This window comes from Brachypodium distachyon, chromosome 5, assembly GCF_000005505.3.
Source record: "Brachypodium distachyon strain Bd21 chromosome 5, Brachypodium_distachyon_v3.0, whole genome shotgun sequence".
In the NCBI taxonomy this organism is placed as follows: domain Eukaryota; kingdom Viridiplantae; phylum Streptophyta; class Magnoliopsida; order Poales; family Poaceae; genus Brachypodium; species Brachypodium distachyon.
In genome coordinates, this window is record NC_016135.3 from 22586068 (window position 1) to 22656346 (window position 70279).

General features: G+C 46.7%; 4 protein-coding genes and 3 long non-coding RNA genes across 14 annotated transcripts; 3 read left to right on the forward strand and 4 right to left on the reverse strand.

Moving 5' to 3' along the window:
• The first annotated feature begins 4092 nt into the window (after nucleotides 1–4092).
• LOC104585410 lies at nucleotides 4093–7980 on the forward strand. The gene is made up of 2 exons (XR_002961431.1): nucleotides 4093–7103; nucleotides 7418–7980. It is a non-coding gene; the product is annotated as an uncharacterized LOC104585410 (long non-coding RNA).
• A 1173-nt stretch (nucleotides 7981–9153) lies between these two features.
• LOC100821787 (probable L-type lectin-domain containing receptor kinase S.5) lies at nucleotides 9154–11544 on the forward strand. The gene has a single exon (XM_003581521.4). The coding sequence runs from the start codon at nucleotides 9283–9285 to the stop codon at nucleotides 11395–11397; it is 2115 nt and encodes a 704-aa protein (XP_003581569.1). The 5' UTR covers nucleotides 9154–9282; the 3' UTR covers nucleotides 11398–11544.
• Nucleotides 11545–13566: 2022 nt separating this feature from the next.
• LOC100822098 (probable E3 ubiquitin-protein ligase ATL44) lies at nucleotides 13567–14805 on the reverse strand. Its single transcript, XM_003581522.4, has one exon. It carries the CDS (start codon nucleotides 14598–14600, stop codon nucleotides 14025–14027), a length of 576 nt encoding a protein of 191 aa, XP_003581570.1. The 5' UTR covers nucleotides 14601–14805; the 3' UTR covers nucleotides 13567–14024.
• A 1792-nt stretch (nucleotides 14806–16597) lies between these two features.
• LOC100845655 (signal recognition particle 19 kDa protein) lies at nucleotides 16598–18230 on the reverse strand. 6 transcript variants are annotated; one of them, XR_002960731.1, is made up of 4 exons: nucleotides 18043–18224; nucleotides 17703–17891; nucleotides 17421–17601; nucleotides 16598–16863 (listed from the first exon to the last, which is right to left on the reverse strand). XR_002960731.1 is itself a non-coding variant. In XM_003580354.4 (4 exons), the coding sequence occupies exons 2-4, from the start codon at nucleotides 17889–17891 to the stop codon at nucleotides 16823–16825; spliced, it is 327 nt and encodes a 108-aa protein (XP_003580402.1). In that variant the 5' UTR covers nucleotides 18043–18220; the 3' UTR covers nucleotides 16598–16822. The 6 variants fall into 6 exon arrangements, 4 of the variants coding, with proteins under 4 accessions (XP_003580402.1, XP_010240314.1, XP_010240313.1 ...); XM_003580354.4 differs by having other exon boundaries at nucleotides 17502–17598; nucleotides 18043–18220; XM_010242012.3 differs by having other exon boundaries at nucleotides 17502–17601; nucleotides 18043–18217.
• A 6612-nt stretch (nucleotides 18231–24842) lies between these two features.
• On the forward strand, nucleotides 24843–38079 carry LOC104585411. Of its 2 annotated transcripts, XR_002960732.1 has the most exons (6): nucleotides 24843–25396; nucleotides 27097–27173; nucleotides 27422–27915; nucleotides 28047–28395; nucleotides 28486–28966; nucleotides 29108–29397. XR_002960732.1 is itself a non-coding variant. In XM_024455445.1 (5 exons), exons 1-4 carry the CDS (start codon nucleotides 36999–37001, stop codon nucleotides 37606–37608), a joined length of 279 nt encoding a protein of 92 aa, XP_024311213.1. In that variant the 5' UTR covers nucleotides 36822–36998; the 3' UTR covers nucleotides 37609–37632; nucleotides 37728–38079. The 2 variants fall into 2 exon arrangements, 1 of the variants encoding a protein (XP_024311213.1); XM_024455445.1 differs by lacking the exons at nucleotides 24843–25396; nucleotides 27097–27173; nucleotides 27422–27915; ... (1 more) ...; nucleotides 28486–28966; nucleotides 29108–29397 and adding exons at nucleotides 36822–37099; nucleotides 37241–37283; nucleotides 37372–37397; nucleotides 37500–37632; nucleotides 37728–38079.
• Nucleotides 38080–39234: 1155 nt separating this feature from the next.
• LOC112269222 lies at nucleotides 39235–42611 on the reverse strand. The gene is made up of 2 exons (XR_002960734.1): nucleotides 41840–42611; nucleotides 39235–41670 (listed from the first exon to the last, which is right to left on the reverse strand). It is a non-coding gene; the product is annotated as an uncharacterized LOC112269222 (long non-coding RNA).
• An 833-nt stretch (nucleotides 42612–43444) lies between these two features.
• LOC104585412 lies at nucleotides 43445–47961 on the reverse strand. Of its 2 annotated transcripts, XR_733229.3 has the most exons (4): nucleotides 47824–47961; nucleotides 47562–47754; nucleotides 43673–45093; nucleotides 43445–43587 (listed from the first exon to the last, which is right to left on the reverse strand). It is a non-coding gene; the product is annotated as an uncharacterized LOC104585412 (long non-coding RNA). The 2 variants fall into 2 exon arrangements; XR_002960733.1 differs by having other exon boundaries at nucleotides 43451–45093.
• Nucleotides 47962–70279: the final 22318 nt, after the last annotated feature.

Here is a 70279-nt window from a genome sequence, read left to right on the forward strand (position 1 = left end):
TTGAAATGGAGGATTCAAGACATAAGTATTTTTTTAATTTTGAGGGAAGGAAAGCTGACCTTGTAAGCACTAAAGAACTCACAAAAAGGATCACGGATCAAATCTCAACGGCAACTAAATAATAAGAAATAACTAGCGGGGTGACCCGCGCAATTGCGCGGCTAGACTTGTATAATGAAATATATTTTTATATTTTTTAATGGATTAATTTGCATGCAGTCTAAGTATATTATATTTGTATGCAATTTAGACTTGGTTAATTAGTCTTTGGAAAATTTGATTTGTTATATTTATTTATTTTTTGGTGATACATAGATTTTCTGAATGATAAGACTGGATGGTCTGAATGATTATATTGGTGCATATCACATCGTTATATTGTAGATTAGGTAGTCATTACATGTTACTAAGAGAGTCGTATTTTATTACCATTGTCTGCAATACAAAAGTGTTCATCTTATACTCGTAACACTTGTGTTTTTTGCTGCATTATTTGCATGGCAATTCTTTTTATCATTTTAAAAGTGTTCTTTTAGACATCATGTATAGATTCTTTAATCCTGAATTATTATTTCGATATTCCTGATGCAATAAGATTTTTTTTTATCCAGCCAATTGTGTCCGTATGATTTTTCAGATTCTCTTTTACCAATGTTCCACACGAAATCTCCTTTATTCCAGTGTGTTTTTTCTGGTGTTTTTGCTGCTTTTGACGCGAGCGACGAGAGTTTGTTTGACTTGCGGTCATGGTTGTGGAATTGGTTGTGCCTATGGTAGATTAGATTCCAGCTGGCGTTTTCATCGAGGGTGCTGCTACCTATCGGCAGATGTAGATTGCTCCATGCCGGTCACATCAAATTTGTTTGCATTCCTGATTTTTCTCTACTCGGTACCTATCAGAAATCAATTTCTATATCTCCGTACCAATATTCACTTCTTATAATTTTTTTTATCTTTGTAGCACCGTTAAATTCTTATAGGGAGTTCCTTTTTTTTGCGCGTGCGTATCGATGAGATTTGGTCTATACTACGTAACAAACCTCTATGTTATCTTCTCATCGATTTGTCTCAATTTTCTTTTATTCCGAATTGCTTGATACCAATCAGAAATCAATTTGCATATCTTTATAGCTATGTTAACCTTGATGAGATTTGGTTTATAGTACTCACTCCATCACATATTAAGTGACTCAAATTTGTCTAAAAATGAAAGTAACTATATACTATAATATACATCTAGCTACATGTAATATTTCGACACTTGGACGAAGGGAGTACTACATAACAAACCTCTATGTTATGTTCTTATCGATTGTTTTTTATTTTGCAAAATTACCGATTTGTTTCGATTTTCTTTTATTGATTGCTCTATACCGATGAGACATATTACCTTATGTTAAAGTTTTAATTTTTTTTTTGTCTTGGGGTCTCAAACATCCACTGTGTTTTTTCATCGTAGTCGATGTATGCAATTTTTCTAATTGGTTCATATAGATTCAAAATATAGATATGTTTACTTTGTATTTGGTGGCACGGCTACATGCCAAAGGCCAGGTATCTACATCCAATATAGTCGGTCTGGATACATTGTACCGTGTCTACCGGTGATACATAATTTGCCCGTCTCCGGCGAGTTTTTTTAAAAAAAATTGCGATTCAGTTCTGATTTATGCGAAGATTATATTTTTATTTTCATACCGAGACTTTTTGTTCCATATCTTCCGTATTGTTTCTGTACCGAGGTTGTTGTTTTTTGTTTGCGATACCGCAAAATTAAGAAAACAAACTGACCTCAACGGCTCCTGCCGTCCTGCGACGCCGAAGGTGTCAGAGGCATGCGGCGGCTTCAGTAAAGGAAGGCTGGACGTCTGGGTCCTGGCATCGACGGCATTTGGGGAAAACGGGTGGCGAGAGATCACGACGGCCGCAGCTGCAGGTTGGCGGTGCGGAATACGGCGGCAGCGGCACGGATGCAACGGCTAGTGGACGGCCCAGCCGCATGAGTACAGCAGCGAGGCAGCTGCGCCTGCGCGGGCCACGCGGGCCGTTCGACTACAGACTACAGCTGCGCGCGAGGTGGCGACGCGGCTGCAGTATGCTGCAATCCCCCCGCCGAAGCAAGCTCGTCGAAGCAGCTTGATGTACGCCCTGAGGGATCCAGCGAATCTCAGGGATTCTTCTACCTATCCATACGTTACCAATTATAGTATGTACTGTATTATTCTTTGGTTTCCATGCTGTGTATTTCCCTGTTTCCATACCGAATTGATCTCTCTATTATATTATGAAGATTGATTTTTTCATGGATTCTTAATGTGATTGATTTCAAACCGAGTGTTTTTCCTTCCATACTTTTCTGTTGTTGTTTTCGTACTACCAAGATTTCCATACAGTTGTGTCCGCTACTTTAAAATATTCAGGACTGCTTTGGGTTTTAATTATCCGCTAGATTGAATATCCACCGTCCGATAACTTTTGTTAAATCTGAGCCATAAAATTTCTGCTAGTTTAATTAGACTAGTGGAAATGACCGTGCGCTGCCACGCCCAACGCACACATCACGGCCACTTTAAAAGATGATGACGTGCACTAATAAATCATCATTCAAATTCTGTACCAAATTTTCACATTCTAAGAACAAAAGATCCAATACAAAAGTTCAAAACATAGAGCAAATTTGTATACATCCAAAAGTCTGGAACCCATAGAAAGAAGATGTTAATTTCCAAGCATGCAGTCGAACTATCAATAGATGCTAATTTCCAATCACGGCATGCACATGGTAATCATTCGGTGCATGGTAGAACACTAATCTATCTATTATCCATAGCAGCTACCATCAATCAGGTTGGAGTACATCCCAATTAGCTATCGAATTATCTGTCGATTAGTGCAAAGCACCACAACAAATGAAAACAACATGGACTCGCCGGATGGTTGAGCTATGGCCGGCCACCTACTAGATCTCATGCGTGGATGGCGGACGACGGCCACTTTCTGGATCACGCGTTGGGACTGCGGACAACGGTCGTCGGGTGGATCTCGCGTGGGGGTCGGTATGCTTGGAGTGGCCAGGCCGCGAACTGCAGCGAGAAAAGCAGTGATGTCCAGGCAAAGGAAGGAGCAGGATGCCGGGGGAGAGAAGGGAGGTGGGTGGGGTGGGGTGGGGGGTGCCAGAGAGGAAGGGGGCTGCGGCGGCGGGGGCGATGGAGCAGGTTGGGTGGGGCGTCGGTAGGGGATCGAGCAGGTTGGGCGTTGGGGGCGTCCGGGTCGAGAGAAATAACGAGTGGTGGCATATTGGCCGTAATTTTGATGACATGACGTACGACGGCGGTCATACCATCACCACCAAGTCCAATTTAATATATTGGTATAGATATTAGATAAGCAGTTTCCATCAGATTATCTGTAGTGGTGCCACTTGTACTAATGGAGACCAACTTGCGGTCGTGGGTTTCGGCTGATCCACCAATTGAACTCAACTATGTTTACACCGAGAAACCAATCACCTGAGAGAACAAGAAGTATCACTTTTTTTTTATGGAAACTGGCAAATATTTGACTTGATCACTTGATGGACATCGACGGGAGTCCTTTGTTTAGGCTTATGTCATGAACTCATGCAGGATACATACACCAGAAAATATTTAAATTCTCCGAAGAGATCGTCCATTGATGACTTTATGGGGGCATTTTGATCAATGATGATGAACCGTTCTCCTCGCAAAGAGTGATAATGAACCCACGTTTAAAAAAATGATAATAAACAGTTCGAGATGCAAAAAAATCTATCTGAAATTTCGAATGCTCCAGAGCTGCCACAATTCTGTAAAATCTTCTTATTGTGCTTGATCAACGAGATCTCGTTGGAATATATTTCCATTTTCACTTCAAGTTTACCTGCTAGTCCCTACAATCTCTACGCCCGGTCAGAATCCCCGCGCTCTTGGTGCTTTGCCTCTTTCTGCGGATGGGTTCCTTGCACCGGAGGCCAGCTTGTCAGAGAGGTTGGCGCTATGACGGTTTGTTCTGCGTACGTGTCGTCGGCTCCTCGCGCGTCCGGGTCGGTTCGAGGGGCTACGTGTTGGTTTTTTTTTCCGGCCGCCTCTTTCTTCTTGCGTTTTCTTTCTTCCCTCCTTTCTTTCGGAAGGGGCGTCCTCTTCCGATTCCTCGCTCGCGGCTGCTATCCCTGTTCTCGCCGCCCGTCCTGGGGTGCGCTGCTGCCCCCACTGGCCGCTGGTCTTTTCCCTCGATTTGCCGGTGTGCGCTGCAGGTTCGTTCCCCTTTTCGCCTCTTGGTGTGCTCCTCCGCTGGGGCGGTGGCCTGGGCTGCTGCTCGCCGTTCTTTCGAAGGGCCCAGTGCTTGCTGGATGGCGGTCCGTGATGCCCCCTCGATGGGCTCTTTTTTGTGTGTGATTCTGGTTGGAGTTTGCCCTGCGTGGCTCTGTCCGTTCTGATTCAGGTTGTGTTGGTGGGGACTGTCCGTCCGTTCTAGTCGCCTCCGTCTGTCTGTGCGCTTCCTCTGTTGATTGCTGCCCGCGAGGTTCGTGCTTCTGCCTTTATCTAATTTCTGCTGTTGGGGCGTTCTGAAGTTTGTTGTGCGGTGCGCTGTGATTTTTGTTCTCTTTTGTCGATGTACATTCACGAGCTCAAGGGCGCAAAGGATCCAGAGGAAGAACAGTTGTTGAAGGCCAATATCCTAGGACAAGATGCATAGCAGCAGTGGATAAAGCTTCAGTTTGGGGTCGACAAGCCTTCGTCTTCCATCGACTGCCTGTCAATCAACCATTCGCTCGAGTGCTGTAAAATGAGTGAATTCCTTTTTTTACCCCCTACTTTCACTTCTTTGACGCAAATTACCCCGTTCAGTGAGATTTCTACAATTTTACCCCATTTAGTGAAACCTTTGCCACTTATTACCCCAGCTAATAATTTCCCCTGTTTTATCCGAATTATGACAACTTGGTTCCGCACGTCATAGGCGTTCCTAGGTATCTGTCGTGCGGCTGATATGAAACGGATGCCCTTGAGACGCAATTGGCGCCGGAACCCGACTGGTTTAGCTGACGCTACTCGCAGGCGGCCATGGCCACCTCCCGCTGCAGCTGCAGCTCGGTAGCCGCCTGCATGCACGTAGAGGACAGCAGCGGGAGGAAGCGTAGTAGAGGCTGGGAGGCCATGTGCATGCCGACCAGGTTGCTTCTAATTCTAAATAGGGGGACTTGCGTGAGCATATACACCACTCGAAGGAAGTCGTAACAGGGGCAAAAACATTGCACACTACTATGCTCTCCACTAAATGGATATGCATCTTGTTGATGAGTTCTACTCCTACTTTAGCTAAGTTGTACCAGTGGACAAAAGTAATTGGAGATAGAGCAGGCAGCTGCAGCGGGAGGTGGCCATGGCCGCCCGCGAGCGGTGCTGAGTCAGGCTGTCTGACTGAACCTGTCACGTTCCGGCGCCAAGCGCGGGCTCAAGGGCCTCCACAGTTCATCAACCACACGACGGATGCCTAGGAATGTCACTAACGTGTAGGCCCAAACTGTCATGATGAGGAAAACAGGAAAAAAAAATAGATGAGGTAAAAAGTGGCAAAAGTTTCACTAAATGGGGTAAAATGACGAAATCTCCACTAAATGGGGCAATTCGTGTCACAAAAATTAAACTAGGGGGTAAAAAAAGGAATTTACTCTTAGAACAGATATAATGACCGGTCTTACTTGGTTTTTCGTGAGTTGGCTACATATCTTTTAATCTAAGATAAGAGATGTGGGATTTTTGCATGGACACAATAGTGAGTTAATATTGGTGGTATTCTGGATGCAGAGTATGCTCTCCACAACCTGATTGTTTTTTGTTTTCTCTTATTGACAATGGTTTACATAATTCTTGGTCAGACACCAGCGGCCATAGGGCGCTGACGGCCGCTACCAGCAAAGTCCACCCCTTCTTACCAAGCGCATGTTGATTTGTGAGACTGCGATGTGCCTATCTTGCTTGTTTTAGCTTTCAGCAGTCACACCATCAGGTTTGGTCATGCTTGCCCTCCATCTTAGATGTGTATGCAGATAAGTTGCTTGATGAATTTACCAGGAGAAAATTGTCCTCTTTTTTTCCATTCACTGCTACAACATAGCATCGACTTTCACGGAGTGAGCTCTAAAAGGAGTTGCTAGGCTACTACCTCTGACAGGCAATTTGTGTATCTTATGAACTTTTGGTTGTTTAGGCAGCAGGCATCCAGACTCCACTAGATTTGCCTCGATGCTACAGGCGCTGATGTTCTGAACTTTTGATTAAATTTGTGATTGATTAGATGGTGATGAAATAAAGTTCTGAACTTTTGATTAAATTTGTGATTGATTAGATGGAGATGAAATCAGTGATATGTAAGACTCTTATAACTTCGTAATAAAATATGATTGTGTGCATCGCTTGATGCAGAGGCCAGAGACTATTTCCCTTTTCGAAAAAAGAAAAAAAAAGATGGAGATGAAATAAACCAGTCCTAGACAAGAGTTGTAAACGTAGGTAAACATGCTATGTTTCTTTAACTAGCATGGTACTAATTTTTTGTGCAAATTAAGTAGTACAGATATAAATATATTATCCTATAATTTTTAAGTGCATTTTGCTTGTACCTTCCCTTACAGTGTCTTCTGTTCTGCCAGAGCCTTCTTAATTTGACATGCTAAAACTATTATTATTAGCATGAACGCTGATTTTTGGAGCATGTTTTCATGGATGATTAATAATGTTTTTCCTGCAAGTATGCAAACAAGAAGTTAAAAACGTAAAATGGAGAGGTGGTGCTCCATTATTTGGAGTAAGATTTTGTCTGTACAGACATACTTTATTCAATTAGCTATTTTTAGCCACATATTATGGCCATTAGTTAAATTAGTATTTCTTGCAAGGAGATCTAGAAATTCCACTTGATTTCTACCAGGTACTGATGTGAGTACCTCTCTGTTCTGCACTCATTGTTCAGCTCTTTAATTTTTTATAGGTATAGATCGACAATTTGCTAAGGTGAATAGCACAACAAAGGATGTTGTATTGGTGTGTTCTTCTAACCTACAGATCGGAATGTACTAAATGGTTAGTCCTGTCGTTTGATTTGGGAGATCCATTGCTGCTAGATAGGTGCAGTGAGAATTTAGTGTGCACACTGCAAGAGCGATGCAATAGAAGTTCAGATGTTCTCCAATTCTTGGTTATTTTTTATGGTGACTTCAGACTGCAGTCTGATAAGTTCTCAGGCGTCTTTTTTCTTTTGGCATGGCTTTAGAAAGTATGGTGCATCATGTGGCAATTCAGGAGCCAGGCATCAAAAAGAAAGAAGGATAACAGGTGGCCTGTGTGTTATATGATTGTTTGCTTCCTACTTAGTTGGCAGTGAATTTTGGTGGCAGGTCCTACCATGGTGGCTTGGATTACCTATGCCTTTCCCGTGGAGCTTTAATTTGGTGCTCTGAGAGGATTGGACGGGGTTCTTCTGGTGGCTGTCTTGTTGTTTTTGCATAGGCTTCTCTCTCTCAGAATATAATGCAGTGAGTGTTGTAACAGGGGAAAGTAAACAAGCATTGGAGTGAGAAGATACCGGAATTGGCCACGATAAAGAGAATCTGTCTGCAATAAAGATTGCAGAGGTGTTTCAGGTGGCAGATATAAATTGCTTGTCACAAATTGAGTGTTCGGAAGTGAAACTTTGACTTGGATGACTGAACAAGTGACAACTTTGCCTAATTTGTTTGTTTTGAATTTAGTTTTTGAGATACTTCTTTTCTATGTTCAAGTATTTAGGATCTTCCAAACAACTGCATGAGAACCAAAGTTGTTTTTTTGGTAGCGAACAGAGCAGTTGTAGAAATTTTATGTTTCTCGAATTTTCGGATTTAAGCTTCCCAAAATCTTGCCTGTCTTATTGTGCTTCTCTGTATGCATATGCAGCCATCAACTTGCAGGGCTTGGTGTCTGTCTCTTTTGTATTTTTTTTCTAAACATGGTGCTTTTCACTGAAGTGTACAAGTATTCAATTTTTCAGGCTATGAAGAAACTATTCTATGGAGCTATGCCTTTTAGAAAGCAAAAATTTAATATCCACATAACTATTGAGTTTTTTAACCAATCAGATTGCTCAATGTAGGGTGCACTTGATTCCTTTTTTAAAATTTAATTCTATATTTTGGACAACCTACTAAAATAAACAATATTCCCTATTATCAAAGAAGCAGATGCCATTTACTACCACCCATCTATAATGCAAGTCATTTTACAAATTTAGCAGTCACACATTTTTTTTCTCTAAAAAAAAATCCAAAATATCAAATTCCTATTACTAGATACATAAGTCCTTTTAGAATTTTACCAGTCACACATTTTCTTCTCTAAAGAAAGATCCAAAATACCAAATTCCTATTACCAGAATCGTTATGAATATGCTTTTATACTGTACAATTATTTTTACATGAGGCAACATGTCTGCACAGACACTGACGGTCAAGAATCCATCTTCTTGAAGTCTGACACATCCTAAAAGATTTACATTTTCAATTAAAAGAACTACAATCCAGGTTAGAAAAATTGTAACCCTCTTTTGATCCATCTGTAGGCATTTAATTATGATACAAGCACTACACATTTGCAATCTCAATTGAGTATTTTAAGCTGTACATCCAAAACTAAGTGGTTTCATGACTACTAAGTGAACGTTTTCAAAACACGGAACCGCTGGCTCAAGTATGTTATTTAATTATTCATATATCCTCTGCAATAACCGCACGTGCTGAAGAAAAAAATAGTACACAATTCACTATTAATATATTTTCTTTTTAAATAGCATTTTACTTTAAAAATAACCGATTGACTCTTAGGTGAGTTATGTTTCGATGGTATAGTAAACATAATTTATTTTCAATATATTAACGAACATCAAAAGCGTTGCCTGCGCAGGCCTCTCTGTTAGTACTAGATCAAACACTCTCCGTACATGATAGAATCTCTGCATTATCACAAATCAAAGTCTCTTTTGGCGCCGGTCATCGAATCCCCGAAATTCTCTCGTTCACACGGTTGGACAACATTGCGTACTCCAATTATTTTATCCTCCACTGATCGTTGACAATAGCTGTGGCTGTGACTACAACATTTCTCTGGCAATTTCCCAACCTTCGATTTCAACCCTTGAAGCTGGCACCCGAGCACAGCACCTAATGCAAAAACCACACCTCTTCTTCCACCACGCCCGCGAGAACGCAGAAACCACTAGCCAGCCACCATGACCGCCGTCCACAACAACATCATCAGGTGTTCAACATTCCTCGTCGTCCTATGCACAGCCTGCAGCTCCTTGCAGTTCACATACCCGAGCTTCGACGACACAACCAACGAGTCCGATTTCAGCTTCACCCCGGGCACCGCAATCTCGAACGGCTCCCTGCACATCACGCCCAACACCGGGAACCTCCGCCACCGGTCGGGGAGAGTGGTGTACGCGCGGGAAACCCTCAAGCTGTGGAACAGCAACCGCACGGCGCTGACTTCGTTCAGGACAGAGTTCACGCTCAACATCCTCCCGCTGGAACGGAACGGGACAGGGGAAGGCATGGCCTTCTTCCTCACCAACAACCCGTCGCTGCCCCGCGACAGCAGCGGGCAGTGGCTGGGCTTGTCCAACAAGCAGACGGACGGCGCCGCGGCGAACCGGATCGTGGCCGTCGAGTTCGACACGCGGCGGAGCGTCGAGGCCGGCGACATCGACGGCAACCACTTCGGAGTCGACAACAACGGCGTGAAGTTGATGTGGCAGTACCCGCTCAGCAACCTCTCCATCGTGCTCGCCAGCGGGGTCGACGTGTGGGTCGGGCTCACGTACGACGGCGCCACGGTAAGCGTCCAGGCGGTGCAGGAAGGGAGGACGTTCGCGTACTCTTGGCTGGCCGATCTGTCGCCGTATCTCCTGGACGATGATATATTTTTTGGGTTTTCGGCTTCCAACGGCGAGTCCCCGCAGTTGAATCAGATCAGGTCCTGGAATTTCAGCACATACGGCGAAGCGATTGCCGGCGCCGACGACGATGAGGGGAGGTACCGGAGGCAGAGCTTGATTCTCGCCGTGTCGATTCCGCTTGCCATGTTTGCGTTGTTCGTGGCGCTGCTCGTGTGGAGAAGGCTGACGCGGCAGACTAGGCTCGCGTACCGGAACCTGGAGAAGATGATCGACGCGCACGGTCCGGTGAGGTTCAAGCTGAGGGAGCTGAGGAAGGCGACGGCAGGGTTCAGCACGGCGCGCAAGCTGGGGCGAGGCCGGTCCGGCACCGTGTACCTGGGATACCTGAGCAGGATGAGCATGGAGGTGGCCGTGAAGCGCGTGTCGACGAACGTCAACTCCAACCGGGGCGAGAAGGAGTTCGTGGCGGAGGTGAACACCATCAGCAAGCTCTCCCACCGCAACCTCGTGAAGCTCATTGGGTGGTGCCACAACAAGGGCGAGCTGCTCCTCGTCTACGAGTACTTCCCCATGGGCAGCCTCGACAAGCTCCTCTACGCCAGACCAAGCAGCAGAGCCGCCGCCACGCCACCGTCGTCGACAACGACGGGTCAGACGAACACGAGCGCCAGCGATCCGGAGCTGACGTGGGAGCGGAGGTACAGGATCATCCGGGGCGTGGCGTCGGCGCTGGACTACCTGCACCACGGGAGCAGCAAGCGGATCCTGCACAGGGACGTCAAGGCCAGCAACGTGATGCTGGACGAGGAGTACAATGCGCGGCTGGGCGACTTCGGCCTGGCGCGCGTCATCAGCCACGACGGCGTCACGCACCACTCCACGCAGGCCGTGGCCGGCACGCGCGGATACATGGCGTACGAGAGCTTCTTCACCGGACGCGCCAGCCTCGACACCGACGTGTTCGCCTTCGGGGTCTTCGTCATGGAGGTGGTCAGCGGGAAGAGCCCCTGCAGCTCCGTGTTGTGCCACAGCGACGACAGCCGAGGCGAGTCAAGAGCGGGATCTCATTCTCGCCCTGCGCCCATGTACATTGTGGACTGGACGTGGAGGCTCTACGGCGAGGGGAAGGCGCTGCATGTTGCCGACGAGGTGCTCGGCGGAATGTACGACGAGGCGCAGGTGGACCGCGCGGTGAGGCTGGCCTTGGCGTGCTGCCACCCGAACCCGAGGGAGAGGCCGTCCATGAGGACGGCCGTGCAGGTGCTCATCGACGGAGCACCCGCGCCGGAGCCCCCGTTTGATAAGCCTGCGTTTGTTTGGCCTCCGGGAGGGAATCAGCAGGAGATGGAGTTGCCGGACGTTGGGTTGCTCTTCACGGGAGGGGCAGGGCAGCACAGGCACAGCAGCTTTGGTTCCATAAGCTGTTCCATCTCAGGGAGGTGATGAGTCCTTCGTGGGTCGAAGCTTGCTCTGCCGGCGGCCATTGCTAGCTTCTAGGGACGTCTGTGAATTTAACTGTTGCTGTTACTTTAGAGGATGTTCAGAACTGTACATTATGATTCTTTGGATTAACGAATGATTTATTTCTCACTTCTTATTCCTAAGAAATATGGACTGGAAGTATTTTTCTATAGCAATTGTTGGTCCAGGTGTTATTATTATCGGTGTGCTGCTGACCAACTTTCTGAACACCAATATTTTGTAGTGACTTACAACTTACAAGAGCCGCGTTTCAGTTATAAAAAGCTGGATCCTGGACGGGTAATTCAAACTCATTGGATGCTAGTTAGCGCTGTCGCAACTTCACTTGATGAACGTTCAGTATAGCTCAAGCAAGCAAGCAACACTAACCTGTACAATCTTTTACAAAAAGAAAAGAAAAAGAGAAAACCTGTACCATTCGGGGCACGGGCCTCAAGCCCCTCAGGGCAGCCCTCCTGAAGAAGGGAGATGGGGAAAAGGCCGCAACGGGGCCCATGAAAATACAACGAAACGAGGTGCAAGGCCTCTATGGCCGGGCCGACTACTCTCTGGGCCCTCGCCAGACGTCACCGGCGTACAACTTCCCCCGCTGCGAACAGGCCAGTCCACGGCTCGCTCCAGCATGACGTGACACGCCTAATGCGCCACCCTTGACCATTGACCGCAGCGTCATTCTCCAAAACGAGATGCATGCATGGCACTGGCAGGGCAGCTGCCACGCCCACACCCTCGAGCCGACGACACACACACCCACACATCATACGCGTGCACGACGAGTCGACAATGCACGGGCCCTGCGCGGCGCGCCCTTCTGCTTCCAGTCAACCGCACGCGCTGTGCGCCTGCTATCTATCCATAAGCTCGCCGCATCGGCGGGTGACCCTTGATTGTCAGGTTATCGAGTCAACCGAACCCAGCCAAAACCCAGTCGGCCGGTGGGAATTGCGCGCAACAACTTTCGCCTGCCTTTACAAACTTCTTTCACCACCCGGCCGTTGCCAACCAATCGGCATATACATACATCGTTCCTCATCAACCTAAGCATGTCTTCATTAGCATATACTACTCCTTTTTAGTTTTTTAGTTTTCTTTTTTTTTCCGCTGAGTGAGTAATCGGCTAACCGCATTATCTTGTACTAGTAATATCTATCACCAAGGATATGCATGATCCAGTGATACTGGAAAGGAGTAAAGAAAGTGACTTATGGATTTCATTTTATAATGGAGTAGAAGCTTATGCATGATCCAGCGATACCGGAAGGGAGAAGATAAAGTGACTTGTGGATTTCGTTTTCTAATGGAGTAGAAGCTAGGCAGTAGATCTCAGCAAACTTTGTTCGTGTTCTGCGTTATTTTATTCTCATGGATCCGCCAAAGCGTGTACATGGATTCGAGTAGATCCGGTTTATATCGTTCCCCGCTTCTTTTGACAGCACGAACCGATCCAACACAAAAGTACGATTCCAGATTCCCCGTGTGCAAAACGCGGCTAGAGACCAACTCTTATCTTATCTTCTGCGATTAAACTATAATTGTTGATCGAACTTTTAGAACAGAAAAACAGCCAGATCGGGTTGTCATGATGGGTCACGAGTGCGCTTTCGTGCATCTTTTCGTGCCTTTTCGCCTACCTGGCTGGATGTACTTGGTTCTTATAACTGTTAAGCTGTTACTTGCATGTGCGCGTATTAAGTTAAAGCACAACGGGCTGAGCAGAGTGCACCTTTTTTTTTGTTCATCCTCGCTGCCTCAAGGACTCAAGGTGTTTCTCCACGGAAAAGTTTCGAATTTTCATGGAATAAGTTGTCGTCACACTGGTCTGAAATCTCTATAGGAGGTTATAATGTTTTATTTTGTTATCATGTTAGCAGCACTCAAAGTTTAATTTGGTGCCTGTTTTATTCAGACATCCCCTCTGATTTATGTCCCCACAACCTATTCACAACATTTATGCATCCTGAGCAATTTGGGGAACATGTCATTAGCTATCAATTTGGGAGATTACATATATGGCACTTTTAAGGATAAGTATGGCGCACTACTCTAAGCTGTCAAGACTAGGCAGCAACACCATGCAGAATGCATTTCTCAAAGGATTCTTACAGAAATGTGTACAAGATACACGGCATATGCAAATCCACTCATGATCCTAATCATCAAGCTCATATAGATATCTGATTAGGGCAATCATGCAATCACTCAAGATCGGAACATTTGCAATCTCAAATTGTCAACCACAACTGTGGAATGACCTATTCACAAATTCCAAAATCATCCTAATCGAAGCTGATTACATATTTTATTCTTGCTATTTACAAATTGAGCTACAAGGCTAAGAATTAAGATGCAGCGGCAGGGAACACCTTTATCACCCACTTGCAAATTAACTAGGATCCTAAACCCCCAAATGCTATATACACTAGCAACTAGGCACTAATATCAAGAGCTAACGATATAAACAAGGAAGGGTAAGAGAAGCAGCCGAGAAATTTGACCGAACAGGCAGGCTTATCCATTCGCCGGTTCCTCTGGTCCGGTTATCTTCTACCTCTATCTCGCGGCTCTGCAGAGAAGCGCTACCTGCTCTCCTACGGCAGGAAGGGCGGCATCTCGCTGTAGTGAGCGGCAGGTTGCTTCCAGCTTCCTCCGGCCGGATCGGGCCGCGCGCCGCAGCGGCGGCACCACTCCCCTGCCGGCAGCTTGACGGCCAGGATCCGGCGGCAGGAAGGGCAGGACGAGTGGCCGCGGAGCCACTTGTCGATGCAGGCGGCGTGGAACCAGTGCCCGCACTGCGGCAGCACGCGGATGGCCTCGCCGTCCTCGAACTCCGCGAGGCAGATGGCGCACTCCGGCGCCGCCGCCGCGCCTTCCTCCTCCCCCGCGGCCGCCGATTTGCTGCCGGCAGCGGCGGCGTACGGCACGGTGGGGATCGCGCGGAGCACCTCCTTCTTGACGCCCCTGTTGGCGGCCGGGCTCGCGCCGAGGCCGACGCGGCGAGAGCACGAGCAGCGCGCGACGAGGCCGATGCTGAGGACGCAGATGAGCGCGCAGAGGAGCGAGGCGAGGATGATGATGATGTCCCTGTCGGCGATGGGCCCGCCCGGGGTGCCCGCCGGCGGCGCCTGTAGAAGCCTCCTCGCCGTGGCCACCATGGGCTGCTGCATCCTTCCTCTCCTGATGGGAAGCGGGCGGCTGAGCTAGCGCGTGTCACGGGCTTATCGTTTTGCTGCGGCCTGCGCGCGGGGAGGAAGGTGACAAGTGTGTGGGGACTGGGAGAGAGCTAGCTTGGATGGACCTGGCTGGAGTGGGTGTGGCCTCGTCGGCTTTATATAGAAGCCTTGCTGGCTTTTGCAGCACTTTATATGAGTGTGTGGATGGATAAAACCGTGCGGTGTTTCAGGGCGTGGGAGATGGATAGCGAGTGGGGTGGTCGGTTTTGCGAAAGACAGTGGGCGCCCGTCCAAAACAAGTGCACACAGCACAGGTTCCTAGTTGTATTAGCGTGTCTACTAATTACACCATGATGTTGCTTATTTGGCACACCCTTCGTGTTATCGGATATGACCGATCGGAGTTTGCGAGATGCTACAAACGAGTGTGTACACTAGACACCTGACGTGGGTGAACCTAGTCTTTCGACGCTAGAAAAGCATGCATTTTGCTCGACCATATGGACCAACCCCTAGTATTAATCCCATAGACGAGTAATTGTCAACTTCTTTAATTAATCCGCAACGTAGTTCGTAGTGATCAATTACCTCGATCAGTTGGTAAGTAGGTCCTGTCTTCCTTCCGCTTACTATTTTAACCTCAAACCAAGCGCGAATAATAAAGCACCACTGCAAACCTTCATCCTCTCTCTCTCCGGCAACAAAGTGGTTGTTCGGCCCCGGCCGGACCATGTGCGTACGTCCGCACCCAAATCCCACAGCCCCAAACGGGAACCCCCCGAGTCCCCGGCACATTCCGGACGAGCTCACGTCACACCCCCTCCTGCGTTTTCAGTTACGAGCTTTCCACTTCCATCCGGGGGCGCGGTGCGCGCCGTCCAACCCGCCCACCCCATTCCGGGCCGTTCCGAGCAGACGGTTCAAAGGAAAGCCTTTCATTCAGAAAGAGAAAGAAGGCCATCACTTGTGATTGTGTCGTCTCTTACTATCTCGCTTTTCCCTTGCATTCTCCTCACGTTGCCCAGAGAGGAAACGCTTGCGGCGATCTGACGAAGAGGGAATTGATTAAACGAGGTCGGGTCACCGTGCATGAGAGCTCTTTATCGCCGGGCGGCGCCGGTAAAGTCGCGCGCGGGAGGTGTCGTCCGGAGGTGGTCTTTGCTTGCCTCGTCAGGCTCTCCGCGTGGGAATGGCCGGTTCCGCGGATGGTCCCAAGGTGTCCCGGTGGCCGTAAGAAGGCTTAATTTGCTCGATCTCGGTGTCACAAGAGACGACGAGATTGGTCGAACCCGGACGGCTAGTAACTGTCTGTCTGTACGTAGCAATTCGCCTGAAGGGTGTAGTCGATCGGGCGTGCGACACGTAGGGCAAGATCGATGCGTCGATTCGGTGCATGCATGGGCTTACGCAATGAGTTTTTGGATCAGCGTGTTCGGGAGTATATACGTTGTACCAGGCACGATTTGTTGACGTATCATACTTCCGGCGCCTGCGCTGACGCCTGTTGCGTCTCGTCCCCGCGCGAATGCTCGTTCACACCAAGGTTTTTCGGCACGCGGCACTCTGCACGTTCGTGGATAGTTCAGATAGACGAACCAACTCTCTAAACACTTCAGTCCATATCCTCTTTTTCAGATGATGGAACAGGATAACTCTCTAAACATTTTTGTTCATATCCTTAAGGCCCTGCTCCGAAAAATTCAGAATTAATCCAAACGGAGCCACGTCAAGCAGTTATTGGTGGCAATGAGGTCCTTCCGTGTAACAAAGTTCCAAGGATGATTTTTTTTCTAACAGTGACGCTATGGTAGCTGAGAGTAGTATTTTGATATATCTTAGACTTAAAGAATTTTAGTGGGTTAATTATGACATTAACAGTGAACTAAGAAAACCATTCTATCGGATTGGCAATCGCTTGCTCAATCATCGCCCCAACCAAATGAATCATAAAAGGTTCTTTCTCAACGTGATAAGATATTAGCAAGAACAGCTGAGTGAAACATGGCAGCAACATGCAATAACTTAATGGGTCATCCAACAACATGAAATCTCTGTATACAGGCGCTAATATATGTAGAAAATCAAGATATCAGGGCCAGTATATCCTGGATCCATTATAAAAAAAAAAGTATATCCTGGATCGTCATCTTTGTCTGAAGTTGGCGTGTACCCAAATCAGCTGGTTCGAAGTGACGCTGTAGCACAACCTGATAGTTCTAGAAACCACATCTTCTCAATTCGCCTACAGATAAATCACCTGTTGGCCGAAACCACACAAATTATGTTAGCCACGGTGTATAAGAAGACAGAAATGAGGATCAACCATGTGTATTGTAATTTTTAGAAGTTAGAAAAATGAACATGCCATGCACATCAGCACATATATTATCAATCGATAAAAAGTAAAGAGAACCAGGATCATATCAAAATCAGCAGAATCAACTCAAGTAATGATGTTGCTAGTGCTTCCTCTCACTTGAATTTGTATTTACTAAGTATTTCCACAATGATCAAGTTAACAATTTGTGCCTTTCAGTACAATTTGTATTTAGTCTAAGTATTTCACCTAGAATGAACATACACACCAAACTGATTTACCTCCTTGAGCAACAACACAAAAATTGAGCCTAAGACCCTCAATCGAAAAGAAATTAACATGTGTTTACATGGCAGCAATGATATACACAATATGTATAGAAGTTGAACATGAGAAGCTGATGCTAAACCTGACAAGCAATTTCACAAATTATTGTCCATCGAAATCTCTGTTGATTGCACAAAACTCGCAGATTATCATCACAGAAAGGTACTCACAGATTCACAGTGCATGGTGAATATAGATGGAAGTGGAGATAGCTTCCACTTCCAAGATCAATCAGCAGTTATAGGAAATACTTGTTCTAATTGCAGGATTGACTGGGGATCCGGCTTCATTCTTGAGCTGCACCCTCACCCTCCCCCTCTGAAAGAAATCTCGCGGATACGCCTTGTCCTGCTGAATACATCAACACCTAGAAAAATCTAAGGAAGAGCGAAGGGAACTGGCAGTCTCGAACTACAAAATTTCAACAAAAAAAAGGGGAAAAATATGGGTACCTCAATCTTGCAAGGGATCTTGAGGTAGGCGCAGCTGTCCAAGATCTCGTTGCAGGTTGGGTCGGCGCATGCCTTGGCGGCGGCAATGCGGCGGCCCTCGGCGACAGTCTTCTTGGAGTTGAGGTACACCGGGTAGATGATGTCCCACTTCTTGATGCTGCTCCCGCCGTCTCTGCCGCCGACGTCCATCTTCGCGCGAATCGGGTCAGGCACGGAGCGGATCAGAAGCAAAGAAAAACAGAAAACGCGAGGTTAATGCAGTTCTTGTACTGGTCGGGCATCTAGGGATTTTGGATTAGGCCAAGAGAGGACCCTGGAAGAAGCGAGCTTTGGTGCGTACCAGGAGATCTGGCGACTTCGATGGTGGCGTCCGTCGCCCGCCGACAAGCTAGCGTCCCTCTTCCGTTGGTGGCGTTGGCCGCCCGCCCAGGAGGTAGGGTTAGAGCCGCCGCCGGAACGGTGAGAGATGGGAAGAAATGTAACACCAACAGAGCTCACTGGTGGCGAAACAGGGGAGAAGACGAAGTCCAAGAAGGCGCCAGCTCAGTCAGGAGACGGAAAGGAGTAAGGTGTGTAGTGTGTCGCCTGTAGGTGTGGGTCTGGGCTGTCAGGCCAGGGGTTCTTAAACTGCTGTATTCGTTCGTTCAGAACCAGATAAGAAATAGATGGAAAAGTTCTTCCCCTACCTTGCTTCTCCTGCCTGCTCTTCTCTCCTGTATCTGATTTGAATCCAGCTGCTCACGCCCCCGCGATCGTCGACGGCAACGGGTGTTACAAGTGGTATCAGATTCGGTCGATTCCGTGGGTTCAGTAGCGTTGGTGCGACTCGATCCTCTCGATTTGAGCGGTAAAATCCCTGGACAAAGGTCGGTGAGCTTCTGCGACTCGATTTCGATCGATTGCGCCGAAGATCCTGTAATTCCTGACTCTGGTTCGCTTGAATTTGGAGTGCTCGTCACCACGGCGCCTCCCAAGCCCTCTCCGCAGACCCGATTCGTGTTGGATGCTATGGGGGACGCCACCGCTCATACTCTGGTGAAATGGTTCAGAAATGCAAGGTAAACTTGGTACGTCTCTATTGGTTGTAAGCAAGAGGACACTGAGATAATATATGGAATTGCTGTTGAAAAAGATATGAGCCACCCACAATTGCCAAAGAGAATTGAGGATGCTAATATTGCCATTCTGACCTGCCCATTTGAGCCCCTGAAGCCCCAAGACAAATCATAAGGTTTACATAACTGTAGAAAATTTCAGACTTTGCATGAGCAAGAGCAGAAATACTCTGGTGAAATGGTATAGAAATGCAAGGTAAAGGCCTAAAAAAAAACAGTATGCTCTTTATGGTAGGACAAAATCATTTCCTTTGTATGAAGTGTATTCATTTTGTATCATACCAGGCTGCATGTTTGATTCGGTCGATAGGTTGCCATCATGTTTGGTTTTTTACATTCTTGACTGGCTCAGACCTCCAAATCATCTACTCCAGAAATAAAGGTCTGTATTATTCTTTTCGCCGTGCTATTGAGAAACTGATGTCCAACCAATTACTAAGCTATGTGGAACTACTACCTGCAATTTCAAGAAAATCACCGCCTACTCTTTAAACTCTTGAGCCTGCCTTTTTAGTTTTTACTATATATATTCAGTAGTATGCAGTGTAATTTTTTTATTAGATATAGGAAGACGTTCCCATTTGTATAATGGTTAAATATAGATCTTCTGCCCAGAGCCATATATCTCTATCTCTACTTTTTTTTAGCAAATACAAATTAGTTCATGTGTCTTTTTAGTTTGAATAATACAGAGCAGAAAAAAGGAGTCTCTTTCCTCTCAAGATGAGAGTAAGTATCCACCATTCTTCTCTCTTGGTAGTGATGTAAGTTTTAATCACTCAATTATGATGCAAATAACAGTAATGAGCATGGGCTGAATGCAGGAGCAGCTTCGTATTTGCTCAATACATTTTCTTTGGATGCGTACATTTAGGCCTGGACATTTTACTCGTTACTCGGAGAGTAGCTCGACTCGTTTGATACTCAGCTCGTTAAGAGCTCGGCTCGTTAGGCTAACGAACAGAGTAGAGTATCTCCTGAAACTCGTTAACACTAATGAGCTTAACGAGTTGAGCTAACGAGTCTCGCGAGCTGCTCGTTATCTGGCTAAGATCAATCGAACAAACCCAGAATCACTCATTACTTCGTTGGGCCCAGCAGTTCACTCCTGAACAGGCAGCCCAACAAGCCCACGAGGCCAAGAGTCGTTAGGCAAAAGCCTACTCGATTGGTCTCCTCTGCGCTCTGGTTCGTCAACCCGCAGGCCGCAGTCACGCACACACAGGGCACGAGCACGGAGTCCTCAGCTCCTCGCCTCCCCGCCGCCGCCGTCCCTCCGTCCTCAGGCCGCCGCCGCCGACCCCGCAGTACGTCCGCAGGTAAGCACCCCCGCTCGGGCGCTCAGCCCCTCCTCCTGCCTCCCTCCTCTCTCTGTCCTCTGGTTCAATCGGGGATTGCATGTCTGCATACCTCTGAGGCTTTGACCTCTGGTTCAATCGCAAGTGGCAATGGACTCGGCGAAGAAGAATCCAGGGCGGCGTCCTCCGACGAAGTCTTCGTCGAACTCGCAGTCGCGGTCGGATTCTCCATCAATAGCAACAAAGCCGCCACCACGAGCCCAAGGTACTGGACAACCTGTACTCGCACGTCCTCAAAGACCTAGCTACGTTGATGACCGAGAGGCGCAAGAAGATGTAGCTACAATCCATGACCGAGAGGTGCACGACGCTGATGAAGATTCGGTAAGTACTAGTGTCTTTTGTTCTGTCAAATTGATTATAAATGGAACCATTTGATTGCTGTGCTGTATGGTTGTACCCAATTGGTAGCTATTCATCTCATTGTCTTCCTTTTTCGTAGTTATTCAAGCACTGAATTATTTGTGTTTAAACTTTACTTTATTAGGATGAATGGATAGAGATTGAAGATGTTGATGAGGCAGAGAACCATGAGAACGACGAGATGTCTGATCATTGTCGTGGCGAGGATAACAAAGAAGAAGGTGATGATGTTGTTGATATCACGGAAACTCAAATGTCAAGGACAGAGGTTGCTGCCGGGAAGAGAAAGAAGAAGAGTGGGGTTGTTGTAGTTGCGAAGAAGAAAACTAGAGTGAAGCGTGCAGAGTGTTGGAAGTACTTTAAATTGGTCAAAGCTGTATCAAAAAGGAGATCAGATGAAATTGTTGAAAAGGCAAAGTGCTTAGGCTGCTTAAGTTTGTTGTGCTATCAAGGAGGGACAACGAGCTTGAACAGGCATAGGGATTCATGCTATCAGATCCAGAATAAGAAGGCACGGGCACTTCGTCAAGGGACCATTGCATTTGATCCAGAAATGCCAGGTGCCTCTCTCATCGTTAACCATAAATATGATCATGCCGAATGCAAGATGATCATTGCAAAAATGATAATTGCACATGAATATCCTTTTAGGATGGTAGAACATGCATGGTTCAATATACTCATGAGAGATATGAATGCATCATATAAATTCATTGGTAGAAAGACCATCCCGAAAGAATGCATGAAGGTTTATCTTTCTGAAAAAGAAATACTCAAAAAGCAACTTAGATCTGTTGAAAGCATTAGTTTGACATGTGATCTTTGGACTTCAAATCAAATTTGTGCTATCTAGCCGTGGTTGCCCTTTTCATAGATGACGAGTGGTGCATGCAAAGCCGTGTTCTTAATTTTATTGAGCTAGATCCACCACACTCAGGCATTGTTATATCTCAAGCTGTTTTTGAGTGCTGCCAACAATGGGAAATAGAGGATAAAGTAATCACTATGACTATGGATAATGCATCCTCCAATGATGTAGCTGCTATTAATTTGGTGGGCAAGTTTGCCGCTAGGAGCTCACCTAATTTCGTGCCTGAGTATTTCCATGTCCGTTGTTGTGCATATATCATCAATCTGATAGTCAATGATGGGACAGCACCTCTTGAACCTTTGATTTCCAAACTTAGAGAGACTATGAAGTACTTGAAGAAGTCACCGTCTCGCATGCATAGAATCGTGGGTATTTGCAAGTCCCTTAACATTCCAATTGGAAGAGGGTTATGCCTAGATGTTGCAACAAGATGGGGCTCTACAAACAGAATGCTAGTTGCTCTCAAACAATATAGGCCAGCTTTGAATGAGTATGCTCTAGTGGATTCTACCTATGCATGGAACCCTAGTAATCGTGATTGGAATTTATTTAGCACTATTCAGCCCATATTGAATTCATTTGCTGAAGTGACCACAATTTTATCTGGATCAAATTACCCCACCGCCAACATCTTTTATCCATACATATTAGATGTTAAGATTGCTGTGAACACACATGCTGTTCGATCAGAGGATGAGGGCTTGAGAGCAATGGGTAAAGCAATGCTTGATAAATTTGACAAGTATTGGGACAACAACTATGCAGAAGAGCAATTATATGACAAAGGGAGAGATAGAAGAAAGAAGAAGAACAATGTGATGGTGATTGCTTGCATTCTTGATCCTCAGTTCAAGTTAAGGCTTGTGGAGTATTGTTTTAAAGAGTTGTATGGAGAGAATAAAGGATCACGTGAGGCAAAAGACATAAAAACAGAATTCTCTGCTCTTTTTTCCAAGTATGAGATGCAACATCGAGAGAAAAATGGTGAGAGCAATGAGACTAGACAAACTGCAAGTTCTAGTAGGTCAACTACTGCTATGTCTACACTCTCTAGTGGGTTTAAGTCATTCTTGGCTGAGACAAATGCAAACCCAAGCAAATCTGAACTGACAAGCTATCTAGAGGACAAAAATCATCCCATTGAGGATACTAATTTCAAAGTTCTTGATTGGTGGAAGCTCAATGCTCACAGGTTTCCTATAGTTGCAAAAATGGCAAGAAACTTCTTGACTATACGGGCAACAAGTGTGTCTTCGGAGTCCACATTCTCTACAGGAGGTAGAGTTCTAGATGACTACCGCAGCTCACTTCTCCCTAGTATGGTTGAGGCACTGGTTTGTGCTTCTAGTTTCATTAAAGATTCAAAAATTAATATGATGAAGCCTACAATAGTTGAAGTAAGTTTACTTGCTGCTATTTTCTTTCATTGCACTTGTACAAATTTAATTCTTTTGTGCATACTAAAATAGCTGAACTCTTGGCAGGAAGAAGACAGTGACGATGATGTGGAGGTCATACCATTCCCGAAGTCGGTGGTTGAGACCAACTAGTTTGTTTGTTATGCTTCTTTGGTTCTTTTGCTGCTATATGCCTATATGATTGTGTTGGACTTGAGCGTTGTTTTGTGTTTTGAACGTACGGCCTTTTGTGATGTAATGATTATTTGAGTGATGGTCTGATGGAGACATGGACAGTTCTTTTGCTTTGTGGATTGGCTGGAGAGCCTGGAGTGGTGGCTCCTGTTAATCCGTTATGATTTATAATGTTGTACAAATGTTTTGTTTGTCAGTTTTTCTGCATACATGCTGCCCTTTTTTTTTGCCGCTAACGAGCTTAACGAGCGCCCGACGAGCGCTCGCGAGCAGTAAACGAACCGAGTCGAACAGGCTTTGATGTCCGAGTTCTTAACGAGCGAGCTCTTAACGAGTCGAGTATGCTCGTTAGCCAGGCCTACGTACATTGTCACTTTTTTTTCTACATTTTACTTTTTAGTAGTAATTACATAATTTATGATTTTTCTTACATCTATCAAGGGAAGATGCCGAGTGAAACCATAAGGACACTATAGGTTATGTTGAGGCGGATTCCTATGGTCAAATATATTAGCAACAAATATTTACGTTTTTAATGTCAAAATTGTCAATATAATCTTGTGTGCTCCTTTCGTGCTTATCTGATTACTCTGTGAAGTACAAGGATCAATAATTATCTTTACGATGGCACAATGATCCATTGTAGTGTGTTCTCTACTCTTCTTTGATTTTACATTATCAACTTCATATTGCAGAAGTCGTCCTTTTCTAAATATTTAGGTTTTTAATGTCAAAATTGTCAATATAATCTTGTGTGCTCCTTTCCTGTTTATCTGATTACTCTATGAAATACTCCCTCCGATTCATAAAAAGTCTCGCCCACTTATTAATGTAATAATTAATTTGTCATTTCAGGTCCATAGTAAAGTTTGTTTCATAAGAAAAGAAATAAAAATGGTTGGGAAGCTCCAAACCTTGTGCAATAAATAACCTTAAGTCTCAAGAAAATCCGAACTCATCTCTATATTGGAATCCCTTCGTGTCTTGACTATATTCAAGCCATGAGATATGCATTGGGACATCAAAGGATTTTATTTCACCTAAACGATGTACTCAAGGTAGCAAAAATCAGCTGGAACGATGATTTTCTTTCCGGCGTGGTCTATTGGTGACATGAATCACCAATTGGTGTTCCAATGAGCCCAGGTGACTACCCCTGGAAAAAATCACTACATATTTTATTGTTCTAAAGTCCGAGGCAATCATATTTGTGTTTTTTGGCATCATATACGGTTCTAAGCTCATGGGATGGTGAAGATTGGATCAAACAATTTGTAAGTTAAGTATTCTCCGTGCATGATCATGTATCTCTATGAAAAAGCAAATTTTTGGTATGCTTGCATATGAAGCTAGGTGAGGAAGCAATTTTTGATACACCTGTTCAAGTACAATGGATATGAAGCGGAAGACATCATGCATCAGGAAATAGATACTCCAGTCTGATAAAACACGTTTAGTTGTGTTCTTACTTTCTATACATACAGTGTTTAATTATAACTTTTAAAAACTCATTTCAAGTTGAAGTGGAGTTTCAATATTTTGAAATACCATCAGGCTATCTTTTGCATGCATCTGAATTTTCACATGCATTATGCGTGGTGATGCTCATATATGAGAAGTAAGGGCAAATGCAATATTTGTCGCAACCGGTCAGTACTTGTTCATCTTTACTACTACCTCCATTTCATAATTCTTGTCGAAATCTTACATGTATCTAAATATTTTTTAATAATAGATATATTTATTTTTTTGCGAATTTAAGAAAAGAATTACGAAAGGGAGTACTGCTTAATTTCGAGTTTGGTTCGTCCGTCCGACCGTCCGCTCGCCCCCCACCACGCAGAAAACCATCGGCGCATCCCACCCCTACGGTCGAGCCGAATCCATCACACAAATCCCGCGATCAGCTCGATCACCGCCGCCTCCTCGGCATGACCCCCTCCCCCCTGCGCCGCCTCAATTCCCCGTCGTCACGCCCGCTAGGCCGGCGCTTGCCCAAAAACCATCGCCCCAGGATGCCGTCGCGCCGGATGGCCACCTTGCCTCCGCCCGACGAGATCCATGTTTGGCCCGCCGCTGCCGTCCTCTTCCCTCTGCTTGTGCCGCCGCCCTCTGCAAGGCAGCCGCCGCCTCCGCCCACCAAGGCCGCTGTCGTCGCCTCCGGTGGCCACGATCCATGGGCGGCCCGCGGCCGCCGCCGCCGTTCTCGTTGGAGATTCCACACCTCGCCCCGCCGCCATGCTCCACCCCGCCGGCCGTCGTCCCTGCCACCAAGATCTGCCCTCCCCACTCGGATAACCTCTCTGCCATTACCACACCCCCGATCCGCCTTCCTCCGCCAGGATTCACGGATGGCCGATCCTCCAACTTCGACGCCCTGACAGCTGCTGTCAAGGTAATCGCTGAAATCCACAATGCTATCAAAATTACACTTGCCTGCTTTACCTGTGGTTCGGATCATACGTTCTCAATGAATAAGGTTGCACAGAAAAATCGCTCCGAAATTCGCTTGTTTAGTTTCCTTTTGGTTATTCAGACTAATTATGTGAAGAAGCTAGATAATTTGCTTGTTTACTTTCCTTTTGGTTATTTCGACGCTGCAATCTTGGACTGTATGTTCACATGGAACCTTCTGATTAGTTTATCAATGAGAAGATCTGGCCTCATTTTCCTATACCAAGAGTCATATGCTACTTTTGTATTGCCTAACTCCCAGCTTTGCTGTATGTTAAATTGTTAAGGCATGTTCTTTTTGCAGCAATTGGTATCTGGAGTTAACTACTGTCATTCTAATGCAATTCATTGATGCCTCATAGTTGGACAGAAATATTTTATCTGCTTATGTATCTGTGCAATTGAATTCTATTTGTCCAGCACATATTTTACTTTCCTATATGACTCCGAAGTACTCTTGTTGTAAACCCATTCCTCTTGTTAGGTATCAGCTATCATAACGTTAGCCATTATGCTACCATACCCCCCCAGCTAATTCCTTTTTCTGTTAATTAACATAGATTGCCTAATGACAATTCAGTCCAATAAATGAACCGTCAGCCCAATGCCCACCAGGAAAAAGTTTTACAGAAAAATCTTGTGCCAACATGTTTCACAAGCAGTTATATTTTCCAGAAATAGCTCATAAGGAGTATGTATTAGTTTTGAGCTCTGGTACAAAGGTGAATTGAACTTTGAACATAGGCTACGGTTTGTCAACTTTTGATGCTTCCATACTCATTACTGTGATGCCAAATTTGGGCAGTGCTAGCAATATATATTCTCGATCTGTGGATTTTTTTATCATGTATGTGCTAAAGTAAGTTTGTGGAAAGTATCTACTTTTATATATTACCTCATGTGTCCCATTGTAGGCAGTGGAAGCGCGTCTGATTTAGCGAATTTACAGAGATGGTGATAGGTGTCTGTGGAGACTTCGTAGGTGATAGTGTCAGCGGCTAATTGTAAAGTATATTTCCAACAACATTTTAAAGCATATTACGTTGGACAACAGTGACAGCATATTTCCTAACAGCTGTGACACACAAGAGCTGAGCTTGCTAAAAACTACTGTCGATAGCTGCTTATTAAGTGATATAGTTATATGATGAGGCCATGGCCATTTAGGTTACTATTAATATTGTCTATTTTACTGTATATAATCATGTATATATCTTCGCAAATTGTCAAGTTTTTGATAAAATATATAGTGTTGCGGTATCCCTACTGTTTTTGGTAAAAAGAAAATTTTAGGTTGTTTTCATAAGGACATTTAACTTTCAGTTATAGTTTGTCAGGTAAGAACCACAGTTTATTAGAACAACAAAACTTTAAAAATGAGAGAGTTCATGGGTATGCTACAACTCAAAATGAATCTTCTGTATTTTCGTCATTAATGAATTTAGTAATTGACCAAAAGAATGTAGATCCAATGGGGGTGTTCAATTCATGTATATTACTGCCATGTTTGTCTAAATAATAAGTAAAACACAGAGAACAATCAGTATACGCATTTCTGAGAGTTAAACTGAAAGTGTTGTCTTTTCGAATGCAGCCGTAAACATCCTGTTTGTGGTAATTTTCACCTGCTGTTTTCTGCAGAGAGTGGGCGTGTGTTCGCTACGGGGCTGAATGACTTCGAGCATCTCGGGATAGGCTTCTCTACGACTCATATTGTGGTACTGTGCCCTGCAAGCTCATAGTTTAGTGTTCTATAGACCACTGAATTATTCTAGAAAGCAGAATTATTTGAGGTGTTTTCATATGAATGGTTTATCATTAGTTCACTGCACACTGATGTATGATACAATCTGCTAATGTAGTTACTAAATTTGGCTTATTGTGGGTGCATCTGCTAATAATTTTCTTAGCAGAAGTTTGGTTTACTAGACTTTGCCTATGTTTTGATGAAGTGTGATATATTTAGGTACAGCAGAGGATGGCTTGACCACTGATTAGTATCATCTAGCGTGTACAGTTTAGGCCACGCTCTCCTCACGCTCACGCACTCCTTCGCGGCCACGCTCTCCTCACCGTGTGACGAGCCCGACCCCGACGACTACGAATCCGAGACATCCTCTGCCGACACGGCGGCCGCGCATGAGGGCTCCTACTCGCCGTGGAGCCTCGAGGACGAGGGTCCCGAGCAGACCTACACCGTGACCCGCAGATCGCAGCAATCTGGCGGACATCGGTGGGAGGGTGAGGAGCCGCATCTCGATGATGCAGAACAACATGGCCGTGGTGGAGATCTCCAAGATCGCGTCCTTGTTCCTGCCGTTTGGGAAGGAGGAGGTGGATGAAGGAGATGCCGTCCCCAGCGTGACCGAGAGGAGGTGTTGGTCTTCGTCAGGCACATCTCCACGCGACCTGAGACGTGGCTCGATTTCTCCCTCTTCATCAGCGAGCATTATGCGGATGGTAAGATTTGGTGCTTTATAGTGTCTCAGTTTGAGCGCGTTTGGTTGAGAAGAGAAGATTTGGTGAACTTTTTTGTAGTGCAGAGTATCCATCTCTTCTCTCCGATGCTAATTGCTTCCCTTTTAGTTCAGGATAATTAGAGCATACACAAATTGAAGCCATGGTATTGCAATTTAGGGTCAGGGTCGCCAGCCGTCGGTGCTCTCTGTCCCCGCCGGCAAGGGCACGAGGAAATTAACAGCCATTAACCGCTGTGTATATGCCGGCCTTTCATCGCGACCCCACGGGAGGCTGAGGTCAGGTAGGCCGGCATCCTAAGCATCCACCTCTCTTCTCTGATGTACCTTACAGTTCAGTTCAGTTCAATCGATTGAACCTTCAGTTCACCACCGGCACTGAACATGGCTAGATCATGCTGGGATTTATAACTGACCTGCATTTCATAACTTGCGATTCTCCACTCTTGATGTCTGAATTGTGGTACGTGTTAATTCAGAATTGAGAAACCATATTGTTTACTTGTTCTCTTTTTGTTCAGTTTGTTAATTCTCTTTTTTTTTTCCTTGCCAGTAGGCAGTAGCCAAGGCATGTCATTGAGAAGCCATTGAGACTGATCCAGGTTCATACTTGCCACATCCTTCAATGCCGCAATCTAACTGTTAGGTACCTCCAGATTTCAGAGTTGTTGTTGATTGACACTGCACTTGTTGTTTTGCTACGAGACCCCATGTTATATCTATATAACAACAATGGCAACTTCAGAATTGGAGGTGATGTTCTTTCTTCCCAGTTTCTTAGTACCATAAATAATTCAGACTTATCTGTTTGATGACTCTCGGCGAAAAGCAATGCAATTCCCTTTCTGGTGCTCGCAATAATAAGAGTTTTCTGCTAACCTTTTCCCCTAGGCAGTGCTGAATTTTTTTACTTTTGCGCATCTTTGTTGTTTTCATCCGGTGCTGATTGTATCAAATTGGAGCTGGGAAACATAAGTCCAGGTGGCCATGGACGCACTGGGAATGGAATTGGAATTTATCTGCTCCACAGTCAGGTTAGGGAAGGTTATCTGCTCCAGTAAGTTATTAATCAATCAACTCAAACTAAGGTTGATATGAATGAGGTGCAGATGTGTTAGTTTCAAATTTGTCCAACTGAAGTTTTTTTGTGTTATGTCTGACTCATGTTCGCATAGTTTTTCACCGCCGAGGATGCATCTGAAGCTTCAGTTATGTGTTTGTAGAATTAAATTAGATGCATTTGTAATTAGGTGATTGATCAATATGGAAACACTTTGAATGTCGTACTTAAGTGGACAGGTGTCTCCTGTAATAGTTGACAACACTATGACAACAAAGGTCGGTTCCACATTCTTTAGGTGATTGTTCAGTTGTATAGTTAATATCCTTATTAATAGTCAAACCTGGATAATCTTGTTATTATTTCTATAGTGTGGCAAGGGTATTCCTATCAGTTTTCCAGTGATGTCAGATGTGTAATCCATGTCTGGTTGTGAAGCAATAAAAGTTAGTTCATATGTATTTATTAGAAAACTGTGTATTTTACTCAAGCACCAAACATGGGTTAGAAAGGGAAGAGGTTCAGAAGTTCAGTGTTGTCAGGAGTGTATTGAGCCCCTCTAATTCAGACCGGTAGTAAGCGTGGTGACATTAATTGAATGTTTAACCATGTACTGTTATGATTGTTCATAATTATTACATTTGGAAATAATCCTCTAATTTGTGGCCATACTGCTTGGATTGTTGACTATACGAGTGACAAAAGATGGTGGGCTAATGGCAAATATTGAGTAACTTCGTAACTTACTGACATTACCTCGCAGGGGGGTGGCAAACTTTAGTTAGAAATTCTACATCTGAGCTCCCTCCAGGCCGCCATCTCGCCGGAACTTTGTCAGCCAGAGGTCCACCCGATCTGTCGTGTCATGATGACTTTATTTAATTTGTTTTTAAGTTTATTACCCTCTTCGGCCAGAATTACTCGTTCAAATATTACATATATTTAGACGCTTTTTACACATAGATACATCCGTATTTGGGTAAATTTAAGACAACTAATACCGGTCGGAGGGAGTATTACATTTGCGTGCGGTGAGATACCCAATCAAAAATCACACATGAGTTTGTCAATCCGTAGCAACGCACGGACACTCAACTAGTTGGTTATAATGTCCTTTTGATCAATGTGTATTTGTGTGATTTTGTTGTTCCGTAGCGAAGCACCGGCACCCTGCCAGTCCTACGAAGATCGAGAGTGATTTTAGAAAAATTAAACTAGATTTCCATCATTTGCTGTCAATCCCCACCAGGAACGGCGGCAGAACCTAACCGGCCCTTGCGCGTATCGCTCATGGCAACTTGCAGAATTCGTTGCGCAACTTGGGGAGCCCGAATTTTCTGCGGAAGCCAACGAGCGCCTTGAAGTAGTCACTCCTGGTAACTTGGAAATCTAGTTATTTTAGGGAGGCCAGCGAGCGGCGAGATATAGTACTCCGTAGGAGATTAAGAGACGTGGCAGGCCTTTAAATATCCCTCCACCTTTGATCAGCGGAAGCACATTTCTCATCTAGCCTAGCCTTGAAGTAGTCACTCCTGGTAACTTGGAAATCTAGTTATCAGCCTGCTAACCCATCTAAACCCATCCAAACCATAATTTCCCCACCCAACAAACCAAACGTACAAAACCCACCGAACCCACTTTAGCCCAACCAGCGAAACCAATGCTCAGCGATTCTAGCCCAAGGCTTCCAAGTTCACCTTAGTTCCCTGTTTCTGCGTAAGACCCTAGCCGTGTGCTGCCCTGGATCATGCTGTGGTCTGCCTCTCAGTGATCATGCTGTGGTCTGCGTCTCTTTTCGTCCCTCGTTTTTGTCTTTCGGTCTGAAACAAAGAAGTTTGAGGTGTCGTTCCCTCGATCTTGCTGTGGTCGACTTTGTTGTCGCAATCTCGGGTGAGCCTGCTGAATTTTATTTTTTCGGCGTGCCTTCCTGTTGATGTTCATTTGCCTTCCCCTTCCTCCGGCGCAGACCGTCTCAACGACGGCAATTTCTTTGACCGAATGGCGTCTCATCGACGGCCGGAGTTTTTTTTTTTGAAAAAGAGAGGTTGCCCCTCCCCGATTTGCACTTCGATGGGCGGAGTGTTGATCAGTTTTATTTTGTATGTACCAGCAGATGACTTTTGGTAGTTTTCCTTCTTAGGCCTCCTTTGATTCAAAGGATTTTTATAGAAATTTTGAAGGCTCAAAATCCTTTGAAATTTTTCCTATATTAGTCGTTTGATTCGTACGATTGAATTCTATAGGAATTTTTCCGAAGGATTCATTTGTACTTCATTCCAAGGAAATTTAACATCCACTCCAACCTCTTGAAAAAAATCCTTTAATCCAATAAAAAAACTTTGGGACAAACAAATCGGATCAAGTGGACATGACATTACAATCTCCATTTTTCCTATTCCTTTATCTTTCTAATCATATGAATCAAAGAGACCCTTAGCCTGTGGTACCGTAACTAATCGCATAATCATATTCTGTTTTTTCATTCAGGGATAAGGATGCTCCGCAGTACAACTTCTTGGGCCTCGTCTGCCATGGGCTCGTTCAATCAGTTCGAGTTACCTGGGCTGCCGTATTGCGTGGGCCGCCAAGGAAGCGCTCCACCACAGTCTTCGCTTTCTCTCTACTCGCCTTGGCCATCAGTGTGCTGCTCGCGATTACTGACCATCCCGTGCTGGTGCTGGCGGCAGCGGATTCCGTCTTCGTCGCCTCCGGCAGCATTTTCTGTCATGGTAGGGCAAAATTAAATGTCTTTTTGTGTCTATTGTTGTTTGCCCTCCTCTTATTTGAACTTGCATTGCTGTTCTCTCACGGTAGGGTGTCTTGCTGAGCCCTCCTGTTTGACCTAGCTCTTTCTACTATTCTGCATTTGCAGGCGTTTCGAAACTAGTGTTCTTCCCGCACTGGAGGATTTCGTTTCCGCCATCTTCATCGTCGCTCCCACCTTCCCTTTTTGCCGGTTCATTTCATCGCTCCTTTTTGGAAGGTGAGAGCCGGTAAAGATTTTCCGCTATGTGCCTTTCCTTGTTTTGTTCTCCTGATGACCTGGGAGATGATGATCGTGCTTTGCGACTATGTAGATGTCGGCGCAGTACATACGTGCGTTGGATGTAGCCTGAGCAGAGGCTGAGAGCAGGGTAGCTGCAAGACCTCAGGCTTCCTGTGATGTAAGATCTTCTCATGTGATACCCCCTGCTCCAAATCTTCCGTAGAAATGTTTATGTTTCAAGATATTACTTCCTCGATTAAGTACACCACATCTGGAGGTCGATTCGCAGCAAAAAGATGCTTTTTTTCCTTATAAAACGCACCAATTCTGCTATGCTCCAAATCTGCGTTAGAAATGTTTATTTGTAAATGTTTTACTTGATTAAATGCACCTCATCTGGAGGTCGATTCGCAGGAAAAAGATGCTTGTTTTTTTTCTAAAAACGCACCAATTCTGCTCTCTTGGAAAAAAATACCAAATTTTGGGGTTACCATTTTAATCTGATACACTCTACTTCTATGTCAGAATGTGCCAAGATTTCCGGTACCTGTTCAGAACTATGTTGCAATGTATACGTTGGCTGGTGACACCAATCGTCGTGGAGATGTGAGGCACACTTGGGTTCCTAGTGTGCCTGATGCAATTCGTCTGAATCTGAATGTTGATTGGTTATCCTTTAGACCAACTCAACGGCAGTTCTTCAACCTGTTTAGGCAAGTCCATGATCGTTATTTGAGGCTGCAATCAGTTTCTCTCCCGCACAGGGTGATGCGGATGCCTGCTGCACCTGTGTTGCCACCACCCATGGATAAGGTTCGTAGGCTTGTGATGTTGTAATTTCTCATCATCATTTATGCTGTTATGAAATTGTAGCATGATTTGGATATTCTTTGTCAGGTGACGTACCATATTATTGTGCTGAGGGACCAGCGGCCCGGAAGAGGAAATTCCAAGGTTGAATTTCTCAAGAAGGAAACTGATAACTATGTGGTGGCATGGAGAATCATCAGTATTGTGAATCAACTGAACCAAGTGCAAGTGCCATGGTGCACTTTTTGTGATCATACTGTAGAAAGTCATATCGTTGGAGTTCCACTTGTTACAAACTACAGCTCAAGATACAATGATGGTTTGTATGTACCTGTCATATTTGTTCATGTCTTTTTACATTTCCCTCACTTCTGTTTAACACTTGCCTTACTAATTCTGTTAATTATTTTGGCAGGGACGCTGTTTATATAGACAATAACAGCTTGGAAAACTGCATGGATTTTTTGGCCAAGCTGTATCAGAATCCCAACCTAAGCGTAACAGACGAAGGGAAAAGACTCATCCAAACACTATTTGTGATGTTAGGTGAAGCGCAGAGATTTGGTCCAGTCCAACGGTACGTACTGTACTATGCTATGCGGAATCCTGCAACCCATTATGTTCTGGATCTGAAGACCAATACATACATGTTCAACTTGATAAAAAATTGGGGACTAACATCAAACGCCATCTTAAGTTTGTGGTTGGAGATTCTAAATGGAAATATGCTGATTCCCGATCATCGAGTGGATATTGCATCTGAGGTTGCTTTTTATAAAGACAAATCACAAGCTGCTGTGGTTAGAGTTACAGAGAAGGGATGTTACAACCTTCTGAAGTTCGAAAAAGACTTCTTCTGGATAGATATAGAACGGGGAGAATATGAACAAAGATTTGCGATGAAAGCTCTGAAAACCCTTGCTGGTGGCAATGTATATCTTGTGAAATACGACCCTATATTGGTTCAGAAAATTTTGATGCGCCTTGGTGGCTATCGAGGGTGCTTCGACTCATAAGATATGTATGCATCTTCCTTAATCTGTCGTTTACATGCATCTTTACTGTTTCAATTGATATCCCTATTTTTTCTGTAGTATTGGGTTGCAGTACTATTTCTAATATCTGAGCAATATTTTGTTTTGTATTGAAAATATTGATTGTAACTCATCCAGTACTTTGTTTTGTTTCCCTTCTGATAAGGTGTTGACATGATGTTACTAACCAACCACTCCTTATAATTATGAAATTGCAGGTTTTATTGAACTCCTCCGCAATTGAACCGGTTCACAATTGTGTTCTTCGGTTCACAGTTGTTCATCTGAGGTTGCTGTTCATAAAGGCAAATCACAAGCTGCTGAGAAGGGATGTTACAACCTTCTGTAGTTCGAAAAAGACTTCTTCTGGATAGATATACAACTGGGAACATATGAAAAAGATATGCGATGAAAGCTCTGAAAACTCTGGCTGGTGGCTAACTTTTGTCCAAAATCTGAGGTTCTTTACCACACAGCCCTGTAATGCGATATATCAAGGTTGTCATGGGAAGACTGTTGTGGTAGCTTTTATTTTGAAGTTTGGAGATGAAAGTTGTGTGGCATTACTTGGATGTTACAATCTAATTAACATGATTTAGTTCTCAACTTTCTGCTTATTTGTTTACTGCAAGTCCTGTTTTATACCTGATTTATACAACATTCATGCATTAAATTTTCAGAAGGAATCGAATGGTGATGGTCTGTTTGAGTTTTCGTGCAAGCACCGAGGGAATACTGGAATAGTGTTCTATTCTGCTTTTTTTTGAAATTTTGTAGGGCTCGTCTGCCACGAATATGAACTAAAAGCTAAAATTGATAACTGTATTATGCGATGTTGCCATTTTTAATTGTTCGAGTAATCAAATGTATTTGTCAATTGCTTTCTCTTCAATTATGCATGAATGTGTAGGTTACTTCTGAATTTGAGCACTCTTGATGCGATTTCCTGTAATGTTTCGCATTTTGGTTTATGGAGAAGAGAATTAAATTGTGCTGGTTGTTAGTTAATTTGAAAGTTCTCTGTACAGTTGTGTTGGGACAAATCGTTGGTGTTTCCAAAGTGGCTTATGTGCGCCTATCAACAAACACATCTGCCACTGCAAAAAGAATAGTTGCTCTAAAAGGTGACGGGTGTGTATTATTTTCCTCTTTGACGCCTGCAAAGTTATCTGATATCGATTCGTATTTACTTCTGCAGGCATATAAAAATAATTTTGTTTATGGTTATGGATTGCTTGTTTTGTGTGTGTGCGCGATCTTCATCTCCCATGTTTCGCAGAAATGTGGAAATAAAGGTGGTGCTGTGGGGCGAGAGGGCTGAGGATTTGATGCTCAGCTGGTTTACGATTCAGGCCAAGATTCGGCTGTAGTAGGTGTCTTTGAGGGCATGCTAATGAAGTCATATAACAGTAAGTCATGTTGTTCATGAGTTGTTGTTTTTTTTGTATGACACAAGCTAACGTGAAAACAAACTTTATTTTGTTTAGATGAGGAGACCTTGAGTGGAGGATCTGCATGCAGGTGGTATTTAAACGAGGATATCCCTGAAATAGATTCCTTTTTTGAGAGGTTGGTACATAGACAGCTAATGTGTTTATTATGTTGGTTAGTTGTTTCTTGCTCAAATTTGTGGAGATGCTTCGATATATTTTGAGAGACTTGCGGACACTGTAGAAATTAGAAAATCTGATTGTCTCTGGTGATAGAAACTATCATCGTTATGATTTTCAAGTGTTTGAATTTTACTCTCCTTAACACCATCTGCGAAAGAGGCAAGTCAGCCTATCACGAGAATTGCTAAAGGTTGTGTGCCTGTTTGTGCCCCGTTAGGTGGTGCTGTTGTTTTCTTAACAGATCAAGCAAATTCCTTGTCTGAGCGGTTGGGTTATAATGGGTTAGGGTTAAGGCATGCTAATTGTGCAACAGCAAATGGGCTAGGTGTGATGTCCAAGTGCTTTCTGCAACTGTATCTGATGTTTGGCCATTTTGTTTTGAAGCTTGGGTGACCAGTTTCCGAAAACACAGTGGGTCTCTACTGCTGCAGAGAATTTCACAGCTAATCGTTCAAGGGCTAACCTACCAATGAAGAGTGTCTCTGAGCTTCACAATATGGACCCTTGGGAAATGGAGGTCTCTTTTGTTTCCATGAGTTTTTCTTTGTGTATTTGTATACTATTTCTCGTGTCATTCAGCTTCCTCACCGTTGTTTCACCACAGGGCACAGATTATTTATGTACTATCACGGTGGCAAGGCTGACAACTACCGCATAGGTCAGCAACTGCATATGGTGCAGAGTATAGGTGCAGCGGAGGTTGTGAAACTCCAAGGGCATATCCAAAGTAAATAATCTTGTTTTTTTTTTATTATGAGTCTTTTGTTATATTGAGTTAAAACCTGCTCAGTGATTTAGTGCCGCTGTTTTGCAGTGCCTAACATTTATATGTGCTGTTTTTCTAGGTATCGTCTTTGCTTGATTGGAACTGATGGAACTGGAACGGCTGAGTTCGTTCTTTTTAACCGTGTTGCACAGCAGCTTGTTGGTGAGAGCGTTGTCCCACTGCTCAAATCTTCTGGCATTCCTCCTGAGATTGCTGCGATTGTGTTGCAAAAGTACACGCTCGCCGTTTCAGTGACAGAGAAGAGTCTCACACAATGGAATATCTCTTTTCAAGTTAATGGTATTGAAACTTTTTTTGGCAAACAAACTTGTGTGCCCAACGACACTCAAGTGTCTGCGACCACGCCTTTGAGGTAGCTAGGTTCACTGGCTGTCGTGGAATTGCCGGATAGTTCTGGCTCCAAGGCTGCTGATGTTCATGAGCTTCCGATTGTGCCCGCTGAAATCCCTAAGCAAGCGGCCATTAGCCGAGTGTTATGGGATTTCTTTTTTTTTTCGATTTGAATAGTACAGAGTATTATGACCAAACTCTATTTCTGTTTACAGCCTCTGGGATCTGTAAAGAGGAAGCTGTTCGAATCGAATGCCAGGTTATTTTTATACGTTATTCAGTCTAATTTTTGCTTGCTTTACTATTATCACTGCAGTGGGCTACTCTATTTGCTGTTGTGTATATAAACTGGTTGAAGCTGGTTACATATTTATCTTAGGGTATAGTTGTTGTGTGTTCTTAATGCATTTGCACTGTGGTTTTTCTATGGTTGCTTTTTCAGTGAAATGGAAGGAAAGGAACACGAAAGCAGTGCAACAGTCCTTGATGCTTCGCTGGAAACGATTACTCAAAATGTGAAGAATGTACCTGCTGGCTCGGCTGAACTGTGAGTTCCTGCACGGTGCATTTTGCATCTTGGTGGTTCAGCTCAGCCATGAGTTGCTGGGCATTATCAATTTTGCATCTCATGGTCTGTTGCCTCAGGGTAGATTTATGCATGCATACTCATTTTTCTGCTGTTGTGCAGTTCCAGTAAGGCTGCCACATCCGTTGATTCCACTGAATTTCAGGTGCATATATAGTATTTGCCAGCTTGGTTACATATGGCAGCTACATTTGATTTTGGTTGTTACTGATTAGATTTGTTCTATTTTGTAGGCAAAAACACCAGACATTCCTCCTGGGTAGTGCTTTGAATTTTGATGACATTTCCGCATGCTTTTGTATATCATGTCCATGTTTCGTAATATGATTTCAGTCATTCATGTCATTGCGTTATTCCATAGGTGCTCGTTGATCCCCACAATCAGTTCTGACGGTGGTGCTCCTTCTCTTCCATATGTACCATCTGCAAAAAAGAGCAACATCGGGAAGAAGACGAAGACCAAGCTCTGAAGGCAATTAGTGTTTGCAACGCAGGTTGGTCAAATTTGCAAATGTTCATTGTTCAGAATCAATCATTTACTACCTTCTTTGGTTATATTTTCTCATGCATTTCATTTCTTGTTTGACAGCCCAGTCAATGGTGTTTATTTTCATCTCCTTTGCTGTTAGTTATTATGATCTGTTGTACCATCTTGGTTTATGTAAATTAAACCACTGTCTTTGTGGCAGTACTGTCCGGATAGTTTGTTACCTATATTCGTATGTTGTTAGGCTCTTTGTGAAGTCAGTTAATGGTACTTTGGAATGACTTCCCTTTCAAAAGCAGGCTATGTTCTGCTGTGACACCGAAAGCACTATGCCCATTTTGTTGTTTATAAATGTAATCTCCCTTTGTGTTTTCTTTCGTCTCTTCTGTATTGTTGCCTGTTACCAGTCAGTTGGTCCAAATGTCATAATCCAATTGGGAAATAAGTTTGCTTATATTTTTGCTGCATTTGTGAAAAGAAAATTTCATGAGATCCTGAGGAAAGCAAGGCGCAGTGGGATAGCATTGTCATCAGTTCACGTATGTAAATTAGTGAACTTTTTGCTGCTATAGCCCCCTCGTTAACGCAATTGACAAGATTAGCCTCCTTAAAAGTGAATGCTAAAAATAGGCTGGCGGCAAGTTCAGAGCAGGGCGGGAAGACCTTCACACCAACCAGAATGGCGGAAGGATAATTAGGAATTAAGTACCCCTATAATAACTTCCTGGCTGTTAGTATCCCTGAGAATTAGGAATTAACTCCATAACTGCTGCAAACAAGGACGCGTCTTCTTCCTGCCGCGTACTTCTCTTCTTCCTGCCGCGTACTCCTCCTCGTCCACCGCTGACCGGCGAAACGCGGCCTCCGGCGTCGGCGGCGGCTGCACGGCCGAGACCGACGAGCTCCAACGCCGCGTGCTCTCTTCCAGAGCGTCCATGGCAAGAGATGTGCGCCCTCTTCCAGCGTCAAAGGTGGCGGCTGCAACGGCCACGACCGCCATCGGCATCCCTGAGGAGACGAGTCCGCTCATGCTTGCGCACCTCGACGTCCTCGCCGACCGCCTGCGGGCTGCGGACTGCGGACTGCGGTGCGATCACCAAACGCCAACACCAAGCTCCGTGCTGACTGCTGAGGCCGATGTCTTGAGCCGCCGCTCGCCAAGCGCTCGCACGGGACGTTGGAATGGATCAGATGACTGCCTCGCTTATGGAAATCAGCCTCTCGGGCCCAGCTCTCTTTCCGCCTACCTGAATGGACATAAGGCCTTCTCGCCGTCGCAGTTGGCGGAAATCTTCATCCACCTTTTGAGTGAACGGCAAGTACCACGTGGCAGTTGCTAGGCATTCCGTCAGGCTAGTTTTGTCAATAGATTTGAGAAGGGTCTAGTTTTGACAATTCTGTTGGGCAGGAGGCCAAAGCAGCAAAAAATTCTAAATTAGTATGGCCAACTTTATCCCTTAATACTACTAGATGGGGTACCGCGCTTTGCTGCGGCCCCACGATCTGTGTGTTATTTTTATTTTCTTTTGGTCCTAGAACTATGGTACTGGTCAGTCTCGTACTTACTTCTAACATGTTGGATAGTTGCTGTCGAGGTGAAGTGGACAAATAAGAAATGAACAATTAGTATATGTAATCATGAAATGGGGAAATACAATGTTTTGCGATTTTTCAATACTCAGTTATGTCAGGGTGCTTCAGGGTTCCGGTGTCTTTCAGGTTAAGCAAACACATCAAAGATGCTACCATTTGAGGTTCAACATGTACGTTGAAAGTGACATGAGTTGGAGCTGGCTCCGCAGGGTGCTATTCATTTGACTGGAACAAAAATAACACTACAATGAACATGAAATGTATACCTAGAACATATCTCACAAAGGAAGTAAACATGCATTAGGCAAAAGTTAAGAAACTGGAACATGATTTGAAATTTGGACTTGAGAGAAATTTGAAGTTACACTTACACGCACAACCTCTTTGGAGGGCAGGATTGCTGTCGTCGTCAGCCGGGAGAGTCGATACGATACTAAATCGGTACAATATTAACTACCCAAATATCTATGATGGGATCTGTTACTCTGTTAGTTTGGCAAGCTAAAATCCACAAGTAAAATTACCCGATAAAATACGTGGCGGAAGACACTATAACCACTCACCAAGAAGGCAGAACTCACTGGTCCGCGGGATGCAGATCGATAGATGATGCACCCAAGGATAATATGTGCCAAAGAACACCATATTTAGACAGACAAAGGCAGACCCGAGCATGAGAAAGAGAAGGAAACCAAAAAATATTCCATGAAGTTCCTTTGTTGATTATGGCCCAATATTTACATCAGTTTATGAATTATAGGTATACAATCTTAGATATTCAGCCTAAGAAAGCAATTTTCAATAATTTGCTACACATGTGTTTTATTTCTTGGGGTGCATACCATTGATGTTAGGCCAACATTGTAAAATACAAATAATTCCATGGTTGCATGAATTCTACGGAATGTTTCAGTGAATCATTTTTCTTCTCTATATTTTACCCTATCCAATTTTCTAGTAGAACAATTTGAATGGCAATGCCACCTGTAGTTACAGGATCATTGCATTATGAAACAACTAACTTTCAGTGAAGAAGTTTCCATACAAAGAGATCTTTACCTTTACTTATGAGATAGAGCAGTAATATTTTGAAGCAATGAGAGTTGGAGATTTCAGCATGTCATTAATTTAGAGAAAGGATATGACAAAGAGCATGCCAGATACATCCTGCAAAACTGGACAATTGCCTACTAATACCTGCACAGTAGCAAAAATTGTCAATGATCAATTGCATTATTGAGCTTTGCTTGCTTCAACTACGAAAGACATAAAGAGGCAGGTCTTATGAAGTTAATAGGTAATGAAAGTGGAGAAGAAAAAGAAAAGAGCTATAGTTCCGCTGATGTTTCTCCTGAATGGACATCTCACACGTATGAACATGTACAGTTCTTTGACAGCAATGAACCGATGATCTCCTTCAGTTCCGCTGATGTTTCACATGAATGGGCATCTCACATATATGAACAAATATAGTTCTTTGAGCGCGATGAACCACTGATCTGCTGAAGGAGATTTCAATCCCAGGAAAGGTATGACAGATGAACATTAGCAATAGAATATAAACGTAACTGATGCAGGATGAGGATTGCTGAGATCAAAGGACCACGTAGATCAATAGACTGGATAAATCCACACATTGTATAAATCCATGACACCAATGTGTCAAATTTTGAGAGGAACTAGGTAAACAAGTCTTGCGAAGAGCAAGGAAGGGGTATACGCAGCGACAAAGGGCCAGAGCCGAACTGGCTTCTTTGCTACGACAAATAGAGTAGTACAGAATGGGGGTGAAATCAAATGTTATCATCAACATTCTAATTTCATTGATAAATCTGCATTCTATTTTATTTATCATCCAGATTTCATCACTAAATCAAATACTCAGTATTACATATAGCATTTCGGGCAGAGGAACATCTGCGTTCTTTGGGTGTTAACCTGAAAAGGTTGACCTGGGTAGCGGGAGGCAGATCTGGGAGGGGGTAGTTACCTTCGTGCTGGCCGGGCTGGGTGCGTTGGGCGACAGTGCGCACAACGAAGACGATGAACTCGCGGGGGGCGCCATGCTGAAAGTACCCGAAGTGGCTGACGTATGTGGCATTCGCTAGCAGGAATGCCTCGGAGCCAGGCCCGCCGCCGTCGGACGACGTGGAGGAGCCGCATGCGCCGGATGACGAAGGCTTCAGCACGGGTGGCGCCATAAGCTTCATCTCTCCTGCACCAAGGCAAGATCTCCGACGCACGTGGAGATGGGTAGATAAGAAGGACGGCGGGAAGCTTCTCGGGGACGGACGTGCCGCCGTCAGCCGTGTCGCTCTGGGGGGTGTGACCGTGTGAGATCCACCGCGGGAAAGACCACGGGCGGCGGCGCTGCGGAGAGAGGGGAGGCGGCGGCGGCAAGTTGGCCGGAGAGAGCCGGACTGACGGGAAGCAGACAACGGCGGTGGCGGCGCTAGAAGAGGGACGGGTCCAGATCAACCAACGGACCAAATCGGGCGGTGAAGAAGAAAACAACGAACGGCAGAGATCAGAAGTGAGCAACGGTGGGGATAAGAACACGTAGAGGCACTGAAAGGGGCTCAGATTCTCCCGCCTTTAGAGAAGAGAAATATGTGTCTAACCTGCTCTTTTGCCCTTCTTTGCTCCATGCTTGCTTTGAGCGTCATGGCCCAGTGTAAAACACCTGCCAACCTTCCCGTCAAAACCAGCCTATGCCTTTACTGTCGCGTCTCAGTGCGCTAAGTACCGCCCGGGAGGCGCCTAGTCTGCACCATGCTAATAGACTCATCTGCACCATGCTAATATCAACAGGTTTATAGTTGGATAATACTAATATATGAATCTGTTGTACTCTAAAATATGCTAATACTGTGGTTAAGATCCAACGACCAAAGAGCATAACATGAGTTCACCGTTTTATATATCTATTATTATCTGCTCTTTCCGTTTCACAATACAACGTGTATAGATTTTTTTCATTTCTTTCATAATACATCTTATTTTTTTTCTTGGTATCCGCACCCAGCCAATAACTACTTATGTTCATTTATTATTGACTCAATATGAATGGTCAGGCACTAGAAATGAGTGGTGTTTTGGTCCAAATACACAAATCTATATGAACTGTATTTTAGAACGGAGGAAGTATTAAATTGGAGTTGGTGGTGACGGCACAAGCCGTAGCCCAAATTACCCAGGGTGGCACGGCCTGGGAAAAAAACACTGCCTCTCTGTCGAAACATTTTCTTTCCGGTTCGCGAGGAAAAAAAAAACGCCCCGTCATGCCCGCCGCCTCTTTCGCTGTGCCACCCGGCGCCGACGCCGCTCCGTGCCGCCCAGCCCGACGGCTCTGCCGCTCCGCGTCGCCCAGCCTGATCAGAGCCGCCTCCCTTCTCGCAGTCGCACCGGGAAACCAAAATCAAACCATGGCGTGAGATCCCAGCGGTTGCCGCCTCTCTCTCTCTCCCCCTCCGTCCGTCTCCTCCTCGCTCGAGACCCGACCCGGTGACCTTGCCGTTGCGCTGACCTGCCGTTGTCGCGGAGGTCCCAGCCGGAACCGCCTCCGCCGTCACCGAGCAAAACTGCGCCCTAGCAAGCGCGTGCTCGCTGACGAGGTCGTGTCCCTTTTTCACGAGGTAAGCTGGTTCATCTTCCTTCAGCTTTTTCCCTTTCTTCCTTCTCTCCATCCTCGGTTATTCTGGTCCAGCTAGAAGTGCTACGGCTAAGATGGTATTTTCTTTATCGTCGGAGTCTTTAGATGCACAATATGTTGTAGATTGTAGATAATCATTTGTGGTATTTCTACTGAGAATGACAATGGACTTCAGGTCAATTTTGTCAGATGTTCTTACTCTGCAGTGTGAAATTTCTCATACTTGATTTTGCTAATTGGCTAACCTAAAATTGACATATTTGACTTGACTAATATACTACTGTCCGTAGATGTTTTCCTTGAAAGCTAGCGTTTGTGTCTGTCACAGTGTAATCCAGAACAAGAATTAAAGTTCGTTTAAAGCAGCAAAACTGCTCCATCAAATAAGTTCGGTGAGTCAAGATGGATCAATTTTTAGTACTGGGTGGATAAATGGCACTGAGCTTCTGATTATGTAGGAGAGGTTTTAACAAAAAATTGGAAGACAAATATATCCACTGAAGTATTTTTCTACTGAATTACTTATTTTAAAATTCAGTACCTGATATTTAACCAAAAAATATCACCAATACCATTAGAGTGAAAAAAGTTTTTTATATTTATTTAGAAAAAATAGTACAGACGCAGACACTCACAAGTCACAACCACGCACCGTGAAGAAGCCGGAATCAACTTCCAGACCCTCCATGTGTTTAACTTCATCAGTACAGGATCAAGCTGATGAACACATACAAAATGAGTACCATTGCACAACAAACTAAAGATAAAATAAACTTTACTATAAATATGCCAAAAGACTTACAAAGTGCAATGTCTCATGACATTAATACAATAAAAAAATCAGCGGAATAAAATGCGTAGAGACTCCATCTCAGCCACAGGCAATCGAGGTAGTCCATGTGACCTCACGTCGGGATCCTCCTAGTAGATGTACTCGGCATCTTCATCTTCATGGAACTTTGTATATCAACAAAATGCAATGCGATGAGTACATTACGTACTCAGCGTGCCCCCTCGGGAAACCTGAATAACTACATGTAAGGCTGCAATGGAAGGCTATATGGCTCTTTTGCATAAAAGCAATTTTGTTTGAAATACAACAATAATTTTGATGAAAGCGGTTTTGCACCAAAACAAGTTTTATATGGTAATCAATCCAATGACGCTCAACAACGACACCGGATAAGCGGCGGGATCCACATGACCCAACTGCACAATCGACCTCTGTCGATCCAACACACTCACACACCAACACCAGAAATAGAGAGATGACAGGTAGATAACCCAAGATGCAACTTCACTCGTCCATTAACCGCTGACACGGCTATTCGAATAGTTTTACACTCCGCAGAGGTTGTACACTGGACCCACAAGAAACCGACGTGTTACCCCATTGCTGTCCTCCAAAACAGAGTAGCAATGGCATCGATTACGTGACCTTTCAATTAACTTTTCATGGTATTGTCTCAGCTCGCTAAGGTTTCCCAGTCGGAGGTGATATCGCACCTGCTCCAAGCCCCTCTTGCGCCAACAACTACAGCCATCATGCTGCCAGGGATTGCAAGTCCCCCAAGTCTCAAATCGCAAGACCCAAACAACCACTTGGCTGAGACGCCACCAATTCACGCTAACCTAGTCAGTACGCCATATCCATTTAGGCATGTGGTTGCACTTGTATGGTGAAGTAAGCAAAAATCAGGCATTTTCCCTTATAGGGTACAACGGCAAACCACGAACTCGAGGGACTCTAACCCACTCCACCAACAATCCGATGCCACCATACCCTTGGTAAGTTAACCAGAATAGTTTTAAAACACACCATCGGCACTTGTCGCACAAGTCCGACCACACTCAGCATCCAACATGCTCACAATAATTCAGTTTTAAAAGAATAACTCACTTGAGATCGCACATACTCGGAACAATGTGAACTAAATTATTAAGCAAGACTAAGCAATTCTACTATGTGTAAGAATACTAAATAAAACTATTCCAGGTATTAGGAGAAAGGCGACAAGCAGATTATGGCAGCATGGTAGTGTCAATCGACACACTAGCTATAGGAATAAAATAGCATGCATGTTTATAAAACAATAAAATAACTATCTAATGCCCATTTGAAAACATAGGTCAAATATGTTCAAAGAGAAAGGGGAGGGGGCATGCCTTCGTTGATGAATTCTTCTTCTTCACCTTCCTGTCGTTGTTCCACCTCGTCACTCTCTATTCGTCGTAACGCAACAAGAACAAACAAAATAAATACAAAAGCAATAAAGTCAAACGAAATAGAAATAAGAGAACGAATAGACAACGAGGCCAAGAATTGATTTGGAAAGGGTAGGAACAAGTTTGATAGGACTGGATGGCGGGGCAGATTCTAACAAGGATAATTATATACCCGAAAGGAAGGATATAGCTGATCAGCCATACCCTATAATTAGCATCAAAATAAATACTAAAGTATAAAGCTAAGCATTCCAGGACAAGGCAATACATATTATCATGCTAATTCGCAAGTAGCAATCAACTCCTAACATACTACAAGCAGAGATAATAACATCTAGCATGCATGCAGCAGGAAATGAAAGGATTATAAAGCTAAGCTTGCTCTCCATGTGATAAATATATAAAAACAGAACAAGGTATAATCCAAGGCATGGTTGAATACAAAGCATGATTTCAGAGGTAAACAATTAAATAATCACATCAGATAAGTTATGAGTAAAGCATGTCAACACGATTCTATACAAGTAAAACAAAGCACATAATCTATGCGAGTAGCATGAGCATATAATTACAACTAAGACATGCATCTTAATTATTTTAACTTTATAATATGGATGTATCTGCAAGCAATCATCTACATGCTGGAAGCCACAACAAACAATGCTATCATGTGAAAAAAATTAATATGGATAAAGCACTCTAGAATATATATATGCTCCTTCAATGACAATAAGCTATTATGTGAAAATATGAACATACACACATGATACAAGCAGTAAGCATCATGGCAGAAAGTTATTGTACAAGGAAATAACATCCCTATATTAGCACATACAGGAACAAGTAACAACTAACAACTAACATGTATCGCTAGCAAGTAAGAGGCTAACCATGGATGTGCATATGATGCTACAAAGCTTAAGTGACAAACAGTAATCAAATGTGCTCAGCACTGTATGTAACACAAGCAATGAACACTCGATGCTAATATATTGTATTATGTGCAAACAAGTTAACCATGTTAAAATAATAACAGCAAGGCATGATTCATGCAGCTACGACAACAATAACAAACTTGGTACACAGGCATAAAGTAACTCTATAAATTATATACTAATTATATGAGCATGGCATGAACCATAAAAGAGAATCTAACCATGTGATCAATAATAGAACAACGAGTAGAATAGAACAATCATTAGGCATGATAGTAGAAGCACACTGAATGGAATATACGAAATCCTAATAAGCAAGGAAAATCATAACATGCTTAATAGCACTAAAAAGGGAACCAGCATGTGAGACATCAAATGATAATTCAATCAACACTATAATCCTGATCATGCATTAGATAATAACCATCATACATGTACTAAACAATCAAGCAAACGAAACCATGGTGATAAACACATCAAGCAACACACATGCTAGCATAGATACCTATCGGGCTCGGAATTTGTCTCATACAAAGATTAAGAAGTGACTGATGATAAGCCAAGACTTCAACCCAAAGCGATCACAGCTCGAGAACTGTGTGGGGTGATATGGTCCTGGAGAGCTTGGAGCGTCAACCCAAAGCGATCATAGTCGTGGACTATGCGGGGTGATATAGCTCACTCTTTCCACAAGTCAAGCAGAGCGTCAACCCAAAGCGATCACAGTCGTGATATAGGTCCCAACTTCTTGACAAGGGATTTGCTTACACATCTTCATGTCACACCTTAATTAAGGATGAACCATACTCCAAACCGTACATACACCGTGCGCGTTATAAACATACACGCAGCACACATGATGTATGTCACAACTAACAAGTATCACAATAGTAATTTAAAGCAAATATCATAACTATGAATGGACAAATATGACAAGCAACACATGTTACTTTATAAATCCAACGCACAACTAGGCATGTGATAAAATTCTATAAACTTCACAAAAAGACCCTATACATGTATATAAGCTACAGCAACAAGACATGTACATGAAGCATGAAAAACAATTTAAATTATATATGACTTTGATCTAAATGACATCTTTTTAAATCTTTTTAAATCTAGTTTAATTTCTAAACATCGGAATTGGGATCCGATTCCACCAGAGGATTTCTAAGGTCAAAAGGAAACTTTTCTATGTTGGGTTTGGGTTCAGATTGTGGATGGGATATGGAGAACTAAGGCGATGTCGGTCATTGACACGATGTCATTGAAGTTGTCGGGGCTGTGGTGAATGGATTGGAGTTCCGTTTGCTGTTCTGGGCTACTGGAGATGAATGGCACACTGTGACGCTAAGGAATAACTCTGGAACAATGTCTAATTTCGGAAATGGCATGACCATGCCGACCAGGACCGACACCACTTCGAGAAAGCGCTGCCAACGCGAACCATTGAACGAAAGGCCATGTCTAGGACATCTATCGGACCAAACTAGGATTGCATAAGGAAGGAATTGATCGGAGGCTCACCAAGCACGACTAGATCTCACGAGGAAGTTCCGGATGAAGGCAACTTGGACCTCGAAATTAAGAAGATGTGGCCGACGTCTTGACCAACGAATCGTCTGAACGGATTCCTGGAGATGAGACGATGATCCCGATGCAAGGGTTCAGCCTGTAGCATCCTCGTTCACCGGAATCGGTCGGCAGCTTCCATGGCGACCTGCAGGGCTAGGGCAGATGAGGGACGCGAGGGGGTCACGGCGATGTGTGCAGAGAGGAGCAGAGCAACCTGTGCGATGGAGAAGAGGGAAGCGACGACTTCGTGTTGTGGGTGACCGGCCGGAGTACTTGGAGATGGCAGTTGCAGGAGAGGCGGCTGTGTTGCGTGTGCTCTGGATGAGGAAGAGAGGGGCGAACTGCCCTTGATCGATCAAAGTAGTGCTGGGGCGTGCGGGTGGGCTGGGGAGACTCGGTCAGGAGAGAGTTGGGCCAGGGAAAGAGATGGGCCAGGAAAATGAGACACGAGGGAGATGAGCTAGAAGGAAATTTCAGCCCAAAGCCTAAAAAGAGAATAAAAGGCTTTTCCTTTTTACAGGAAGCTATGACATCGAATAAACTTCAGTTAAATACAAAATCAAATTATGAAAACACCAGTAGAATTCATAGAAGCATATTTGAATATTCAGAATTCAAATAAAATAATAACAAACCAACAGATTGAAGGAGAACCAGTTTATATTATAGTTGGTGTTAATTCAATTTAAACCAAAGATTATACAAATTTTCCAATTAAGCTGATTAATTCATCATTTTCAGGCAAAGCTTTTGAAGAACTCCAAAAAGTGGTATGTTACACGCACGAATAGTCACCCTACCCCTATGAGCACCTTCGAGAGACCGAGCCAGCGGGATCTTGAGATTGACGAAGTTACCACATGCGTGTCGTAGACTCGTAGTTGACGGACACGCCACTCACACTGAAAGAACGTCGCCGGTTCATAATTTGTTTCTTGGCATGGACTATTTGAGGCTTCCTGGAAATAACCTTCTCTGACAATGCAGGAAAACAACATACAAACCTAACCCGATATTGGTCGTCAGAAAATCACCTGCAAAAAAAGAAAATCACATCTGAGAAGTTGTTAATAATCTAAACTTTTTATTTTTTTGCTGTGAAAGGCAGGAGCTCTGCCATGCAATATTAGAAGGGGAAAACCAAGTATATGTACATGCGACCGAGGTCGAAAGAAGAAAAAAAGGCAAAAACGAAACAGAGAAAGACTATCCCAACGGACCAAACGCAGCTAGCCGGTAGGACGGACAGAAACAACCGAAGAACCACAAGAAACCTCACGGCACGGTCACACAATGGAAAGCAAGCCTATGGGTATCAATTGTGTCACGGGCAAGCGACGCGACAACAAAAGCAGGAGCTGCCACGGTCTGGAAGATACGGCGGTTGCGCTCCTTCCAAATGTTCCACATGATGTAAATGACCACTCCATTGAAATATTGTCTTCTTTCTTTGTCAATCGTCTTGGAGGATTGAATCCACCAGGCACAAGTGTCCCTGTAGTCAGAAGGCTTGACCTGCTGAAGGATGTTGAAGTTGTAGTGGTGAAGGACTTTATCCCACACCTGGCGGGAAGGGGCATCGAAGGAAAATGTGTGTCCCAGTCTCATGAGGATCAGTGCAAAGGGAACATCCAGGAGTGTGCGGCCAGCCCCTGACTGCGAGATTGTCGGCGGTGAGGATCTTGTTCTGCACAAGAAGCCAGGCGAAGAATTTGTACTTGTTTTCGGCCTTGGCTTTCCAGACAGTGTTAGCGTGCCGGCTCCATCCATGCCTTAAAAAAAAAATCTAAACTAAAGGATATATATTATAGTAGAGAGAGTGGTTCGGAAGCACTTCACAAGAAAATGATACTTTTCCGTGGTTCCGTTGCAACGCACGAGCACCTTACTAGTCCTATTGTATTCTCACAAATTTCACATTTAGATATTTATCAAAATAAGCAAGGAGTTTGATGCAACTCTACATGGACTAGGATGTCTGTCTCTATCGGCTGCTGATCTGGAAAGAGTTTTGGTGCAACCTTTGCAAAGGTTAGCCACACGGACATTCCAGCGGCAAGAACGGCCAGGGCATTGTCAAAGTCTCGAATATTTTCATCACTTTTACTCCAAGAACGTAGCTATAAGAACTTTTTTTTTTTTACGAAACAGCCGCATCGAACTATTTATTGCCAATAGAAGGGTTGAGAGAATCAATCCAAGAGAGTACAATTAAGAAACACTGGAAATAAACACGAGAGAGGGGGAGACTCAAGGAACAAAAAAGACAAGAGACTCAAGGAACATCATCAGCTCCCGAGGTCAGCTCGCCAATCCTAGCCCCCGCACGCTTCCATAAGGTGGCCTCCTCCTTGATCAAGGCGAGCACAGCAGCAGGGGGATTAAGCTTATGTTGAAAAACACGCCGGTTTCTTTCCTTGCACATCTCCCACAAGGTGAGCAAGAAGACAGATGCAAAGGCCTTGGCGGGAAGCTTGCCCAGGGGCTTTGTCGAAGCAATGCGATCAGCCCACCACAACCTGATAGAGGAAGTATCAGCCCAAGAACTCGGATGAAAAAGCTGGTTTCCAGTCCAGCCGGCAATTAGGCCCCAAATGGTCCTTGCAAAGCGACAATCATCACCAAGGATATGAATCGCCGTCTCCTCAACAGTGTGACAAAAAGGACACCACATGTCATTGGGGATGTTCTTGCGGGTGAGGATATCCGCAGAAGGGATTCTTCCATGGCAGCCAACCACCCAAAGAACCTGCATTTTTCCGCGCCCACACCCGTCAAAACATGCGGTCGAAAGGAACTCTAATAAGGCCTTGAAATTGTGCAAGGTAAGCACTTTGAGCGGAGTAGCAACCACTGGCCGTGAGGTTCCAGACGATACTGTCATCACCCGTAGAGAGAGCATGAGCCGAAGCAATAAGGGTGAAGAGACGAACAAACTGGCTGAGGTTAGAAGGCTTCACACCGTGAGCGATGTCCGAAATCCACTTGTGCTGCCATCGCGCATTACGAACACAATGATTTTTACAGCGAGCAATCAAAAACAGGTCCGGGGAGATGTCTTTGGGACGTTGATGGTCAAGCCAGGCATCATTCCAAATATTAGTGAAGTGACCGTCGCGCACGGTGATGTAGGTTGCAGGCTTGCAGCAGCAAAAAGACACATGTGATCATCATTAAGTGGGGAGGCCACGATTGCCCAAGGCTTGTCGGGCTTAGTCCAGCACAACCACTCTCATCGGAGACGAAGGGCGTGGCCGAATTTGTCAATGTCAAGAATGCCGAGGCCACCAAAACACTTAGGAGAACAAACCGTGGTCCAACGAACCAGGCAGCTGCTGCCGCCACAGCTCAGCTCACCCCTCCCCAGCCAACCTCCGAGATATTTCTCAATTCCCTCACGCAACCAAGTCAGGAATTCGAACATAGTGAGATGAAAAGTAGACAGTGCGGAGAGCACCGACTTGAGAATGATAATTCTGCCACCTTTGCTAAGCAGCTTGTACTTGTAACCCGCAAGCATGTGCTCAATTTTTTCCAATAAAGGCTGAAAAAGAAGTTTTCTAGGCTTAGTCAGAGAGAGGGGCAGTCCCAGGTATCGAGTAGGGAAATTGGCAAGCGGCGCCTGGAAGCAGTTGGTGATGGCAGCGACATCAAGCCCATTGCAGCGGATCGGAAAAATTGAGCTTTTGTCAGGGTTGATACGGAGGCCTGAAATATATATTGCCAAAAACATCAAGAATGGCAAGAAGGCATTGAAGGTCTTCCCACCGCGGGTGCATGAACACCGCGACATCATCATTAAAGAGGGACACTCGGATTCTGTTCACAGCATGTGGCAGGCCGAGCAGCAGCCCCTGCTCCGTGGCCATGTCGAGCAGCCGCACGAGCGGCTCGATGGCAATGTTGAAAAGATAAGGTGAGAGCGAGTCACCTTGCGGAGACCTCTCCGGTGCTGATAACTGGCACCAAAACCTCTGGCCTGCAGATTTTGAATGGGGTATGGCCATGACACAAAATCGAAAGCTTTGGTAAAATCAAGCTTGATGAACAGCATGGGAGTTTTGGATTTGTGGAAGCGCTTGGCTAAATTTTGGACGAACATGAAGTTGTCTTGTAAACATCTGGATTTTATAAAGGCACTCTGACAAGCGGATATAAGCTCATCCATTTTTGGCGCAAGCCGGATAGACAGAATTTTGGCAACAATCTTCGCAATGCTGTGAATTAAACTTATAGGGCGAAAGTCACTGATCGAGTTAGTCGTATCATTCTTGGGCAGAAGGATGATTGAGGCCGTGTTAAGGCAATCAAAGCTCGAAGCACCAGCTCTGAAGAAACTCTGAATGGTCGAGAAAATATTGTCTTTAATGATCTCCCAGCAGTGTTTAAAGAAGTGGCCGGCGCCTTGTCCGCAGGCAAGGCATGAACAACGGCCTGCACCTCCGGCATCGAGACAGGCAGGTCCAGCGAAGAGAGGTCCAATCGCTGGAGATTAAGGGAGTGCCAATCGAACGAGGCATTGAAATTTGAAGGAGTACCCTGAGCGGCCACAAAATGATCACGGAGAGCAACCGCTTTATCCTCTTGAGAGGTGTAAATTCCGTGGCGAGTGTTAAGAAATCTGATGAAATTTTACGGCGCCTGGAGCTAGCCTTGATATATGTGGAAGAATCGGGTGTACGTTGGCATCACCGGCCTTAAGCCAGCACACGCGGGAGCGCTGGCCAGCGGATGCGATCAATGGCAGCCAAGCCAAGGATGCGGAGCTTGAGCTCTTTGCGCATGGCAGTCTCATCTGGGGTGAGCGGGCGATGATCTATGGCCAGGTCCAAATTTGCAATGATATTCAGAGATAGTTCCATCTGCAGAGCAACGTCACCGAGACTGCGATCACACCATGACCGGAGATCACGGGCGAGACGCCGCAGCCTGACATTGAGAGCAATGGCCGGGTGTCTGGAGCGGACGTACATAGAACTTATGTCATGTGTAGTTTTATAGGTCCCGGTTGTCGGTGAAGGCCATGTGTCTTGCATGCAAAGTCCCCAGTTGGCCCTGTGTGTCTGATGATGTTTTGTTTTATCTTATGAATTGTCGATCTACGTATGGATTTGTAAAACATTGTGCTTTCTATCCTGCGTGTAAGGCTCTTAGCTTGCTTTCGGAAGATCCTATGCTTGCTTTTGTGCAATGCAAACTGAGTGTCAGACTTACTCGAAAGAAAAACTGAGTGTCAGACTTGATTTATAATTATGCCGGTTATTACTTAGAGTTGTACATTTTCTACGCAAAAATCCCCGCTTTGGCCCGCGCGCCAGGGCGCAACCAGGCTGCTAGTTCTATATATTGATATTGATGTGTAGTCGTCGTGGGTCACAACTAACAACATCCTTTTTACGAGACTGGATAGTCCGCGGGAGCGCAGCACGGGGGCCGCCGCTGGCTACGACGTCGACAACGATCTGCTCTGCTGAGTATGCGTTCCGCCCATTCGCATCCCACGTACGTGCTGCCGTCGGTGACACACTTCGTCATCCTCGTCAACGATATTTTGGTGAGGGTCAGCGTCAGCCGTCCTCGCCAAATCAGTGCATGAATCAGGCATTTCAGCGTCGCAACACGTGATTACCTTTAGGTACTATTATTTCATCGATGCAAAACGTGATTCCTTTTAGATTACTACTCGCCTTTACTGTGATTAATTACAATCCTAATGTATTTTGGTCCAATCTGAAGATGGTGCGGGCTATACATCGGCCGTGATGCTTTCACCTGATCGATCTGAGTCGCAATTTTGCACTGCGCTTCAGCCTTCAGCAGCCGACCGGCCGGCGGCGCGAGTTTCTTCGCCTCGGAAGAGGCGGCTGCTGACTCGGGTCATCGTCGATCTGAACGATCATAGTCAGGCTCTTCTCCAGCAAGACGCGACGTAGTACCGAGATGTCGTGCATGTTTGTCGATATGCCTATACAGAGGGCAGAATATGAATGTTAAGCTCTGACATACGCAGACATTTGAATCTTCTTGATCTAGATAGTAATCTTTTTGATCTAGATATGATATATACTAATTTACTAACTTTAGGTTTAGACTGAATGATCTAGTTAGTATATCTTTTTGCGTTGTATACTTCACCGAATAAATTATGCTTCTTTTTTTACTAACTTTAGGTTTAGACTGAATGAACTACATGGGATGCTCAAGACAGCAGAGGCTGACCTCAAGAAAGGCACCGGTCAAGTGTTGATGGTGTAGAATAAGACTAAGTTCAAGAAGGGTTCTTGGACTAAGAAGAAGAAGGCTAAATCAGGAGGCAAAACTCAGGACTCTGTCCCGAGCGCTGCCTCAGGGACTAAGCCGTCTCCTGCAGCTGGATCTACTTGCTTCTATTGCAAGTCGGATGGGCACTAGAAGAGGAACTGCAGCAAGTTTTTGGCTGACAAAGCCAAGAGTGGAAGTGGGACTTCTAACTCAGGTACGCTTGTTTGTAATGTTATAGACATTTATCTTACTGATGCACCTAACAGTTCATGGGTATATGATACCGGATCAGTAATTCACATCTGCAACTCGTTGCAGGGGCTGGTAAGAACTAGGAGCGTGGCAAGAGGCGAGGTTGATATTCGAGTCGGCAACAAGGCGAGAGTCGATGCGTTGGAAGTCGGCACGATGCAACTTCATTTACCTACAGGATTCTTAATGGAGCTGAATAATTGTTATTATGTTCCAGTGCTTAGTCGAAACATTATTTCCGCCTCATGTTTAATGAGACAAGGTTATGAGTCGAATATTAAGAATAATGGTTGTTCTTTATATTTGAAAGATATGTTTCACGGCTTTGCACCCGTCCAGGACGGGTTATTTATTTTGAATCTTGATAGTGAATCAGTCTATAACATAAATGTGAAAAGGTTAAAACCAAATGATCTGAATATGACTTACTTTTGGCACTGTCGGCTTGGTCATATAAGTTGGAAGCGCATGAAGAAGCTCCATGATGATGGACTTTTAACTTCGTTCGACTTGGAGTCGTCGAGACATGCGAGTCATGCCTACTCGGCAAAATGACCAAGACACCTTTTGCAAGGAGTTGTGAAAGGGCGTCCGACTTGTTAGAACTAATACATAGTGATGTATGTGGCCCAATGAGCACAACAGCCAGAGGTGGTTATGAGTACTTCATTACCTTCACTGATGATTTGAGTAGATATGGATATGTCTATTTAATGAAAGACAAGTCGGAAGCCTTTGAGAAATTCAAGGAATTCCTGAGTGAGGTACAAAATCAACTCGACAAGAAAATAAAGTTTCTACGGTCGGACCATGGAGGCGAGTACATGAGCCATGAGTTTGATGACCATCTAAAGAGTTGTGGAATAGTTCCCCAGCTCAGTCCACCGGGTACGCCGCAGAGGAACGGTGTATCAGAACGGCGGAATCGGACCTTGTTGGACATGGTACGATCAATGATGAGTCGAACAGATCTACCTTTGTCATTTTGAGGATATTGTCTAGAAACTGCAGCGTTCACACTAAACAGAGTACCATCAAAATCGGTAGAGAAGACACCGCATGAGATGTGGACTGGCAAAAGGCCGAGTTTGTCTTTTCTTAAGATTTGGGGCTGTGAAGCATTTGTCAAGCGACTTCAGTCGGATAAGCTCACGGCCAAGTCGGATAAGTGTATTTTCGTGGGGTATCCAAGGGAAACCTTAGGGTACTACTTCTACAACCGAGAAGAGCGCAAAGTGTTTGTCGCTCGGAACGGTGTCTTCCTTGAGAAAGAGTTTCTCAGTCGGGGAGTCAGTGGGAGCACAGTGCAACTCGAAGAAATTCGGGAGGAACCTGCTAGAGGCGAGTCGGCTACAGTCTTAGAGGCTGAGCCGGTCGTGGTATCTATGCCGGTGACAGCACCAGAACCACGGAGATCTGCTAGATTGCAAAGTGCTCATGAAGTATTACTGTTAGACAGTGATGAGCTGACAACTTATTCGGAAGCGATAGTGGGATCTGATTCTGAGTCATGGCTTGGAGCCATGAGATCTGAGTTAAAGTCCATGGATGAAAATCAAGTTTGGACCTTGGTTGATCTGTCAGACGGTGCAAGACCCGTCGAGAGCAAATGGGTCTTTAAGAAGAAAACTGACATGGATGGAAATGTTTCTGTCTATAAAGCACGGCTTGTCGCGAAGGGGTTCCGACAGGTTCAAGGAGTTGACTACGATGAGACCTTCTCGCCCGTAGCGATGCTTAAGTCAGTTCGGATCATGTTAGCTATAGCAGCCTATTTCGACTATGAGATATGGCAGATGGATGTCAAGACGGCTTTCCTCAATGGAAATTTAACTGAGGACGTGTATATGATACAGCCCGAAGGTTTTGTCGATCCGGCTAATGCTGACAAGGTATGCAAACTTCAGAAACCATTTATGGACTGAAGCAAGCATCTCGGAGTTGGAACATTCGCTTTGATGAGGTAGTCAAATCGTTTGGCTTCATCAAGAGTGATCATGATTCTTGTTTGTACAAGAAGTTTAGTGGGAGCAAAGTAAATTTTCTAATCTTATATGTGGACAACATATTATTGATGGGAAATGATGTCCTGATGTTGCAAGAAACCAAAGAATCATCGGAAAGGAGTTTCTCAAAGAAAGATTTGGGTGAGGCAACTTACATACTGGGAATCAGGATCTATAGAGATAGATCTAGGCGGCTCATTGGATTGAGTCAAAGTACATACTTAGACAAAGTGTTGAAGAAATTCAACATGGAATCGTCTAAGAAGGGGTTCTTACCGATGTCCCATGGTGTAAAGCTTAGCAAGACTCAGTGTCCTTCGACAACTGATGAGCAAAATCGAATGAGTGCGATCCCGTATGCTTCAGCAGTCGGATCCATCATGTATGCCATGATTTGTACTAGGCCTGATGTTTCCTATGCTCTAAGTGCAACGAGCAGATACTAGGCTGACCCTGGCGAAAGCCACTGGGTAGCAGTTAAAAACATCCTTAAGTACTTGAGAAGGACTAAGGACATGTTCCTAGTTTATGGAGGTGAGGATGAACTCAGTGTAAAGGGTTACATGGATGCGAGTTATCTCACCGACTCAGATGATTCTCGTTCGCAATCTGGATATGTGTTCGTGATGAACAGAGGGGCTGTGAGCTGGAAGAGTTCCAAGCAAGATACTGTGTCTGCGTCTACAACAGAGGCTGAGTATATTGCTGCCTCGGAGGCAGCAAAGGAAGCCGTTTGGATCAGGAACCTCCTGATGGATCTTGGTGTGGTTCAGGGCGTGTCCAATTCATTGGACGTATATTGTGACAACAATGGTGCTATCGCACAAGCCAAGGAACCTAGACAACACCAGAAGAACAAACATATACTCATGCGTTACCACCTCATTCGCCAGTTTGTCGAACAAGGTGATATCAAGTTATGCAAGGTACACACGGATGCAAACATTGCAGATCCGTTGACAAAGGCGCTACCACAGCCTAAGCATGAGGCGCACATGAGAGGTATGGGCATTAGATGCCTAGACATATGATGTCGAGATGATTGACTCTAGTGCAAGTGGGAGACTGTTGGGAATATGCCCTAGAGGCAATCACGTATGATGTAATTCCCAATGTATTCATAAAGATTATTAAGTTGTCCTTGTTTGAACATCTGATATGTATCATTGAATATGTGATTTGATTGTGGAACTATGTATTCATGTTGTTCATACTAAATTGTCCTTAGTCATTGAGGTTGTGCTGGACACATAACCTAGACTAATGTGAAAGTTGGCTGATGACTCGGTTCCACTTGTCATGGGCATGGTGATGTCATTCCAGCTTACACGGACTCGGCTAAAGAGTTCAGCGAGTCGGACTGACCCATATTGAGATGCAACGGGTAGGTCGTCATTTGCATGTCTCAATCAATGTAATCCTTAGACCTGAGGTTATCGCACAATCCGAGTTGTGGATCACCAATTTAGGTTCTGTCAAACGTTGTTCCGTAACAGGGCAGTTATAAAGGCAGAGTTCGGGTTGACTGAGAATCAAGCTGTGTGATGTGGATAACCAAGATGGGATTTTGCCCCTCCGACTGGAGAGATATTCTCTGGGCCCTCTCGAGTGATATGATTCGGGAAGCATGGCCATGCGCGACTCGGTTAACTGTTAACCGGGTCGATCGACTAAGAGTTAGTCGGATGAATCGTATATCACGGATTGAGAAGAGAGTTGAACTATTAAAGGGATGACGATTAATCGCCTATAGTTCGACAAGGTATATCGTGAGGCAAAAGGGACTAAGACGTATGTCACATTGGAAGGTACGTCGTCATGACTCGATGGTACTTGGGAGTCGGCACGTTCTGCTAGGAGCCGCTACCGATTGATCGATTGAGAGTCGGACTCCAATCGTGTCCAAGTCGCCATGAGCCTGCGGGGTCACACACTTAAGAGCAGGAGCAAGTATTTGGTCGGGTTGGACCCGAACCGGAAATGGACTGACAATGCGAGTTGGCTCGCAGAGTGGATGGGCCACAAGTGCTGAAGCCCACTTCCACTCGGTATATAAGCAGTGGCGTAGGATGCCCAAGGTGCACGGTTCGCCACTCTCATGCGTTGAGAACCCTAGCCCCATTCAGTCCAACCGTCGCACCGGACCTAGCAGTCCGCCGTCGGAGCTCCTCCTCGCACGTGTGGATACCGGCAGAGGTACTGTACGTTCAGCATTTCGACGATCGCGGGATTGGATCGGCTGGATCGGATCGAGGGACTGCACTGCATCAAGGCGCTGCATCGATAATCCGCAACTGCGCGTCTAGTGGTAATCCTTGTGGCCTTCTACCTTGGCTAGATCTTGGGAGTTCGCGTAGGAAAATTTTTGTTTATCTCTGCGCGCCCCTTCAGTGGTATCAGAGCAGTAGCTTGTGGTATTAGGCCCTTGATTGCGCATATGTGATATGCAGTAGGCATTAGATTGGATCTAGTTGCTGTTTTGGTGGTCGGTCTATGAGATAGATCGGTTTTGTACAAGGTTGATTGGATCAATCATACTCGGGGAAATGGATGATCTGTTGTCCGTGATCTTACTGCTAAGGTCGTGGAACGACATACCCCTACCGGTCGGTTTCCGCCATCGGGGTATACTGTGACACGTAAATCCAGTTGCGGTGATCGAAGATCAAAGAGTTTGGTCAAATCGGAACACAGATCGGATCTGGGTAAAATTGTTTTATCCGATGAAGAAATCCATGATCGGAATGCGGGACCGCCGGCTTCGCCCTGTCGTAGCACCTTAGATGTCGTTGCAAGGTTCACAATGCCGGTAGATATCGTTTCTATGCATAACTTGTTTTTGCAGGATGTTGTGAATGGTATGGCTTATGTGCATGTGATGTGTGTAATCCATACGTGATTTGCGTGTCACGGTTTTTGTCAGCCGGCTGGAGCCTAGGTGCTATCATTTATTGTATAACGACCTGCGTGTCGAATTCTCCATGTAATTTCCGTTCACTAGCTAGTATAGCTATTTGTAGAACCTGGAGGACATGCAATCCGATGTACAAGTCGGCGACATGGAGTAAGGCGGCACGTGACAAGAGTTGGCACGAGTCTACTTACAAGCTTTATGGAGATGGAGATCACCATGAAGAGAGCCATACCATTTCACATTATAATTGCTTTATTTGTGTTATTGTTATGTCTCAGTTTTACCTCTATTAGATAGTTGGTAGTTTAAATCTTTCAAAGAAGGTCTAGTCGGTCGCCCCGCCAAGTGCTGCACCATCACAAGTTGGACATTCTTAGTAGTGGGCTCATGAAATTGAGGTGCTACCAATTCTTTCCAACTAGGTGGGTTTGAGTCGGACTCTTACAGCGGAAGCACTTGGTAAGCTAGACGAGTCCATCACAACGGTTGTGGGGCTCGGGGCGAGGTAGGTCGGGAGCCGGGGCATGTGATGCCACCCGACTAACAGGAGTCGTATGAGATGCGATTGGCAAGGTGTTGCCTACCTAGATCACTTGGCGGCTAGCGGTGATGCTAAAGCTCACTAGTCGTTTTGCTTATTTAGGATCCTGAATCACTTAGTAACCATCGGAGAGATGTTGGTTCTAGTGGGAGCATAAGTATTAAAGCGTTTAATATTCCTGCTCTTTTATGAATACATGTCTTAAGTGTTTTGCATATTTTCTGTTGTAGATCAATGGCACCTAGCAACCTTCCTCATTTGTCCACTTTTGCGTTGAGGTCGATCCTAGAGAAAGTTAAACTTAATGGAACTAATTTCACCAACTGGTATCGTAATCTGAGGATAGTCCTCAAGCAAGAAAAGAAGGACCATGTTCTAGACACTCCACTTCCAGATGAGCCTGATGATGATGCGACAGTCGCTGTCATGAATGCCCACCGTAAGGCTAGAGATGAGTCTATGGAAATTAGCTGTCTTATGCTTGCACACATGGAACCGGACTTGTAGCAGCAGTTCGAGAATGTTGAGGCCTACGATATGATCAAAAGCCTCAAAAGAATGTTCTAGGTTCAGGCAAAGACCGAGAGGTATCAAGTCTCTCAAGCTTTGCTTGGCTGTAAGCTCAAAGACGGCGATCCACTGAGTCCGCACGTGATCAAGATGACTGGTTACGTGCAGTCTTTGGATAGGCTGGGTTTTCCCATAAGCGATGAGTTCGCTACAGATATAGTTCTGAACTCTCTTCCTAGTGCATATGCTCCGTTCATCTCGAACTATCACATGCATGGTATGGATAAGAAGCTCACTGAACTACATGGGATGCTCAAGACAGCAGAGGCTGACCTCAAGAAAGGCACCGGTCAAGTGTTGATGGTGCAGAATAAGGCTAAGTTCAAGAAGGGTTCTTGGACTAAGAAGAAGAAGGCTAATTGTGAATAAAGATAAGTGTTTCACCCCTGAGCTTTGCTTTTGCCTTGTTCATTCCCGTGTTTTCCCCCCTCTTGCCTCCTGCTTTAAGTGCACAAAGATGCCTTTCCATGCTTGGTTGTGAGCAAGGGGCTGTCGTGGCCCCGAAACGAAAACCCGCTGCCAGATCGTTCCGGCACAGGCCATGCCGTTGGCGGGCTTTGCATCACTGGACATGCCGTTGGCGGGTTTCCCGCAACGTGCATCACTGGGCATGCCGTTGGCGGGATTCCCGCAACGTGCATCACTGGGCATGCCGTTGGCGGGCTTCCCGCAACGTGCATCACTCGGCGTACAGTTGCTCGGTCTCTCGCAACCGGCACCGCGCAGTCGCTGCGCCTGGGAAAGGAAATGCTCACATCCAAGTTTGGCATCGACCCCTTTGTGCCGGGGGCTGGGAAGCAGGAGAAATTTATCTGATTTACCCGTGTTACTTGTTTTCGTAAGTTTCGAAGATTTTTGTAGCACCTCGGACCTGGTAAAAGTCTAACCTGCAGGAAATGGAGGAATCTTGTACACTGTGGTGCCCGTGAGCTGCCCACGGGTCGCACCACACATCGGTGCCTTGTGGTGAGGGAGGACCGTAACACAAGGGGTTCACCGCACTCCGAGGCTTCTGAGTTGACGGCTTGCCGCCACGTGTGCCGCGGTTACCCGGTAAGTATGGCGGCGGAAACTGCGCCGCCTTCGAGGGAAAGGCGCCACAGTGCCGCGCGGATCCATCGCGCGCGGTGGCAAGCCTCCCTCCCGCGTCTATAAAAGGCGCGCCCCAACCATGGAATTGCTCAGAGCGAAGCCGGGTTCGGGGCTGTGAAGGCAGGTGGTGCAACGGAGGCGCGGAGGTGGTGCTTCCCACCGGCGCCTAGCGCCGGCGGGTGCGCCGCCATCGCGCCCCTGCTGCATCACCCCATTGAGCCCACCCCGAGGGGCGCCACAGAGGCACGATGCTAGTGCATGCCATCGGCGTCCCGCACCGGCGGGTGCACTGCCGTTGTGCCCCTGCTGCGCTTCCTCAAAGGGGCGATTCTTGGGCGAGGGTCGCCGCAGAGGCACTGTGGTGGTGTATCCCATCAGCGTCCGGCGCCGACGGGGTGCATTGCCATAGTGCCCTTGTCACCCCCCTCCGTAGGACACCTCCGCAAGGAGCAGGGGCTGCCGCGGAGACTCTATGGTAGTGCATGCCATCCGTGCCTTGTGCCGACGGGTGCACTATCATAGAGACCCGACCGCATGCCCTTTGAGAGAGCCTTTTTCGGGCGCGGGTCGTTGCGAGGACACTGTGATGGCGCTGGTGCCGGCGCTCGTCGCCCGTTCCAGCCCATCACCGCGTCCTTGCCGCGGCCCTCGAGCAGTTTTGCTCCCGGGTAACAAGGGTCGTCGCCTACCTTGGGACGAGTTCCCCAGAGAAAACCCAGGTCTCCCCAGTTGCGGGGGCTGTCGCTGGGAGGCTATAACTTCCTCGCCACCCGTGCCCGCCGTTCGGGGTGGGGCGAAGCCGGCGGCGAGGACGTTATAGACGTTCTCGCGGCTGCTCCTGGGGCGTAGTCCTCCTAAGCCAGGGTTCGTCCCTGAAAGCCAGGGTCCGCCCCTGAGGGCGAGGGTTGCCGCGTGAGCGTGGTGGTAGCATCGTCGTCGGAGGTTGCCGCCGGCGGCGATCCTGCCCCCGCGTTCCTGCCGCATCCCTCCGAGATTGTTTCCCTTGAACAGGTACCCCAGATGGTTTCCTACCAAGGCAGTGCCCCGTCTACACTCTACCGCAGAGCATTGCAAAACATTGGACCGAACGGAAAAGCTAAGTATCTGAACATGAACGCTGAATTCGCTAAGAGTTGAACGAAACTGAGCACTGTCCCGCTGGGTGCGGCCCCGAATCCCGCGCGTAGCCGGAGTGTTAAAAGGGACGCTTGCGGGGGGAGTGCGCTCCCCGTGTGGCTCCCGGGTCCGCCCCGGGAGGACACGGCTTGGAGTGGTTACCCCGCAAGCGGAGTGGCTCCCCGCTGCCGCTTGGCCCCAGGTCGGCACCGTGGGTCCGTCCCGGGTCCCTGGTCTGGTCAAGGGTGAGGCGTGCGCGAGTCCCCCGCAACACAAGGCAAGATACGCAAAGGCTAAAAGGGGCCACCCCGCTGGACAGCATCAGAAACAACGAACTTGTCGAAAAAGTTTACTTAACTAAGAGCTAACGTTGCTTTGCCGGAGTGTGGTCCCAGAACCTGCGCGTGGCCGGGGTGTGAGTAGGACACCTGCGGGGGGAGTGCGCTCCCCGTGCGGCTCCCAGGTCCGCCCCGGGAGGACACAGCTTGGAGTGGTTACCCCGCAAGCGGAGTGACTCGCCGCCTGCCGCTTGGCCCCAGGTCGGCACTGCGGGTCTGTCCCGGGTCCCTGGTCTGGTCAAGGATGGAGCGCGCGAGTCCCCGGCAACACAAGGCTAAACACGCAAAGGCTAAGGGAACCACCCCGCGAGGCGGCCTCGGGAATGAAGGACAAAAATTGAGCAAACTAACAAGCTTGATTGACCAAGTGTCGAATGGTTACATGGACTAATCAAAAGGTCATTGTCCAAACGGCGCTAAGCGCCATACTTGCAGGAAAAGCAAACAAGAAGGAGGTACAGTGGAAGCAACGAGTATAGCTGGGGGCTGCGGCAACTAGCTGTCGCCGTCTTCGGCCGGGGGGTCAAGAGGGGGATCAGGCTCCGGCTTCATCTGCATCCGCTCGACGACCTCGTCGACGAACTCGCGCACTGCTTGGGTGTGCGGGGGCTCGTCCTCGCTGTCGGACCAAGCGTCCAGCCGGGACTCGAAGGGAAATTCCGGGTCCCGGAGATGAATCCGTGGGAGGATTGTCCCGGCAACCTCCTGGGCGCAGTTGGCGACTTCGTTGGCGCCATACTTGGCGATCCAGACATTGAGCGCCCCAAGCTTCCCCAACAAGTCGGAGAAGAAGGGGATCAGCGTCGTGACGTCCGTGCCGTCCACGTTCGCCGCCTGCACCTCGAACTTGGGCAGCAGGTCGCGCAGCGACTCGGCGATCTTGCCAGCTTCTCCGTCTCGAGCCGGCCACGTCCGCGGCTTCGGGCAAGTCGCCGGGTGCCGCGGCGGCGGCGGTGGTCTCCACTGCTGCCGCTGTGTCCGTCGCAGTGGGGCCGGACGTGGGAGCTGTTTTCGACTCCACCTCCGCGCCCGCGGTCTCGACGACCGAGTCGGGGTCCACCATGGCCGCGCCTGTTCCGGGCGCGGGCGCACTTGTACCTGCAACCGTGAAAAAGCATGAGGGTCGGCGATGATTGGTGCTATCGAAGGCGAACAAGGGCGACCGGGGCGGTTACCTTGTGCGGCCGTCGGGCTTGCCGGTGCAGCCTCCGCCAGCGGGAGCGTCCAAGGGTCTTGCCGCGGGCTAGCTGCCGCTCGCTGCGGAAAGAGAAGGTATGTTCGTGAATTTGGCTAACAGGAATTGTAGTTGCAGAGAATCAACGAAGACATACCCGTGCCGGCCCTGTCTCCGCTGGGGCTGGGTCGCCAAGGGACGCGCCCGCGCCGACGCTGGCCCCCGAGGTAGCGGGATCGGTGGCGCCGCCAGCATCAGCGCGCGTCCTCTTGCTTGGCGTGTCGGGCGGGGAATCGCTCCTCGCCCTCTTGCTGGCGCCCGCCGGCGAGGAGGACTTCGGAGGGTTGCGCCGGAGCGCGAAGCCCCGGAAGACTCCCCGAGCGGGCGGCGCCGTGGGCGCCCGCGGTGTCGTCATGACCCGGAGAGCTCCCGGTGTCGATGGCGATGCCGCCGCGATGCCGGGCGCCAAGCTCGCGGAGGCCCCCGCTACCGGAGCGAAAGCCGTCGCCGTGGCACCGGTGACCCCCGCAGGTGTGGCGTTGCCGGGGTACCGGCGGGCAGCCCGGGACCGGTTCCCGCCGCAGAGCTGGCGGCCGCCGCCAAGGCAGGGGCCGCCGCCGAGGCTCTCGCGGCCCCTGTTGCCGCGGATGCCGTAGGGGTACCAACGGGCGCCCCAGGAGCGGCAACCGCCGCCAGGTTGGTGGCCGCTGCCGGGCCGGACGTCGCTGTTGAGGAGGTGGCCGCGGCCGCCGCGAACGCCCTCGACCATCTCACGATCAGGGGTGCGCTGTCGCTGCTTTCCTCGTCGTCGTCCTCCACGGCGACGACTTCCGGGGACGCAGCCACCTGGCCCGCCTCGTCGTCCAGCGACCGGAGGGAGGGCCAGCTGGGCTCGGAGCCGCCCTCGCTCTCCTCGAGCACCTGCTTCCCGCGGGGTGCTTGCGGGGGAGCGTGCGGGACGCGGGTGGGGGTGTCGTCCATCAGCCCCCACTCGTTGCAGGGCGGGAAGGCGCCGACGATGTCGCTGAGCGCCCTGACGCCGGCATGGAGAGCGGAGACCCCCGGCGGGAACTCCGTCGACTGGAAGACCTCGCCGGAGATCCCCCTCACCCACGTCCTGAGGGACTCCAAGTCTATGCCGTCCGCCTGGAGACGTGTCCTGTCCCCGGAGCCCGTGTACATCCACGCGGGCCGGGAACGCAGCTGTAGCGGGGCTATGCGCCGATGGACGAAGGTGCGCGCCATGTCGACATCTGTGAGCCCCGCTAGCCGCAACGTCTTGATCTTCTCCACGATGGGGAGGAGGTCGGCGTCGCGGTGGTACCTATCCTGCCAGCCGATCTGGGGCACCGGCAACTCCGTCGGCGGCTGGATGAACTCTTGGGGGTCCTCCACTCGGACCCAGCACCAGTCGCCCCGTCACTCTTTTTCAATCTTCTTCCCCGACCGGACGATGAACTCCGACTTCATCTGGTCGCGGGCGCGGAAAACCACCCCCGACGACATCGCCTTCGCGTTGTCGATGCGCGGGTAGAAGTAATGGCGGAAGAGCCCCACCGACGGCATTACCCCCACGAACGCCTCGCAGAGGAACTGGAAGGTGGCGAGGAGGAAGAGCGAGGTGGGGTGGAGCTGCGCCACCCGCAACTGATAGGACTCCATCAGCGCATGGAGGAACAGAGAGAAGGGCGGCACCATGCCGCAGATGAGGAAGCGCGCGAACACCCGGAAGTCGTTGTCCTGGTGTTCGACGCCCGTCGGGAAGATCCGGGTTTCCCCGTGCTCGTTGAAATTGGAGGCGACGGCATGCCGGAGCTTCCCCAACGCCTCGCCGTTATAGACAGGGCGGAAGAAGGCGACTGTGGCACGCATCTCCCGCCTCTTCTGGTCCTTGGCGGCGGCCGCTTTGAGTGCCGCCTCGGTCTTGCTGGTCACGGGCTTCTTCGAAGACTGAACCTCCTTCCCCTTCCTGGTGGTGGGGGGTGCCATGGGGAGCGAGGGCGGAAGCTGGCAGGAGCGCAGGGATGCGAGATGCGGAAGAGGATGGAGGCGAAAGGGCAAAGTGTTGTTCTCCAGTTGGCAACAGTGGAGGCTTTATGGCACCCGGCCGTTTGGTAACGGGATAACTCCTAATCACTGGGAGTAATGCGCGGAGTGGCCTTAACTACCCTATTTGGGGGGGGGGGAGTTAGGGCGGAAATCTCGCGCATCCACTGCTCCGCTTTTAACGGCGCCGTACACGGGGCAGCGAAGAGACGCGGGTCCATGACTGATCGGGGGCCCACGCGTCGGTTAAGGGCGTAGCCCGGCAACCGACTAGAGGGAGACCCTTCCGGGAACAGGTGATGCCGGCCCACGCCCGGGGGCTACTGTTGCACCGGTGGCACCCGGGGTACCACCGCTGCGCGACGCGTGGGCCCCTCCCCCGGGTTGCCGGGAAGGTCTCATCCTGGGGAGCGCCGACGTGCTTCCCGGCAAGCTACCAGCCTGAAAGGGGCTAGCGAGGCTTCGGGGAATATTCCCGCTTGGGCACCTCCCGGGAAGCTGCTTCCCGGGAGGAGGTTCCCGGGTGCGCTGGGCCTGGGTGCTTCCCGGGTCGACTTGCGGGGACCGGGGGCTCTTGGACGCGTGCCCCCGCCTCGGGTCGTGGGGCCCAGTGGACAGCGCCGCGCGGGCGCGTGGCGGGCGCGGATCGCGCGGCCCCACCAAGGCAAGGAGTAAGGCGCGCGGCCCAGTAAACGAGCCGACCGACGGGTAGTTACCCGTCCGATCCAAGGAACAGTGATTGTCCAATCCTACCCTAGGGTCTTAGGCCCCTAGCAGCGGAGGTGGCACCCATGCATGCCACCAGCTCACTGAGGAGAGTTGCGTGCCTCCCCGTTGGACACTTGTAGCCCATGCACCGTGGCACATGTGGTATCCCCTTGTGTATAAAAGGAGGACCCATGCCAACGGTCAAGGGGGTTAGACGGTTGGCGGGACAGACAGTTGGTAGGATAGTGAGTTGGTCAGTTGGTTCCAGTGGACAGCAAGTAGAGAATAGTAAGGAGTACTTAGACATAGAGAGGAAGCCCGGGAACTGGCCCAGCAAAATCTTGTATACGCTTGATCCGCAATCAATATCAGTTCAGACAGGCAGGACGTTGGGTTTTACACCTGCGGTGGCCCGAACCTGGGTAAAAAACGGGTGCGCATTTGTTCTTGTACTAGCGCGCCCACCTGGCACTTGGTCTCACCGGCTCCGTGGGGCCTCAACGGCCGTGCCGGCGATAACTGGGTCTCCGCCCCAGACGCCCCTACCAAACCTAAAAGGGGGACGTGGCTGCACGCACCCGGTGTCGGAGGACCGAGCGACGACACTAGTCTCGTTCCTAGAGACTCATGTAGTTGTCCCCAAAATCTTGAGGTAAATTGGGTACCTCTGTCTGAAACTATTTCCTTGGGTACTCCGTGTAAATACACGATTCTGGATATGTAGCGTTTCGCTAACTGTGCACTGGTGTAAGTGGTCTTTACCGGTATAAAGTGGGCAACCTTGGTCAAACGATCGACCATTACCCAAATGGAAACATATCCTAATCTGGTCCTTGGTAAACTGGTGATAAAGTCCATGCCAACTTTATCCCATTTCCAGTCCGGTATTGGCAGCGGTCTTAGCAATCCTGTTGGTTTCTGGTGTTCAACTTTAACTCTGCTACACACATCACACAAGGCAATGAACTCTGCGATGTCTCGCTTTAATCCGGACCACCAAAATGTTTCCTTTAGTTCCATGTACATCTTTGTGTTTCCAGGGTGGATTGAGTACGGTGAGTCGTGGGCTTCTTGCAGAATCAACTTTTTGAGTTCTGGATCCTGCGGTACGCAAATGCGTTTTCGGAACCATATGGTTCCCTGGTTGTCTTCTCGAAAATCTTTGGCCTTTCCAATAACCATATTTTCTTTTATTTCCTTAATTTCTGAGTCATCCTTTTGTGCTTCTCTAATCTTATCTAGCAGTGTGTGCTGCACTTCCATGGTAGCTAGATATCCTTCCGGTACTATCTCCAGTCTGAGGTCTTTGAACTGTTCGCACAATTCTGGTGGTAATTCTCCTGCTGTCGGTCCATTCAAATAGCCCTTACGGCTTAAAGCGTCGGCTACCACGTTAGCCTTGCCTGGATGGTATTGCAAATTCAGATTATAATCTTTTATCAGCTCTAACCATCTTCTCTGCCTCTTGCTCATTCTGGGTGAAAATGTACTTCAGACTCTTGTGATCAGTAAACAGCTCACAATGCTTTCTCATCAGGTAGTGTCGCCAAGTTTTTAAGGCGTGCACTACCGAAGCCAATTCTAGATCATGAGTGGGGTAGTTGCCCTCATGGCTTTTTAGTTGTCGCGAAGCGTACGCTACAATTCTACCTCCTTGCATTAAGACTCCTCTCAATCCTTGACGTGAGGCATCACAGTACACATGAAAATCCTCTTGCAGGTCAGGTAACACAAGGATGGGCGCAGACACTAGTCTTTTCTTCAATTCCTGGAAGCTCTCTTCACATTTCTCATTCCAGGTAAACTTCTTCTCCTTCTTTAAAAGCTCGGTCATGGGTTTTGCTATTTTGGAGAAGTTTTCAATGAACCTCCGATAGTAACCAGCAAGTCCAAGGAAACTGCGGACTTCTCCGACGTTCTTCGGTGCCTCCCATTCTGTAACTGCTGCAACCTTGGCTGGGTCAACAGCTACACCAGCTCCTGACACTATGTGTCCTAGAAAGCTGACTTCCGACAATCAAAAGTCGCACTTGCTGAACTTGGCGTACAACTTGTGCGCTCTCAGCTTCTCCAAAATCATGCGCAGATGCTGCTCATGTTCCTCTTTGCTCTTGGAATATATCAAGATGTCATCTATGAAAACCACGACAAACTTGTCCAAGAATTCCATGAACACCTTGTTCATCACGTTCATGAAGTATGCCGGTGCATTGGTCAATCCAACAAGCATCACGGTGTACTCATACAATCCATACCTAGTGGTGAATGTCGTCTTGGGTATATCCATCTCTCGGATTTTCAGCTGGAAATACCCCGATCGCAGATCGATCATTGAGAACACTTGAGCTCCCTTCAATTGATCGAAAAGATCATTGACTATAGGCAAAGGATATTTATTCTTTATCGTCACCTCATTTAGTGAACGATAGTCAATGCACATCCGTTGGCTCTTGTGGTGACCCAGACCCGTAAGGATCCGGACCTCTGTGTAAACTTTTCTAGTCCCTGGATCAATTGTGCACACACAGTTCCATTGATGAAATACCATACACATGTCTATTACATCGGTTCGCTTAACAAATCCAGAGTACTTAATACAAGCCAAGCGGAAGTTCAAATAAACACACTGATAAAGAGGGAGTCCCATCAACGGTGCAAGCGGATTCGCGAATCGTCCGGCGAATCTCCGGCGATTGCTCGCCGGAGTTGGGCGGCCGCGGCGGCGGTTTTGGCCGGAATTTGAGGTGCGTGGGCGAGCTGGGAGCGCGGGCGGGCGAGGGCGTGCGCGAGAGGTGCGGGGCGCTTTAAAGGGGGTCCAGGGCGCGTGGGGAGGCGGTCGGGGTTGGAGGTCGTGGGCGTCGGCGGTTTGGGCGCGGGCGTGCGCGAGGTCGGGCACGCGGCGGTTGGCGAGCGCGGGCGCGGATAGGCGGGCGTGGGCGGCAGCAGGGGCGCGGGCGTGTGCGGCGCCGGCGGCGGTTGGAGACGGCGGAGGTGAGGGATGACAGGTGGGCCCCACCTGTCAGAGAGAGAGAGAGACTGAAAGCGTATTCTCCCGAGAATACGTTTTCCGCAGACTGAAAGCGTATTTTCAGAGAAAAAGAATAAAAGAAAAAGATTATACAATACTTTTCAGGATCTATAATTCACCCGAAATTCCATTTAAATCATTTAAAATATCAAATGGCTTCAGAAAAATTCCCAAAAATTCTGTAAAATAATATATTTTATTTAGAGTCCATTAAAATTATTCTCACTCAAAAATAAATTTGTAAAAAATATTTTTTATGTTTCTAAGCTTTAAATAAATCCAAATAAAATCCTAGAATGCATTTTTAGACTTTAGAAAAATCTCGAATCAATTTCTAACAACCTATCACGTTCCAAAACACCATTTCAAACACTTTCAATAATGCATCATAATAAACACTAATATTTTAAGATATGATCAAGGTGATCATAAGAAATGTAAAGGTGCGAACATCCGAATTTGAAAAATTTGGGATGTTACAAACCTACCCCCCTTAAGGTGAATCTCGACCGCGAGATTCGGATTGGCTGGTAAAAAGGTGAGGGTAGTCCTTCAAATCCTCTTCTCGCTCCCAGGTTGCTTCCTCCTCACTGTGATGACTCCACTGAACCTTACAAAACCTGG

Bases quoted from the DNA above. Each gene is read 5' to 3' on its own strand.
- LOC100845655 (XM_010242011.3), bottom strand. From the start codon at position 17,891: ATGGACGTCGGCGGCAGAGACGGCGGGAGCAGCATCAAGAAGTGGGAC. The intron at 17,602-17,702 runs GTACCCATATTT...TGATGTATTCAG, and splicing joins AGATCCCTTGCAAGATTGAG to CAGGACAAGGCGTATCCGCG. The intron at 16,864-17,501 runs GTATTTCCTATA...TTCGGCCAACAG, and splicing joins CAATCCTGCAATTAGAACAA to GTGATTTATCTGTAGGCGAA.
- LOC104585411 (XM_024455445.1), top strand. From the start codon at position 36,999: ATGGAAGGAAAGGAACACGAAAGCAGTGCAACAGTCCTTGATGCTTCG. The intron at 37,100-37,240 runs GTGAGTTCCTGC...GCTGTTGTGCAG, and splicing joins CCTGCTGGCTCGGCTGAACT to TTCCAGTAAGGCTGCCACAT. The intron at 37,398-37,499 runs GTAGTGCTTTGA...GTTATTCCATAG, and splicing joins ACACCAGACATTCCTCCTGG to GTGCTCGTTGATCCCCACAA.
- LOC100822098 (XM_003581522.4), bottom strand. From the start codon at position 14,600: ATGCAGCAGCCCATGGTGGCCACGGCGAGGAGGCTTCTACAGGCGCCG.
- LOC100821787 (XM_003581521.4), top strand. From the start codon at position 9,283: ATGACCGCCGTCCACAACAACATCATCAGGTGTTCAACATTCCTCGTC.